This window comes from Ursus americanus, chromosome 8 (genome assembly GCF_024610735.1).
Source record: "Ursus americanus isolate L20-20 chromosome 8, mUrsAme1.1.p, whole genome shotgun sequence".
NCBI classification, from domain to species: Eukaryota; Metazoa; Chordata; class Mammalia; order Carnivora; family Ursidae; genus Ursus; species Ursus americanus.
In genome coordinates, this window is record NC_142134.1 from 64,200,185 (window position 1) to 64,272,273 (window position 72,089).

General features: G+C 41.4%; 1 protein-coding gene across 1 annotated transcript; it reads left to right on the forward strand.

Moving 5' to 3' along the window:
* Nucleotides 1-13,302: 13,302 nt before the first annotated feature.
* Nucleotides 13,303-50,782, forward strand: SEPSECS (Sep (O-phosphoserine) tRNA:Sec (selenocysteine) tRNA synthase). Its single transcript, XM_045771378.2, has 11 exons — nt 13,303-13,505; nt 14,367-14,521; nt 17,119-17,237; nt 17,565-17,723; nt 20,561-20,714; nt 23,629-23,731; nt 31,090-31,219; nt 31,352-31,443; nt 42,878-42,971; nt 44,755-44,845; nt 46,247-50,782. The coding sequence occupies exons 1-11, from the start codon at nt 13,392-13,394 to the stop codon at nt 46,548-46,550; spliced, it is 1,515 nt and encodes a 504-aa protein (XP_045627334.1). The 5' UTR covers nt 13,303-13,391; the 3' UTR covers nt 46,551-50,782.
* The last annotated feature ends 21,307 nt before the right edge of the window (nt 50,783-72,089 follow it).

Below are 72,089 nucleotides of genomic sequence, written 5' to 3' on the forward strand. Positions count from 1 at the left end.
AGTGCACTTCCATCTGGATAGCATATCTTATCTCTCACCTGCCCCTACCTTTTAATGGTTCCACATTATCAGCAAGATTTTGCCGCATTAACAAAGCACTCCAAAATGCAGTGGCTTAAAACCACCATTTATTTTGCACAGTCTTGTAGGTTATAATTTGGGTTGGGCCCAGCTGGGGATTCTTTTGCTGGTCTTCACTGGGTTGAGGCTTGCATCTAGGGCCAGCTGCAAGCACTAGGTCGCTGTCCCCCCAGCAGTGCTGACTGCTGCCCGGGGCAATGCAGAGGAACTGGACCACATGTTTGTCCTCATCATCCAACTGGATAGAGCAGGCTTGTTTGTGTGGTGGCAGAAAGATTCCACATGCAGCATCAGGAAAAGTCCAAATGTGCAAGCCCTTTTCATACCTCTTTCTGAATCACATTTGTTACCATCCCCCTACTGGTCAAAGCAAAGTGCATGACCAGTTTCAGCATCAGTATGACGGTTACCTAAGGGTGTGAAGGCTGGGAGGCAGAGGCATTTGTGGCTGCTTTTGCAATCCAACTATTCAGTTCAAACTGGCCTTCAAGGCCTTCTCCAGAAAGGCCTACCAGGCTTGTTTTTTTCTCTATGTTATTGCTCTTTCTTTTCCCTTCTCCTGGAGCACTCTTTCTGTTTTTGGACAGAGCCTTAATCCACTTTCAAATGCTACTTCCCACTTAAGCATGATGTCTACATTGAATGGAGGTCTTCAACCATATAGCACATTGCATTCAGACTATTGTAGTTACCTGTATACAGATGGCATCCTCCCCTACTAGATGAGATATTTCTAAAGGGTTTCTGATTTGGTTTGCTCATGTTTGTATTCCTGCAACATTCAGCAAATAATATCAATTGCTACAGTTTATTGAGTGCTACTATTTATTGAGTGTGGTTACTTTGTAGATCTGTCATCTCATACAAAGGAGGTATTCACATTGGCTCCTTTTTACAGATTAGGAAAGTGAAACAGAGAAGTAAAATAATTTGTTCAAGAGCACAGAGCCAGGAAGCTGTGGAGTCAGGATTTGAACCCATATCTCTTAAAGCCAAGAGCTTGGTCTTTTCAATTAGTCTCCTAATTGAATTAAAATACATGGTTTTGAATAAGCCACATGCAGATAATCAAGAACTGACCAAAGAGTGTATGTTTGTCTTCTTGGGAATGCAAGTCAGGCTTTGAGGACAGAAGATGGTCTCAGAGTTAATGGGCTTTCATAGAGTCAAGCTCAGATTCTGACTCAGGTCTATAGGTTCACAAATTGTCTTCAGTTCTCTGAGAAATGGTTCTCAGGCTTTGTAGAACTGAAGCATTGATAAGATGATTTCAGACTCACAAGGCTTGAAATAAGTCTAGAACGCTAACTTATTTGTGTTTGGGGGAGATAGAGAAGTGATAACCACACCAGCAAGGAGTCAGATGGTCAGCACGATATCAATAGGGAAACTAAGATGAGAAAGTTACAGAATGTGTTTATTTCCTGTCTCTTCCCAAAAACAATTTGAGCCCGTTGCAAAGGGAGTGGCTATTTTTAAGTAATACAGTCACCAGTGAGGCATGATGAGTCATTCTTGATGAAAGGGCTGAATCTGCCAAGCTAATGGAAAGACTCATATTGAGTCATCAATGTTCCATCTTTCTTGGGCAGTACTGGACAAATTCTTTTCTCTCAATGTCTCCATTTTCAACATTCCATAAGAAAGTCAGTATTGATTGGGGTTCACTTTCTTGGCTTGGGATTGTGAAGCCGGCTGTATTCTGATACACTCTGACTCCGATAGTCCTTTCCCAGCATTATAATTGCAGTTTGGGCAGCTGTCATAGGGGATGACAATGCCTTAAGCTTAGTTACTTAGGGATAGGGCATATTGTCATTCTTTCTGTAGGTGTGAATAACACAGGAAAAATAATTGTTAATTTTTGGTGAAGCGAATGATGCTTTAAACTTGTTATTCACTTGTAAAAAATGTGGTACATAAGTGAAATTTTGAAGTAAAAAATGCAAATGCCTAGAGTGGCAGTTTGGATGGAGTGCAGGAAGCAGGCATGACTCTATAGATATTTGAACTATGAAGGGACTTAGCGTAGGGAATAAGATGTTTGCAAAATCATTAGCTGGTCTAGAGATGTGGGCGCTAGACGGTTCTAGAACTGACTCCCAGAATATTGCACTGACCCACCATGACAGCTACCACCTCCAACACCATGATGCCAGGAAACCATTCCTGAGACTGTTCTTGCATCAGGAAGCCACACTGTCTCTGGACACCCAGAGAACAGACCCTAAAAGGCCAAAAACCCCTCACGTGTCCGCTGCCTTTCTTGCCAATGACAACACAGTTGAAAGAAGCAAGAAAATGCCCTCCACCTTCCAAGTCTGATGCAAGTACATCTAATGGTTACACTTAATTTGCTTCTAGAATGCTCTTCGGGAAGGAGTTTGGAGAATCACTTTGTACTTATCCAGACTTGGGTAAGGTCCTCGAGAAGGAAGCTGAGCGAGCCAGTCTATACTCGGGGGTTCAGTGGCTCCCTTGCTACCATGGCCATGACTAGCTGTGACAGCAGAGATCATGGCCTCATATTCACTGAGTGCACCTCCAGGCCACGTGCTGTGCTGAGCCCCTGCCATCCCTCATAGTCTTCCCCTCACTATTACAATGCCCCTTTTGCAGAGACGCAAGCTGGGGCCTAGAGAAATCAGGTAATTTGCACAAACTTGGAGGAAGAAAAAGAGCCAGTTGTGGACTCCATCTGCCCGATTCCAGAGCCACCGTCCCCAACACTGCTTGACCACTCGCCTTTATCCCGGCTCTACCTCCCGCCCTCTCTCTATGTCAAAGGCCTAGGAAACTCGTCTTCACTCTCTTTCAAGTGTCAGCAAGCCCCAGGCTCTGGGCCAGTTCACAGCCCCTGACAAGTTTCCTGCAGCTTTTCTCTTGCTCCTGCTTTTACAGGGGATTATATCCATCTCTGCAGTGTGAGTGCTGAGAGCCAGCTTTCTCTACCTACCTCTCCACCCTCTGGAGAGAGAACTGCTTTACTCATCCCAGGGAAGGTCTTAAATTACCTTCTGCTACATCCACATCAACTTTTATTTCATTTCTCTCCATCTGAAATAGAGAAGATGAAGGCGAGACCGAGCTTTCTGAATTCTGAGTCTCAGCAAAATGTAATTACTACTCCCCCCCAGCCCCAATCACAGGAGACTTCTCTGAGTAACTAGGTTGCTCAGTAACGGCTCTTCCCCCACGTCCTCCTTCCAAGTGCTCTTTGAAGCTTGGCGTTGGCGTGGAAGTTATTTTGCTTTGAATTGCTTATGAGGCCTCGTTAATGAGGTTGGTGACAGCCAGATCCTGCCATGCTTCTCAACATACTTGTCATTTCCCCCAAACATTCTGGAACACATGTGAATGGGATGACAAAATGGCATGGTCATTATTTGTGATTTGCATCTGCCAATGGAAAAGATCTCCTCCACAATTCAGAATGCCCTCATGATCTGAGATGTCACTGCTTTGTTCTCTGGTGTCTGCCTTCTGTCCTCTCTCCTCACCTGGGTTCATTCAGCAACCACCAAATGATAAGCAACCTTTGGAACCCATTCTCATCACTTCTCCATTCAAAAACGTTTGTGAATGCTTCCTATGTGCCCGGCACTGTGCTAAGTGCCAGGAAGAGCAGGTGAATAAATAGGGTTCTTGTCTTCCAGAAGCTTCCATTCCAGTCACTACATAAGCAATCAATTCATCAAAGAATTTTAAGGGAATATATATAGCGTTAACTTCAAATTCGGTTCCTGCTTAGATAAGACGTTCAGGGAAGGCTTCCCAGATGAGGCGACATTTATACTGACAGGGAGCCAGAAGCCAACCATGCAAAATGGAGAGGGCAAGATCATTGAAGGCAGCAGGCAGAGCATGTGGATAGGTGCTGAGGTGGGAAAAGAGACAGGTGTGTTTCAGGTCAGTGAGGTGGGAGCTCACCATTTGAGGGAGGATATTGCTCAGGGCTAGTGGGGGGCCAGACCTTGCAGGGCCTTCCAGGTCAAGATTGGGAGTCTGGATTGCGTGCTCAGTGTGATGGGGAAATTTTAAATGGGAAGCACGTACTTTGATATATAGTTAAAATATCCTTCTTGCTGCTGAGTGGGGACTGGAATGGGATAAGGTGTGATAAGCCAAAGTGGAGGCAGAGAAGCCGCAGCGTTTGTCCAAGGGGAGATGGCAGAGGCCTGGTCTAGGTGGTGGGGTGGGAGGTGGGGAGATGGGGGTGGGGTGAGGCGTGATGACATTGCTGACGGGTGAGGTGTGAGTGGTGCTGGAGCAGAGGAATCTATGATGCCTTCCGCACTTCCAGCATCAAGGAATCCCAGCACCACTACGGTGGGGTGCTCTTCTGTTCCTGGGGTTTAATGGGCTTTGTGACTCAGCACACGTCTTGGCAACTTGTCCTCTCTCCCCTTCTGGTTCTGATCTTGTTATCCCATCCACATCCCCCTGGACAGAACCCTGACACTACATACCAACAGCGTGGGGGAGTGGGAGAGAGCACAGTCTCTGGAGTCAGAAGCCTGGTCACAATGCTGGCTGTTTTGCTTGACCAGTGGGGCCATCCTGCCTGGCTTTTCTGACTCTCAGCTTCTTCAGTCGGAAAATGGAGTGAGGATACTCATACCCGCACTGTAGTGTTGCTGGGAGAATTGGATGAGCCATTGCAGGTAAAGTTGGAGCAGCATGTGGTACTTGGGCTGGGTATGAATGCTTATTAGTGTAAATCAGAGGACCAGGCACTTTTGAGCTGCCTTTATTTCACCCTGTGACCACCCCAACTGCAGGGATAGGTGCTGCAAGGCTTCCCCCAAATAGACCCAAATCTATAGTGGATTAACAAGAAAAGACTATTTTACTAAGTGCTTCAAAGGAAATAGAGGATGGGGATTTCCTCTAGAAAATGTCCCCTCTAGATTCTCCTCTAGAGAGGAATTCCTCTAGGCTTCCTCTAGAATGTGCAGCATTTCACCAAATCCCCCATTGAAAATCTGGCCCCGTCTTTCCCTCTCTGGCCCCTCACTGCCCTTCATCCTCCCCCCACACTGCCTTCTTGCAATTCCCCTGGCCTTTGGACCTGGACCCTCCTCACTGCACCTGTAGCTTTTTTTCCCAGAAACCACTATTGGTTTTGCTAATCTCTTCTTTGTTTTCTATTTCCCTAATTTCTGGTCTTTCTTATTTCTTTCCTTCCATATTCTTTGGGTTTATCTTCTGTTCTCCGACTAGATTTTGAGATAAAATCTTAGCTCAGAAAGTTTTAAGCCTTTTTTTTTCTTTTCTACTATATACTTTCCCCTCTATTTTCCCCACTCCCCTACTGTATACTCTTAAAGTTTTCTCCTAAGTATGGTTTTAGTTATTTCCTGTAAGTCTTGATATGTGGTGTTTTTATTACCATTCAGTTCAAAATTCTTTTTAGTTTCTACTATAATATTTTCTTCGATGGATGGATTATGCTTAATTTCTAAATAAGCCTTGTTTTTGTTATTGATTCTTAGCTTAGTTGCATTGTCAGAGTGTGCTTTGCATGATTTCACAGTTTTGAAATTTGTTGTGACTTGTATAACCCAGGATATAGTCAATTCTGGTAAATGTTTCATGTGAGCTTGAAAAGAATGTGTACTTTCCAGTTTGGTATAGTATTCTATGAATGTACATTAGGTCAAGTTACTAAAACATGGTGTTTCTGTATCTTTACTAATTTGGGGGTCAAATTGTACTATTAATTCAATATCCCAGTATGACTATAAATTTGTCTATTTTTCCTTTTGTCAGTTTTCACTTTATATATTTTGAAACTATGTTATTATGTATATACAGATATAGAAATATTCTATCTTCTGGGTGAATTGAATCTTTTATCTTTATGAAGTATTCCTCTCTATGCTTAATACTACCATTTGTCTTAAAGTTTACTTTTAAAGTCTAATATTAGTAATCTATGGTGGCTTTCTTTTTAGTATTTGCAAGTTACATCTTTTCCCTTTCTTTTTCTTACAACTTTTAATTTTTTCATAGTTTTTGGTTTTAGATGTGTTCTCGGTAAAGAGAATGTAATTGCTTTTGTTGTTAAAAATCAAGTCTAATAATCATCTTCTAAAAGGAATATTTAGCTCATTTATATTTAATACTGGTTTCTATTTGTCCTACTCATTTCTTTTTCTCTCTTACCTGCCTTATTTTGAACTGATCATTTTTTATTATTTTTCTTTTTCCTGTATTCATTTGGAAATTACATAATCTTTTACTATTTCTTTATTGGTTACCCTAGGTATTACAAAATAAATTCTATATTTGCAAACATCTATTGTCAATTAGTACTTTTACTCTCTTTTGAGACAATACATACCTTTGGAACAGAATTTCCCAAATTTTAATGTGAATATAAATCACAGAGGACCCTGTTAAAATAGGAATTTCCCAAATTTTAATGTGAATATAAATCACAGAGGACCCTGTTAAAATGGGAATTTTTGTTTAGCAAGTCTGGGGAAGGCCCAAGATTCTCTTTTCTAATAACTTCCATAGATCACTCTAGGAGTACAAAGCCGTAGAACACTTCAACTCGATTTACGAAGCCCCTCCCTAATTAAATGTTAATTAAGTGCTTTGATTCTGTACACATACAAACCCCTCAACACATTACTGTAGGGTTTTTTTTTTTTTAAGATTTTATTTATTTATTTATTTCACAGAGAGAGAGAGAGAGAGAGAAAGCATAAGCAGGGGGAGCAGCAGGCAGAGGGAGAGGGAGAAGCAGGCTCTCCACTAAGCAGGGAGCCTGATGCGGGGTTTGAGCCCAGGACCCTTGGATCATGGTCCAAGCCAAGCCGAAGGCAGACTCCTCAACAACTGAGCCACCCGCGTGCCCCACTGTAGGGTTGTTGTGTTTTTTTTTTTTATAGATAATATTAACCCACATCCACTCACAATTAACTTGCCATTTTTGTTGCTTTTTACCCCTTTTTGCATTTGATATTCCATCTGAAACCATTTTTCTGTTGCCTTAAGGACACCCTTTAGGTTTTCCTTTCATGGTGTTCTGTTGGTGAAAATTCTGTTTTTATCTGAACATGTCCCCTTAATTTTTAAAAAATAAGCTTTTTATTTTGGAATACTTTTAGAATTACAGAGATAAAACAGAAGGTTCTCAAATATTCTTCACCCAGTTTCCCCTAATGTTAATTTTATCTTACCATAACACATTTGCCAAAACTAAGAAGCCAACTTGACACATACTCTTGACCACACTTCATCCTTTATTTGGATTTCTCTAGTTTTCTCATTAGTGTCTTCTTTCTGCTTCAGAATCCAATCTAGGATACCATAAGTGATTAAGTCATTTGAATACCACATACACCTGATATGAGAAGGGCACTGCACTTCCTGGTGTTCTCTAAAACGAATAACCCTATTCTAACCATGAGAAAATATCCAACTCCAGTTGTGGAACATTCTAGAAAATACCTGACCAGTGTTCCTCAAAACTGTCCCAGTCACAGAAAACAAGAAGAATCTGAGAAATTATAATAGACTAAAGGAAACGAAGGAGACAGGATAACTGAATGCAATATGCTTTCCTGGATTGGCATATTGAAAAAGGCAAAGCCAAGATCAACAGGAAAGCAACTAACTTTAGGTAGAATTATGCCAAGAAGATATTTGGGTTAGGTACTAGTGGGAAGCAAGGGACAAAGATGTTATTGATCGCCCTAATGTCTTGAAAAAATTGATAATCCTTACCTGTTTGGTTTCTTTACTGGCTAGAGTGGAGTGTTACAAAGGGCTAGTGTAGGGTCTGAGAAGACCTTTGGATATAAGACCTTCAAAGATTTTATTTAGGGGAGGGGAAGAGGGAGAGGGAGAGAGAGAATCTCAAGCAGACTCCGCACTGAGTGCGGAGACTAGACACAGGCTCGATCTCATGACCCTGAGATCATGACCCTGAGATCATGACCCTGAGATCGTGACCTGTGCCAAAATCAAGTCAGACGCTTAACCAACTGAGCCAATCAGGTGCCCCTGGATATAAGACCTTCAACTACAACTTTGAACACTTCCTTTGCTTCTGGCTTCAAGGGATATTGGAGATTTGGGGTAGCAGTTTGGTAGGATCTATCTAATTTCTGGGTTCTGCTCCAATTATTTTTTCTGCATCTGGAGACTTTGAAGGTCATAGGATGTCAGGTATGATGACAAGACCTTTATCTGGGAAGGCAAAGATATATATATAACAGACACAACTTAATTATGAATAGGAGTCCTCTGGAACAATAGATCCTTCATTAAGCATTTGATATTATAATTCCATTTGCAGAGTAAGTCTCTCCTTATTAAATTTGCAGGGGTGCTATCACAGAGCAGAAAGTAATGTTTTTCAATCAAGGGTGCAAGTGCTACAGTTAAGGTCTGGCAGGTAGGAAAAAATCTGTGGGCTGTTTGAAAGATCTTTCACTTGTGTATATGTTTACTCTGAGGAAGAGGTTGAGCAAGATGAAGGGTTTAACGTATGTAGTAAGAGTAGCACCCCTATCTACCGGGAATTGATTAGGCTGACCATCTATATTTATTCATTTGAGTGTTTAAGGGTAAGTCAGGACATTGGGAACTGTTTCCTTCTTCAGAGTACCCTCTTTGATCAGAATTGAGGGTTTTTCTTTGTACCTGGTTTTTCTTTTATAAGGGGGACATTCTTTTTGGCAGTGTCCCTTCTGTTGACAATATCTACAATGTCCTTGTAAAAAATGTTTGCTTGGGAGTTGTGTTTCCTAGCTGTTTGATCTGCAAGACCATAGTTTATTTTAGATTCTGTCTCATTTTTATTCTAAACCCTTCTCTTTTTTCAAATTTTTATTTAAAGCCTACTTAGTTAACATAATATTGGTTTCAGGAGTAGAATTTAGTGATTCATCACTTACATAAAACACCCAGTGCTCATCACAATCAGTGCCCTCCTTAATACGCATCACCCATTTCTTCTAAACTCTTCTTAAAATGTTCCAGCAAGTGTTCAGGCAAAGGTGCTATTTCCTATTCTATTTTTGAATCAGGCTTCAACTTCAGGTTTAACTCCATTGACAGATTGCGATGAAAGGGCTGTTTTTACACTGACACCTTTGTGAACTCCTGAATGTTGTCAGAGGGATTTTCTAGTCTAGCACAAAAATCTCTTACATTTTTTACCATTTTTCTGTTTTCATGATTAAATTATGGTCCAATCAATTTTTATTGGAAATGTTTAGGGATACTACTGGTAAGAGGTTTTGCCCTACTTTTCAAGCCCTTTTTTTTTTTTTTTTTTTTGACCTTAGCTTCATTTTGGAAAAAGAGATCCTGTAGATCCCTTTCTGGGTCAATCCAATCAGCTTTTGCTATTCAAGATTTAGCATCTGCGCACTTGACCAATGTGTGTAGAAGCTGATATAGGTTAGGTAACCCTGAATCATATGCACCCGGAAGAACTGTAAATTCTCTAGGAATAGTTGCTGGTCTTGTTGGGGGTCTTGTAGGGAGGTCCTTAACTATAGCTCTTAATTCATTTTGGGTCCAAAATTTAAATCCTACAGTTGCCTGCATACCTGGCTCGTAAGAGAGATAGATCTTTAGAGGCTACTGACATTATATGGTGTTAGGAGGTTGTTGGGAAAACACAGAGGGTCTGTTCAAGAGGAAGAGACAGATGTAGTTGACACAAGTGAGGAAAGACAGAAATGAGAAAGATAAAAAGGAAGAGGGATATTGGATACAGGGAGGCAAGTGGAGGACAAGGAGAGGGAGGATTTACTAGGAAATGAGTTTAGTTTCTTGTTGCTTAGGTTTGTTAGATTCCTTGCCAAAGAATCTTTTAATGAAATAATTTTTGAACCAGAATTTCTTTTAGAGGCTTCTGTATACCAATTAAAAACTGCTGCCCATTGACCTAAGAAATCCTAATTCCCCTTCTTTTCTATTAAATACAACATTTATTCAAGTCAAATGTTCCGCAGAGTGGCCACTTGAAGGCATATGTCCTCACAGCTGAAGTTTTGCCATTTAGAGAGACAGCCACCAGAACTGGGAATGTAATGACAACAGATATAAGAAGCAGCAGTTTTTCCTGGAGGACGAGAGGATTTGGGTTTAGACAACCCCAGGAGAGCCGGTAAGGGTTGGTTGAAAGTGATGTTTATGTTTTTTTGTGTGTCAGGCCCCCCCACCTGAGGTTTGGCCCCCTCCAAACACTGACCCCCTGGCAGGTAGAAAATTAGAGTGAGCCCTCTCTCTAAATTAAAGGCAAATTCTCAGGACAAAAAAAAATCAGGGTGGAAGGAATGCCTTACCCAGTTTTATTGGTGACCCACGGTGAAGTTTGTCCAAATGGATGCCCATCTGGTGAGAACTGCAAACTCATTGGTCTGTGAGGCTGGCTTGAACAACAGGCTTATAGGGCGGATGGCTCTGCTCTACCCTTTGATTCTCCTTCTTATGACAAATAATACTTTCAAACAACACAATACAAAATAAAAGTACAAAGGAGAGCCAAAAAAAGGAATAAAAGGAATAGCCTGATTCCACCAAGGATAGCATATATAGAATAAATAACCAAGGAACTCAATGCAAAGATAGCAGAGTTCAGACCCAGCACTGATGATGTTGGCATGGACTTGACAAGCTACACGCAGCAAGGCACAGGGATCTTCTGTGGGACTCACATCTGGTCAAAGGCTGGGTGATGTCCATGGTGATGGACAGTGCAGACCATGTCTCAGTGGAGTCTCCAGGAAAACTGTGGCAAGAAACAAGGACCACCCAAATAATAAACAGAGCCTATTCATTCAGAGCTGGCTAGAGCAAGGGAATTAGTCACCATCACTTGCATTTGGCAGACTTAAGGGCAGTGGAAAAGCTTTAAGGTGAAAAAATGGAAAGGGTTCAGGTATGCTGTGATTGGAGGTTGTTGGCAAGGGGAAGATGGAGGTAGGCTAACTAGAAAAGAGTACCTTAGATCATTCGTTTAGGGAGAGCGTATTTGGCTTTCTCTGCTTGGTCCTGAGTTGGAAGCGAGTGAAAAAGATGGAAGCTGGGAGGCATTGACTGAGTCCTAACTGTTCTGGCAAGACTGCTGCAGGGGTTTTGGTTTGGGATTCTTATCCTATCAGACAGAGTCTAGTCCTTGTCCAGTCTATCAAGGTGAAGATGGCAGTGAGCAATTACATCTCATTTAATCATCATGACGGTCTCCTCCCTGTCTCTGTTTTACAAGTGAGGAAAGCAAAGCCCAGAGAATATGAGTCATGTATCCAAAGTCAGACAACTAGTGACACAAAAAAAATTCAGACCCATGAATGCTGAATCTATTTTTAACTATATTACGTCTTTTAAAGGCAATGAAATTATTTTGATGTTGCCCTATTAAAAATATTAGTTGCTCAGTAAGTACTCATTGGGTGAGAGAATGAAGGAAAATAATTTCAGAACACTTCTTTTGCGATTGTCTCCAGAGCCTGTTTTTTTTTTTTAAAATAACTTCTATGAAGGCAGAGCCTGATGATGGATTTAATTTCTAGAAACACATTTTTCCAAATTAAGACCAGTAAATAAGGTGAGAGAAACCACTGGCTCAGAAACCTAGTTTGTCCACTCAGTAATGAGATGGATCTTGTGATTTTTGCACATTTGCCTGTGATCAACAACTCAGCTTTGGAGGTTTTCCCAAAGTATAAGTTGCAAGAATAGTTGCATTTTGGGAGTAAGAACTCAACTCTTCAAAAGTTTAAAGGCTGCTGCTTACTTAAGAAAAGCTAAATTCTCATTATTTTTGTGGTTTATCTTTCTGGGTAATTTTATCAAGTTCTCAAATGGTCTATCATTCAATAAGTAGTTGTCGAATATCTATTATGTGTTTAGTTCTGTGCTTTGAACACAGATATCAAATATTGCTGTTGTCAAACAGGGACTCACAGTCTAGTTGAGGAAAACAGGAAATTAACAACTGGGATACAGTTTGACAAGTGCCAGGCTGACAAATGGTGGGTATCGATACCGTGGGAACATGTAGTAGGAACAACGGTGAATTGGTAGTTGCTAAACAACTAATTCCTGGGGAGTGGCAGGGAGGTCAGAGCCTGATTTGCAGCATTTGTTGATTTCCATGGTATATATACTCCCACCATGGCCAATTTCAAACTCCCAACATGATGCCACTAAAAAGGGAGTTGGAAAGACGTGTGCAGCAGTACACAATTATGCCGTATTTCCACTTCCAGATACAAGAGATGTAAATAATCCCCAAAGTGCAGATAACAGTAAAATGTAGAAAAAATAAGTAGGAAGTGATACGTTTGTGTATTTACCACGTTTGCTTTTCATATAACTTTATTGTAAACTTACATAATCCATTGTTAAAAAGCAGCTGTATTTAAAAACCAGCTCACAAAATTACTGAACATTTAATAATCAGCTCTTGCAAAGCAAGTATGAACCAGTTCGAGTGGACTCTAGCACACCAGTGAACAGGAGCAATGTCAGGAATTACGGTAGGCTCCCCTAAGGAGAAGAGTGCAAGGAAACTGAAGGCAGGGATCCTTTTTATTTCTGTATCTCCCATACCTAGCACTAGGTTGTTGAATGGTCAAAGCTATTCATTAACTCAATATGAAAATTTTTTTTAGCCCCTGCTATATTCTGGGCACCGTTCTAGGCGCTTTGGGGGTATAGCAGCGAAACCCAAGTCCGTACCTTTAGGAAGTTTACATCCATAGATGTGTGGGTGTGGGGTGTACAAAAAAAATGTAAAGTCAGGTGGTGGGTGATAAGTGTTGGGGCTAAAAATTCCGTAGTGCATAGGATGAAAGGAGTGAGGCACTGCTATTTCATAGCGGGCTGTCAGGCAATAGCACATGTTGAGACCTACGGAAGTAAGGATGAAAGGTTCTGGAATATGAGAAACACGGTATAAGTTAAGACTGAAGCACAGACTGCCAAATCTCACCATTCAACGGGACTGGAACACAGAGTAAGCTACGAAATTTTTGTGCAGAGAAGCCCACAAAGTTCCCCTTTACTATGCTCAGCCCCTCCGCACAAGTGCAAAATTCTTCCTCCAAGTCCGTCTCAGGAACACTCTCCGAAACACGCTGAACGCACTGACACCCCTGCGCATGCTCATGTCCACGGTTTCTCGTGCACAAACTAGGGTGGTTTGCGCATGTGCAAAAGCGAGACAAGCTTTTTGTCCCAAGGCCTTGCCGTACCGTCCGGGCGGCGTGTTGCATCCTGGTTCAGTGTGTACGGCGTGTGTCGAGTGTTTCCTCGCCACTGTCGCCACCACCAAAATGAACCGCGAGAGCTTCGCGGCGGGCGAGCGGCTGGTGTCGGCGGCTTACGTGCGGCAGGGCTGTGAGGCCCGCCGCTCGCATGAGCACCTCATACGGCTGCTTCTGGAGAAGGTACCGAGCTGTCGGGTCCTCCCCAGCTGCCGCGCCCCCCAAAGCCTCTGGCTCCGCCCAGCACCCCTTTAGTCCTGCGTCCTGCCCACCCGCTCCTGTTTGTCAGTTGGGACCTGTCCCGGGAGTCTGTCTCAGCTTGGCGTGCATTGTGCTGACTTGCTGTGCTCAGCTCCTTCTCAGCCTCACCGTAAACCAGCAAACCCCAGAGAGTGTTGTGAGGGAGCTTCTGGGAGTCGGGATTTTGAGTCCTGTTTTTTCTATAATTTCGGGATGTGGAAGTGAGGGGGAAGTCCAGTTGCTTCACTGTTTTGTTTGCGAAAAGGGCAAAGTTCACATCTTCCATCTTTCACCACTCCCCAGGACTCGGGGAACGCTTTGTGTTTGTAAACCAGGATATAGTAACTCGAACCAAAACTGCTGCAGAATTTCCCAGGTCTCGTTCCTGCCAGTATTCCGAATTTTTATTTCACTCAAGTTCGACAAGCCCTAGTCTTAGTCCGGTTTGAAGAAGCCTCATTGAAGATGCGGTTTATTGGTTTTCAGTTACCTAACTTACTGCAACTTTAAACCTGAGTAAATGTCATCGTATTCCTTTATTATCCCTTTTGGGAATCTGTAGATAATTGTAATGCAATGTAACAAATGTTTTGCTTCTTCGAGGTTTCTTCGTTGTGCTGAATTTATGTCTGAAGTTCAGAAAGCAAGAAGCATAGCAAAATACACATTGCAAAGTTTAAAAAATTCATTGAAGTACGGCTCTAGGGGATGTTTTTTTGAAATACAAGCTCTTTTTATTCTTTCTTTCTTTCTTTCTTTCTTTCTTTCTTTCTTTCTTTCTTTCTTTTTTTTTTTTTTCCCCAGGGCAAGTGTCCAGAGGATGGTTGGGATGAAAGTACACTTGAACTTTTTTTACATGAACTTGCAATCATGGATAGCAACAATTTCCTGGGCAATTGTGGTGTGGGAGAAAGGGAAGGGAGAGTGGCATCTGCCTTAGTTGCTCGGCGTCATTACAGGTATATTTTTGAAGTAGAAAACCTTTCTCTCTCTCTCTCTCTCTTTTTTTTTTTTTTTTGGTTAAAAACAACGGTGTTAATACCAATCATGTTAAATTATAAAACATCTCTTGGTGACCTACTTCTTCCCTATTCAAATGGGCATATAAACCAGATGCAACAGGGAGATGGAAACAGTTTGAGTAGTTGCTTTTCAAGACAGTCCGGTGAAGGTTCTAGTTATCCTGTCATGTTCTGGATGTGTAACAATACTGTCTATACATTTAACGTAATACACCTATTTGGTTGTAAGAATTTAAAATATGTTAAGGTTGTTTACAGTTTGCCATATTTCTTTTCTGATATTGCAAATTTGTTTAGAGAATGATATGTAGGTAGAACTTTAAAATGTTCATCAGTATCTAAACCGAATCCTCTTTTATAAATAGCTTGCTTTGTTGCAGTAGATGCAGGAAAGGCATGCTAAACTTGATTTAAGATTATTAAGTCACTTTTTTCTTTTGCAGTATTTCAGAAAGCTTTTCATCAATTCTGCTAATCATTTAATTGGTAGTGTTCCCAAATATGATAATTTCTCTGTTCTTCCACTTTTCTGAGAAATATATAGGTAAACTTTTAAAAACTCCTGTCTTGAAATTTTCAGTGAAGAAATATTCCTGGGGATAGTAGAATTTTATTTCAATCAAAATCATTGCAGTCAGAATTAATGGTAATGAATCTGTAATTTGGATGAAAAATTCATGGTTAAAATGGGGTAATAACACAGTTTATAATATTTGTAAAACAGTGCTTTGTACATTAGGTTTCAGTGGTGATGAAGTATGACCCCAGTGTTCTGTGATAATCCCAGTGTGACGGATTTCTGATTTAACTCTAAAGTACAGACTTGTGATTTTGAAAAATATTCAGAGGTATCTTTCATGAGTATAATGTCATCTAATTTAAAATGAGTGGTTTGCACACTGATTTTTAAGGAATATATACAGTTGACCCTTGAACAATATGGGTTTGAATTGTGCAGACCCATTTACATGTGGATTTTTTTCAGTGGAAGCAGGACAGTATTGTAAATGTATTTGCTCTTCCTTAAAAAGAGCATTTCCTTTAACTTGCTTTATTGTGAGAAAACAGTACGTAATACATATACAAAATATGTGTTAATTGACTATTTATGTTATTGGTAAGGCTTCCCAGCAACAATAGGCTATTAGTAGTTAAGTTTTGGGGGAATCAAAGTTATACATAGATTTTTGCCTGTGCAGGCCTCCCCTAACCCCCCCATACAAGGGTCAGCTGTAGTATTTTTTAAATTAAGGCTGTATTTGAACAAGACAGTGAGGATGATGTTCTACCTGAGAGTGAAGGTTAGGAGAAAGCCAACTAGGCATTTCTTTTCTTTTCTTTTCTTTTTTTGGCTGTAAAATTCTCTAATTCTTTTTATTATTATTATTATTATATTATGTTAGTCACCATACAGTACATCCCCAGTTTTTGATGCAATGTTCCATGATTCATTACTTGCGTATAACACCCAGTGCACCATGCAATACGTGCCCTCCTTACTACCCATCACCAGCCTATCCCATTCTCCCACCCCCCTCCCCTCTGAAGCCCTCAGTTTGTTTCCCAGAGTTCATAGTCTCTCATGGTTCATTCCCCCTTCTGTTTACCCCCCCTTTCTTTATCCCTTTCTTCTCCTACCGATCTTCCTACATCTTATGTTCCATAAATGAGTGAAACCGTATGATAATTGTCCTTCTCTGCTTGACTTATTTCGCTTAGCATTATCTCCTCCAGTATATTTGAAATAGCAGCTCATCCCACTGGAACTTAGTCCACTGCTCTGGTTAAGGAAATGGAAAGAAAGAAGAGAATCTAATGTTGCATATATTCTGGTTTTCCATTGCTGCTAACAAACCACTTCAAAACTTAGTGGCTTAAAACAGTAATTTATTATTATCTCTCACTTCTCTGGGTTAACTGGGCTCAGCAGGATGATTATTGCTTCCAGTCTCTCATGCAGTTATAGTCAGATATTGGCTGAGAGTTTAGCCATTTGGTTCAACTGGGCAGTTTATCCAGACTGACTCACTTAGACGGCTGGGAGCTCAGATGGTCTGTGCAGGTGGCTTGGGCCTCTCCCAGCATGGCATCCGGATTATAGGAGGGAGCTCCCACAAGAACAAGCCCTTCAAGAGGCCAGGTGAGGCTTTAAGGCTTCTTTGACCTAGATCAGAAATTCCAGAACATCATTTCCACTAGATTCTTCCTGGCCAAGCAAGACACTAAGGCCAGTGCAGATTCAAATGGAGAAGAATTTGATTCCATCTCTTGGTGTTGGCAATAGTGTGTGGGCATAGTAGAGAAAAGGAATTGATGGTGGCCATCTTTGGAAACTAGCTACCACAATGGTAATTGATGAATTTGTTTCAGTTTAACTAGGGTATTTTTACATTATTAATAGTTTATGAAATATATCTGCAATAGTCAAGTGTTCCCTCTGGTGTTTTTTTGATTATTGTATCTGTATATTTATACAGTGGATTACTTAGAACACCGAATATTTTTGTCCAGTTGTTGGCCCATTTTTTGCTTAGGTTCATTCATGGAATTGGACGATCGGGTGATATTTCTGCTGTGCAACCAAAAGCTGCAGGTTCTAGCCTTTTGAACAAAATTACCAATTCTTTGGTCCTGGACATCATAAAGTTGGCTGGTATGTACTATATTAATCATAATACTTTTGGCTGACCAGCAGCCACACACACCTTTACTTAATATCTTTTATTAATGCCTCGTTCCAAACAGGTTCTAAATGGCTTTTGAAAAGACATATATATATTTAAAAACCCGCTAGAAAAAGATAGAAAATCAGAGCCATAGGCCTGGAGGATGAATTTGGCAGTGAGTTTCCTGAGGTCAAGTACAGAGGAAGCACCGTCTATAACTGTTACTATTTGATTGAAGAATTATATCATTTCTTCAAGAAGGATGCTGGTTTTTCAGTGGAATAACTAATTTCTCCTTTACTTCTTAATTTTAGGTGTCCCTACAGTGACCAACTGCTTTGTAGTTCCCATGGCAACTGGTATGAGTCTAACCTTGTGTTTCTTAACATTACGACACAAAAGACCAAAGGCAAAGTATATTATATGGCCGAGAATAGACCAGAAGTCCTGCTTTAAATCCATGATCACTGCAGGTAAAAGAAGAGAAGTGACATATATAATGTAGAAAATTTACCCTTTTTATATAGAGATAGGTGAATGAAAAAGAAACTAAATGTGTTCCTGTTCCCCCTTTTTATTGTAATCAAATATACATAACAAGATTTACTATTTTAATCATTTTTATTTTATGTATTTATTTATTTTTTTAAAGATTTTATTTATTTGAGAGAGAGAGTGCAAGCACGAGCAGGGGCGGGGATGGGGGGAAGAGGCAGAGGGAGAAGGAGAAGCAGATTCCCTGCTTAGCAGGGAGCCCAGCGCCAGCTGGATCTCAGGACCCTGAGATCATGACCTGAGCCAAAGGCAGACATTTAACCAACTGAGCCACCCAGGCGCCCCAGTTTTAATCATTTTTAAATGTATGGTTCCATGACATTAAATACATTCACAATGTTGTGCAGTCATTATGTAACACCATCTCCAGAACTTTTTCATCCTCTTAAACTGGATCTCTACCCATTACACAATAATTCCTCCCTCCCCACTACCCCCAGTTCCTAGTAATCACCATTCTACTTTCTATCTCTCTGAATTTGACTACTCTGGGTCATTCATATAAATGGAATATAGAGTATTTGTTCTTTTGAGACTGGCTTATTTCATATAGCACAGTATCTTTAAAGTTCATCCATGTTAAAGCATGTATCAGAATTTCTTTCCTTTTTTAAGAGTAATACTCCACTGTATATATTTATATCTTACATTTTGTTCATTCATTCATTCATTCATTCATTCATTTGTTGATGGACACCTGGGTTGTTTTCACCTTTTGGTTCTTGTGAATAATGCTGATGTGAATATGGGTGCACAAATACCTGTTTGAGTCCCTGCTTTGAATTCTTTGGGGTATATACTCCGAAGTGGAATGGCTGTATGTCCCTATTCTTTGAAATAGGGATATAATTACCTGTCTCACAAGATGGTTTTGAGTATTAAGCAGGATGACATATGATATGCCCAACAGTGATCCCTGGAGCATAAAGGGTGCTAAGGGGCTTCAGGAATGGTGGTTGTATATACATAAGTGGAATACACATAAATTATTACCATAAATCAAAGTGTAAAGAGCCAGGCATCATTACATATAGGTGAGACAAAAACTTTACGTTGGTATTTTAGTAGTTAGCTTGCTTAAGTCAAGGTAAATTTGAGAATTTAAGGTTAATTTTGAATAGCTTCAGTCTTTTGTATGAAGTGAACTGTATTGGCCTGTAATTAAACTGCATAAATAATCCTAAAGAAATTCATGTAAAGGGATTTATAATTAGGACATATAGCAAAAACTGATAGACTATTAAAGATATACTGATTTATTTCAAGTGGTATAAAGTTGTCAAGTCTGTTTATTACATGGTATTAACCAAAGAACTAATAACCATACTTTTCCAGATTGCCATATTGAAAAATTGGAACCTTTTCCAAAAGATATTAGGATTTGTACTAAATTTATATTTTATTCTTTCTTAGGATAGCCTATATTCTTAGGAAGCAAGGTAGTTGTATTCTCAAAAAAACCTTGCATTTTAAATGTTTGAAAGCAAAAATAGGGTTGGGTCTAAAGAATTTGAAAAATAATAGAAAATTGGCTGTCATTAAGAAGCACTACTTATTTAAGTTTTGTTTGCTTTAAAAGCTGTGAAGGTATAGATATAAAACCTGGACATCTCTGAACCAACATAATTGAATTGATGATTTTATAGTTGCCAGGTTTTTATAGTTCTACAGATAGAATGCAGGCAACTTGATATGGATTATAAAACATAGAAAAAAACTACCTGCTCGTAACTGTGCTTTAATTTGCTGTGTGACCTTGGGGAAACCACTTAATTTTCCTGAACTTTGGCTCCCTTATCTTTGAAATGCGTTAGCTGAGCTAAATGGTTTCTAAATCTCTTATAGCCACTAAATGCATGAGTCCAGCCTACTATAGATTCGGTATTTGGGAAGACTGAAGATGTGACTACATAATAACTTTATGTGTAAAATTTCCGAAGTTTATTTTCTACCCAAGTTGTAAGACTTAAGTACTTAGATTTTACTTTTACCCTAAGTACTTACTAGCATTAGAAATATTTAGTTATCTAAGTGCTTTGTGCATTGTTTAGTTTATGTATTGCACACACAACTCTTGAAGTTTATGGATACCTAAGTATTCACCATACAAGATTACATAGTTATTATTTGGGCAGACCTTTGATCGTGTGCTAGTTAAGTGTACTAATTCAGTTGAAAATTGAGAAATAGTTTTTATATTTAAATTGTAGAAGGCCCTTGTAAACTATGGGATAGGTCAGTGATCGGTAGGCTACTAAAATTCATTACTTTTTCTTTAGGAGTAAAATATTAAGTTGATGATTGTGATTTGTTATAGTACTTGAATTATATCATTATTCTTGTCCATCTCTGAAATAAAGTGAACTTAAAAATGAAATGTTGCCGGAAAATGAGTAGATATACTTTTCTGTGGTCTGAAATTGAATTGTACCAAATGATCCTTTTTGTCATCGATGACTGTGTTATTACTTTTTTAGGTATCTATTTAACATTTGTTTTCCTTCCCAGAATTAGCCTTCCTAGTCATATCTAAGTGTTAAGTAGATTTGTGGTCCTAATTGTGGTCTACTAGTCCTTCACATTATTTTGGCCTGCTTTTGACTCCTACCAATATTGAGCCAGGTCTCTATTACTTGGGAAGGGTTCACTGACCAGATGTGGAGTTCTTGTGTGGAATAGCACTGCTTCCTAGAGTTCCAGGATCTTCCCTTATTTTAGTTTATCTAACATTTTGATTTTCGATTGGCTTGGTTAGGTTTTGAGCCTGTGGTGATAGAGAACGTTTTAGAAGGTGACGAGCTGCGCACAGACCTGAAAGCAGTGGAGGCTAAAGTCCGGGAACTTGGGCCTGATTCCATTCTGTGTGTTCATTCCACCACATCCTGTTTTGCTCCAAGGGTGCCTGATAGGTAAATCATTTGCAACTGTTGTCCTTTAGGTGTTCATCGGGTCTTTTAAACGAAATGCAGATATACTGATTCTCAAAGATGCTTAAGTAACATTGAGCAGTAAATAGGTGAATAGACTAGTGGAGAAACAGCACGGTGGTTTGGGAAAATAAAAAATTTGATATAGAAGAAAGAAAAACAACTTATAGTAAGTGGAGATCCCTTTATCACCTGCATGGACACAGAGCATCTCTGTTTTCTTGCTTTTTTTCTGTTTCTGATCTCTTTGCATCTTTTCTTCATTATTTGGTAGAAGTTTCTAAGCATAATGTTGGATTTACTTGTTTCCATTGCTATCTCCTTTTCTTTGATCTTACAGTTAGTTTTCCTATGTAAGAATTATCAGTATTAACAGATTTTCTGAGTAGAAAATTCCAGGATTATTTATTGCCTTTTAAATTTTTTGATTGGAAGATGAACTCACATGTACACTGAATGTACACAGTGGTTGTCTTTGGATTTTGAGAAAAACGCATGTATTTAAGAAAATAAAAGCAAAAAGAAAAAAAAGCAAATGTTTACTTTTCTAAAGGATGTCACATTTTATTCTGAAATTGTAATAAGCTTGGCTATAGTAATGCAGATTTCTAGTTTTGACAGCAGCTCTTTGTTTCAGTTTAACATTTTGAACAGAAGTGCTAATAATTTGTAAAAACTATATTGACTTTGGACTATTTTTTAAGACCAAGTTATACTTTAGTTTTAATTCATGGAATCACATAATTTGGCAGTAATGAATGTATGCTGCTTTTTATTATTTTATAGACATGTTTTAAGAGACAATTTTAAGACCATGCTCTTGAAAATTTACCTTGTTTCATTTGTGACTCTGAAGTCTATTTTAAGATTATATTGCATATGCTTTCCTTGTTTATTCGTTACTTACCAGTTTTTAAATTTGTATTGAAATACTAAATAAACATCTCTGTTCTTTCTTCATTGATGATTTTGCTATCTAGAAAAATTTTAATGTGATAGAAATAAGTCACATTTCCAAAAATAGCACATGGGTATTTGTGTTAGATTGTTTATGTTTGAGGATAGTTTTGTTTTATTTTGATTTTTTTTAGATGTTTACAGTATACTTGGTATAGGGTTAAGTATTTTACATGTATTATCTCCTTTGGAAAAAAAAATCACAAAAGTTTTTTATCAGCAAAATTCTTATATGCCACTTTTTAGTTGTGTTATATAATGAATGTTTCTGATAAAAGTGAACTTTGGGAAAATAGTGATGCACAGTTATTAGTAATATGTTTGAATTTCTGATTTTATTGAATTTAAAATAGATTTAGATTTCTTTTCATTAAGCTTATTCTTTGTATCCTTAACTTGAATAGGTGTGTTTGTGTGTGTGTGTGTGTGTGTGTGTGTATGTTGTCTTTATTAGTTAATTAATTGGACAGAGTATTGTGGGGCAAAATCAGTCAAAAGAAATGTAAAAAAAAAATGGGGATATCATTTCTATCTGACAAACATATTAAATTGGCTGCTAAGTTACAATACAGTTTGATCCAAATGGAAAGTATTTTTTGTCTCTCTTTGCCTTTCATTAAATACCTTTATACACCCTCTGAATATTAGCAGATTTGATTAATTCTGAATATTTAAAACAACTCATAAGTGATTTTTTTCCCTTTTTAAAATAGTACTTTATGTTATTATAGCATCGTACTTTCAAGGAGCTTTGTTATTAAGGGATGCTTTTATTAGAACCCAAACATGTAAAAGTGACTTCTATGAAGAAAATACTTGTTTGTATCCCAGAAGGTCTATTTTTTAAAAACAACATCTGATTAATTTGAGTAATAGAAAGGTTCCTCTGTCAATTTGTGAGGTTTATGAAAATGAATGATAAAATGACTTTTTAATTCATAATACTTTAAGGCAGTGGATTGAAAACTTCTGACAGATGAATAGAATAATGTCATTCGTATCTGTACTTCAAAAACATATTAATGCACATCTAAAAAAGAAAATTATTTTGCAGAAATAAATAAAACTATATAATATATATTTGAAATACATCCTTATGGGAAAGAACTTTTATTGCTTTGCTTCCAAATTCTTTATATTGTAGAAGGAACTTTTTAAAAAAATTTAACTTTATTAAATCATAGGTGTTAGTCTTAGCTTCATAGCATGTGAAGACATTTCTATTAGAGATGGCCTCAGTCACAAGTAGTATTTGGTTTTGCAAAGGAACATCATTTATTACACTCTAATTGAAATTTATTACCTTACTTTGCATAGAGTTAGACTCCCAAATTATTTTAATATAAGGAGTGTCAAATGAAAAAGTAAGAGTGAATTTAAAACCAGCATCTATTTAAAAAATTCTTTAGTTTGCAAGTTGTTGGAAAATGTTATTTTGGTACTGAAACATTTTAATGTTCTGTATTTTTTAATACATTAAAGTCTACTTGAAAATGTATTTTTTACTTTATGAGATGTTAAATGTGAGATTTCTTAAGATTTCAAGACATGCTAATTATTTTGCAGCTATTAGCTTTAGTATGATAACCAACCAAAAGCATTTAAAAATGAGCATACCACCTTGTTAAGGGGTCATTATAATCTGCTTCTTGCTTTTTATATAGGAAATTTAAAAGTGATTTAAAAGCTACCATCTATAGATTTTTATAAATACCCATTTTTCTCATTTATTGGTAACATTAATTTAAAAGCTTTTTTAGGTTTATCCTAAAGTGCCTGCTGCTGAATTTTATGCTAAAATACTGCTGTAGAAATTTCAGTTTTCCCTTTTTTTCCTAGTGTACATTAAGAATAACTATTGAATTAAAAAAGTTTTCACACTGTAATTTATAAAAGCACAGTAGGAATATGTCTTTCTGTTGAATATTTATGTTTGTAGATTAGAAGAACTGGCTGTGATTTGTGCTAATTATGGCATTCCACATATAGTCAACAATGCTTATGGAGTGCAGGCTTCAAAGTGTATGCATCTCATCCAGCAGGTAAGAGAGTTTAAAAAGATATGTCAAGAAAAAATGATTTTAACATATTACAAGATTATTCTTTTGTTTTTCTTAACTACTTATTAATATAGTAAAATCGACTATCTAGCATCTTCAGCTTTGTGGAGCATGAGAAATTGGCATCTAATATCCATACAGTGAAAGTCACTCTTCTTTGCTGGTAATTGGACTAATAACTTTGGTCAGGACCAACACAGAAATACTTAGTAGCTTATTTTTTTTAACTTTCTGAGATTGTTTCATTACCAGTATTCTCACTTTCTAATATACTGGGTTATTGTATTTTTAAAACTATATTGATGATTTATTCCATATTTAAGGAATCACTTTGCCTTATTATCCTAGGCTGGAAGTGGCTTCAATTATAAACATTTTAGTGTATAACTATAGAGTTGGCAGGTTTTTAAAAAAATGTTATGATTTTGTTCTTATAATCATCAACCAGATCCTGGTCATCTGTGTTAGATCCTTTTTTTTTTTCTTCTAATTTTTATTTATTTATTTTGAGGGAGAGAGAGAGAGAGAGAGAGAGCAGGAGTGCAGGAAGGGGCGGAGGAAGAGGGATACGGAGAAACAGACTCTCCACTGAGCAAGGAGCCTGATGTGGGGCTCCATCCTGGGATCCTGGGGTCATGACCTGAGCTGAAAGGCAGATGCTTAACCAACTGAGCCACCCAGGCGCCCCAAAGTTTCTTTCTTTCTTTCTTTTTTTTTTTTTTGAAGATTTATTTATTTCAGAGAAAAGAGAGAGTGTGTGTGTGTAGGGGATGGGGCAGAGGAAGAGGGAGAGAGAATCTCCAGCAGACTCCATGCTGAGCGCGGAGCCTGACACAGGGCTCGATCCCACAACCCTGAGCCGAAACCAAGAATCAGACACTTAACTGACTATGCCACCGAGGCACCCCTGTTTTAGATTCTTATTTTGAAAATATACCTGGGCATCCCATCCTGCTCAGAATAAGAGTCCTAGCCCTAGCACAAGGCTTTGTATTCAGGCCTCTGCAGCTTCTCCAGTTTCATTTACTGCTACACTCTCTCTGACATTTTTTCTGTTCCTCCATTGTGCCACGTGTGTGCACACTGCCCTGCTTTTGCTCTTGTTTCTTACTCTTGCTGGAACCCTCTTCCTGGGAGCTGCATGTCTTCTTACGTCTCTCAGACACCCTATCTCAAATTACAGGTTCCTTTTTCTTGCCTGCATTTTCTGTCTCCTTTTTCCTATTTTATATTGTACTCATTTGTTCTAAGGTACACATTTTTCCACATTATAACATCTGTACAATTGGGGTGTCTTAGAATCAGTGGTGTCTTACAATGTTAATTGACAATGTTTTTTCTTACCTAGTGGTGTGGAAAATTTGGGTGCTTCTTAAAATTGATGGCCTGTTGTTCTTTTTCTCCATAGCACATTTCACCATTTGATACGTTTATTTTTTTTTATTGTCTAGTTATTGGTAGTAACTAGAATTAAGATTCTGTCAGGGAAAGGACTTTGTTTTGTTCGCTGTTATGTCTTCATTACTTAAGACGGAATCTGGTACATAATAGATATTCAGTAACTGGTTACTGAAAAAATTGGATGAATAAATGAAATACTGTATCTACTTATAGTGATTATTTATACCATATTAAGATGTGGGTAGATATTATCCATATATGGTATGAGTTATATATTTTGTGTGCATAATGGTGTTAATCACACGCTCAATTTTGACACACATGTGGTTTGTGTTATGTGGGCAAGACTTATTCACAGATTATCTGTGGCCTTCTCCAGTGTGGTGGTGAATGCTCCTTAGCCCAGTAGATCCTAGCTGGTAAAAAAATTTTGGGGGGTATGTGTAATAGTATCATTTTTCATATAAATGTAGTTTATATGATAGTATTAGCTGATTTGCTTAACTTCTTTACTCAAAGTTGTACCTGTTAGGATGCAGTTGGCTGCAAATAACAGAAACCTAACTCAAATTAGCCTAACCAATGAGGAGATGATTAGTTTATGTAACATAAGAAGTCCAGAGGTGGAGTGGCTGGTAGGCATGTTATGTCAGAGGAAGCCTATTTATCATTTCTTTTGTATCCTTTTCCATAATTCCTTAACTTTTTAAGGAATTTTTTCATCATAATTCTAGACTAGGTTATCTCCAATGTGAATGATAGCTGAGAAGGGTTGTATAATTCTCTATACTAGAAATCTTTTTTTTTTTTAAGGTTTTATTTAATTGAGAGAGTGAGAGCAAGAGAGGGCACGAGACAGGGGAGGGTCAGAGGGAGAAGCAGACTCCGCATTGAGCTGAGCAGGGAGCATGATGCGGGGCTTGATCCCGGGACTCCCAGGATCATGACCTGAGTAGAAGGCAGACGCCTAACTGACTTGAGCCACCCAGGCGCCCTCTATACTTGGAAATCTTGAAAAACATTTTATTTCAGTAATTTGTTTTTATTTCTCCTTTCCCTTTCCGCGTTTGCCCTTTTCCTCATTAAATTCAGCAGCCTCAATTCTTTTGACAGTTAAGTATATCAGCATTACTAAAAGTTCAGGAAAGTGAGGAAGGAGTAGATCACTCATGATCCTGTACCCTAACAAATACCCTTAATAATTTATGTGTCCTTTTTTTCTCTTTTTTTATATGTGTATTGCTTTTTACACAGTGACAGTCGTTGCGTACAATTAGTGTTACCTTTTTTAAACTTTGTGCAAAAAATATACTTAATTTTTATAGATTATATTTCTGTATTCCCCACATCCCTATAAAATCTTCATAATGATCATAACATTTATTCAGATAGTACATATTTAACCCAGAAGTCCTTAGTGTTGTGGTGCTCACAGTATAATTTTGAGTACTAGAAACTTTGGCAGCATAACTGGAGAGAGAGTAAGACAAAGACGGTGAGCTCCAGGATCTGGTGTAAGAAGGTGCTGTTGGAGTTGAACATCACAAATGCCCTACTTTGTCGTCACTTCTCTCCATTCGTGAGGTGGTTTTACTAAAATTTTAACCAGAAAAACACTTACAGATGGGTGAGTGATATTTAAATAGTTACTGTGTTGTTGCAGGTACTGTATTCCCTTGCAAAATTAGCATTTCTTAAAAAGAAAAAAAAAAACAGTACTGAAATGTTTTAATTTTCCCAAATTGGCCTCACAAGAAGAGGTGGTGGCACTGTTGCTTTAAAACAAAGAAATACTTGGGTCTTATTGAGCACTACTTGCTGTTCATGACATTCTAAAAAGTTATCTCAATAGCTCTTCTTAGTAATAGATGCCATTTATTGAGTACCCACCATTTGTCAGGCATCCTGCTAGACTTTTAAAGTTTATTAGCATAATCTTAGCAATTTAAGGTGTACTTATTATTTCCTTTCTACAGATGAAGAAACAAACTCAGAAGGATTAAGTGACTAGCCCGAGGTCCCATAGCTACAGAATGGCCCATTTAGTTCAGTGTGACTTCAGAGCCTCATATTTTCTCTTAAAAAACAAAGTGCTGAAGTTACAAATACTTTCTTCAGAAGATAGTTTTGCAGTAATCAAACAATCAGTGGAGAAAGAGCTATAACTAAAATGTTTCAGCTTTATTCATTTTATTTTATTTTTTTTAAACGATTTTATTTATTAGAGAGAGAGAGTGAAGGAGAGCACGACAGCAGGGTGAGGGGCAGAGGAGGAAGCAGACTCCCCTCTGAGCAAGGAGCCTGATGTGGGGCTCGATCCTGGGACTCCGGGATTATGACCTGAGCCAAAGGGAGTTGCTTAACTGACTGAGCCACCCAGGTGCCCCAATTTTTTTTTTTTTTAAAGATGATGCCCCAGAATGGTTTACTGAAGAGCATTTACAACATTCTGGTATGCACGTGTCGTCCCCAGGAAGGTGGCTTTGAAGAACCAGTACTTCTGTGTATATACTAAGCTGACTAATTTAGGAGCCTGGTGGAATATGGCTGGTAGGACAGATTAATGGAGAGGAATGTTGTAGAGTCACAGAAACACATAGGATTGATTATTTTAGAGTCAAAATGGATTGGAAAGTTCCCAAAGTGTGGGAAGCAGCAGCTTCACTTACTAAGAATTTGGGAAAAGTAGGTGTTATACTACATATTCACAGACCTACTTGTCAGTTCATTCAACAGATATTTACAAGGTTCCCCCTGCTGTACTAGGCATCAGGTTAGGCAGTGGGGATACAGTAGTGACTACAACAAAATCCTTATCTTCATGGAGCAGAAGCAGACAGTAAGCAGTAAGTATGACAGGTCTTGATAAATGCTCCGGATTGGGGAGGGGGTGTCAGATTAGGTGGAGTGATCCAGGAAGTCCTCTCCCAGGAAGTAACATCTGAACAAAGCCTTGAGTGATAGGAAGGCATGAGCCCTGCAGCTCTCCAGAGTCCAGATGGAAGGTAACAGCAAGGGCCAAGACTCCGAGGCAGGAGTGTGCTTGGAGTATGTGAAGAACAGCAAGGAGGCCAGTATGGCTCGACCAGGGCAAATGAGGACAGCAATGGAGTAAGATTGGAGGTGTGCTAAGGATTGGGAAATTTGTCTTTGGTATGTTCGTCAACCGCGGGAGGATTTTGAGCAGGAGAGTGATGTGTAATTTACATTTTTCAGCCGTCATTCTGGCTGCTATGTGGGTAATAGACTGTAGGAAGGCAAGAGTGGAAGGCTGTGTCAGAGCCCACATGAAATAACGGTGGTGGCCTGGGCCAGAGTGGTGGCCGTTAAAGGGTTAAGACATGGTTGGATTCAGATGTATTTTGAGAGTGGATCTTACAGGGTGTGCTGATGAATCAGACGTGAGGTATGAGGAAATGAGAATTCAGGGACTCCAGGGCTTTGGCTTGGGTAGCTGGAAGAATGGAAATGTCACAGGAATAATATTTTATTTTATAAACATGGGCTCTTCCTCCAGATTACCTAGGTTTTAGTCCCTGCTGTGTCTTTGATTGCCTGGGTGACTTTCAATAAGGTACTTTAACTGCCTGGATTTGAATCCCAGCTGTGCTATTAAGTACATTTCTGACCTTGGGCAGACCACTTTAATTTTATTGTTCCTTAATTTTCTCATCTGTAAAATAGCTATTATAGTAGCATCTACCTCGTATGGTTATTATGAGGGCTAGACGGGTTAAGAATGTACAGTACTTAGAACAGTGCCTGCTGCTTAGTAAGTTCTCAGGAAATTCCGACAGAAATTATTATTATATGAACAGTTATCTGTTTTATTTGCTACCACTATTCCTAGAACCTTAAGCAATGTTTGGCAGCTGATAGATGCCCAGATATTTCTTTTGTGAATAAACAAGGAAACGAGTGAACTGATAAATGGCAGCCCTTTCCTTCATGGCACATGCTCATATGTTCCCTATTTTATTTAAGCCCTTTCAGCCTTCTGGTGTTTTTTTCCTCCTCATTGATATCCTCTGACTTCAGCAAGAGTGGGTCTGGCTTGGTGTTTTTTTTTTTTCGTTTTTGCTAAGCAGTAACTTATTAAGCCAAATTTGATGGATATTAACTAAACTTACTGTGGCAATCACTTTATAATATATGCATATATCAAATCATCATATCGTACACCTCAAACTTACACATAATGTGTCAATTATATCTCAATAAAACTGGCAAAAAATGTGTTTTCATTTTTAAAAATGAAAAAAACCCCATACTTCCACGTTTATTTGCAAAGTTTTATTTTTCTTTTAAAACATATGTAGGCATATATTGGGGCTTATTTACTCTGTTTCTTTGATAAAACCATTTGTTTTTTGTGAGGCTGTTTGTTTTTTTTTTATGTGTTTTTTTTTTATTATGTTAGTCACTATACAGTACATCCCTGGTTTCTGATGTAAAGTTCGATGATTCATTAGTTGCATTTGTTTTCTTACCACGGAGTGTGCTGCCCTTTATGCTTTCTGTGTTTTAGTGATGAAGGGTTCTAGCAAAGTCTGGCAGTGATTGTTCTCTTAATACTGCTCCTGATTGAGGCTCACATTTCTCTCAGGAAGCCTTGGACAGTACTTAAATGTTAATAAAAGACAACTCTAAGAATTCCTCTTTATTTTTACGTTCTACTACTTTGTGTGCTGTTCAGTTATTTATTCTGTTAGTCATTATACGCTTCTTTCTGTTTTCCTGTGATATGGTGAGATTTTCTTTGATTATAGTTTATGGGGAAATTAGAAGAGTACCAGGGAAAGGTTAAGATTTAAACAATCATGCGGTAGCTTCCAAAGGAGTCTGCTTCCCTTTCCTACTTTTGTGCTTCTCCCTATTGCCGGGATCTGGTCTCTCAGATTAGGCCAGCTATCTGCTTCTTCTATTCTCCCTGAGATATGGATGTGGAGGGAAAGTGTGAAGATGAAGGTCAAATGTGGTTATAATATTAATAGGAATGTAGATTGTGAATACAGATTGAAAATCTGTTGCTACAGATAAAGAAAAAAACGATCTTGCTCGAAATTTAGATAGTATCTCTATTTTTAAGAGGAGAAAATTGAAGCACATTAGCTAGAAGGTCACAGACTATGTTGGATACGGACTAGAACTTAGTTTTTACATTTCTGGTAAGTAAGTATTCAGTTTTTCACCGGAATATTAGATTTTCACTTGAAGTTCATTTGCAGTGGAATGAGATCATCTAAGATTATAACATTAGGAAACATGAGGTATATAGAAACATTGCCAAGAGTATACAAAAAAATTCCATTCTTCCATTGTTGGTGTTAAAAATAAATTTTTTTTCTCTTTTATTATCTGAGTGGTGGTGGGAACAGAGCTTATTGCTTAAAGTAGTCATGTGGGTAAGATTATCCAGTATCAAAGAGAACTATGTGAATGTATAACTGATTCATTGGCCACATGGGTGGATACCGTCCATTAGATTATGGCGGTCACTCTTGAACTCACAGAGGGTGTTTAAAATTACTTAATAGTTGCAGGACCCACTGTTGGCATTTATTGTCAAATAGAAGATCACAGATGAGAGGCATGGGGAGGAATCTATTCTCCTAGCCAACTTTAAGGTGAAAAGCTGAGTTCCCACTTGAACTAATACTGAAACTCTGCCTTCTTCCCAAGGTTGCTGTGAGGATTTAATGATTTTTTTTTTGGTATGAAAGCAGGTTGTCAATAAAGTGCTCTTTCACATAAAACGAGCAGCATTTAAAAACTCATTTTCATACTTAAAAATCCTTTATTGGCACTGTTACAAAGAAAAGATATTTAATCTATTTCTCATTTTTCATGCATTGTTTAATGGTATTTATTTCTTAATAGCAGTTGTCGTTTCTTTTCCTAGAAGCCAATATGTAATATTACATGTTATTTCATTCTAGGGGGCTCGGGTTGGCAGAATAGATGCTTTCGTTCAGAGCTTGGACAAAAATTTTATGGTTCCAGTAGGTGGCGCTATAATTGCTGGCTTTAATGATTCCTTCATTCAGGAAATCAGCAAGATGTATCCAGGTAAATAAATCAGTCGCTCTTCAGAAAAAAATAACAAACAAAAATCCCTTTGTACCTAGGCTACTATAATCAATCTTAATTTCTAGATGTTTCTTCCCCCTTCCTGAGTGTAACTTGTTTATCTTGTTTCAGGAAGAGCTTCAGCTTCACCTTCTTTAGATGTCCTTATTACTTTATTATCACTTGGATCAAATGGCTATAAGAAGCTATTAAAAGAAAGAAAGGTAAGCTTTCCCTTTAGCTGTAAAATAATACCCTTGACTAAAATTATTCCAAATTATTGGTGTTTTTGCCTTTTGGTTTGCCACTTTGAGACTATAGATAGCTCGTGTGTGGTCCTAGGGGATTTACTTTAATCTGGAATCACTCCAGGTGGTTTTCAGTTAATTATTGTGTTCCGTGTGTTCAGATATTGTGAGGGATCGTGGACAGGGGAGTTTGCTTTTGGTTTTTTTGTGTTTTGTTTTTTTTTTTTTTTAGGAACTCTTACATCAGAGATTCATATTTAATTTAGTAAAATTCAGTTCATTTATCACTTAGAGGATCTTGAGAGACAAATGGAGACTTTTTTTCTTTTTAGTGTTTGGAAGTCTGAAGACTTGTATAGGTGTGAGATGTCAGTCACAGGAGGAAGAACCAGGTCAGAAGTTGGCCAGCTTCTCATTCTAAAATAATAAATTCATCCCTTGTCATTACTGGAATGGTGAACTCATTAGTTATGTTGGCTGTGAAAAGAAAAGTGACATTTATGCTTGAAAACCGGACTTTGTCTCCAACACTAAAAACTGGCTTAATTAATTGAGGACAACTCCAGAATTGTAGACAGAGACAGTGTTGGCAGGGTAGGTCAGACTAAAATGTTTTATTCATCTCCCATCTGGGAGAGCTAGAGGCTCCTGGTACAGTTTTTGTATCTGTAAGTTTCTAACATTTGTAGCAATTACAGTCCCTTAGATTTATAATAGTACTTTATGTATTTTAAGATATGTTATAGGTATTATCTGATAGATCCTCTCAACAGCCTTATGAATATGTAACAGAAGTTGAAAAATTTTGTTCCCTAGTTTCCTGTAGTCACCCCTCTGCCCCCACCAATTCAGTCCATGGAAAGTAATTGCTTACTTTGTATTACGAGGACATCTCTTAAGATTTACATGGTATAGGAAATGAGGCTCAACATCAGTCTTTAGGAAATGCACCTGAAAAACAGGCAGATATCACTACACCCTTAATAGAAGGGCTAATATAAAGAAAACTGACAGTACTAAATGCTGGCAAGGATCTCAAGCAAGTAGAGGACGCTCAGACATTGCTGGTAAGAACACAAATGGTACAGTAACTTTGGAAAACACTTTTGAAGTTTTTATAAAGTTAAACGTATGCTCACCATATAAACTAGGCCATCCCACTCCTAGCTATTTACTCAAGGGAAATGAAAATTTATGCCTGTACAAAAACCTATACGTGAATGTTTATAGTGATTTTATTCATAATTGCCAAACCCTGGAAACAACTCAAATGCCCATCATCTGGTATATGAACACACTGTGGTACATATATATACTCAGCAATAAAAAGGAACAGATCACTGATAGAAGCAACAGAATAATCGCTCTCACATGCATTATACTAAATGAAATAAGCCGGACTCAGAGGGCTACATATTGTATGGTTTCATTTCTGTGCCATCCTGGAAAAGGCAAAAAATATCAGGACAGAGAAGAGATCAGTGGTGGACAGTTGTGGGTTGAGGGAGGGGACTCATGGGATGGGAAAATGATCTGTATCTTGATAGTGGGGGTGTTTCATAACTGTGTGTGTTTGTCCAAATTCATGGAAGTGGGCCCCTAAAAACTGGGCGTCTGAAATTTTTCTGTATGTAAATTATGTCTCAATAAACCTAACAAAGATTTTCAAATGATTAGAATAAAACTCCAGTTTGATAAACTCCCAAAGGTAATCATCATGGTCATAGATTGTTGTAGCTAAGAGAAGACCTCAATAAATCTTCCAAGGAACCTTTTTTCCATATGATGGATGAAGCCTGATTATAGATGAGCGAAACTATCATGGGTTTATATTGTTTATATGAAAGTTCAGTTGTTTTAGATGCCAGTGGGCCTTAGCTCTCCTATAACTGGTTGTTTCCCTGTGGAAAAGATATTTGAGCTCACAGATTTTTTTTGTGAGGTATTCCCATTATTCTCATTTTTATAGGAAATGGAAGGATAGAGAAGTAACATATATGAGGTAAATTATGGGACATGGGTTTAAAGCTAGGCAACTGGGCCTCTGATCCTCTGTCTTAACCTCTAAATTCTACTGCTTTTTTCTTACATGGATAAAATAGTCTAGCCTGGTAGCTATGTAGTTCTCTTATATAGCTATAAATCTGAAGACTTAGGTCTACTAATATCCAAAGGAGGCAAAAACAATGAATAAATTTAGTGATCCTGGCCAAAAAAGCTCAGTTATATTTTAGAAAGGATATAAGGTAGTTGCTTGTGCAGAATCACTATTGTTGGGAACGGCCCCTCCCTGACTTTAGGTGAGCCTAGTGAGACTGTCAATCACAGCATCCCCTCCTGCTTTGTTCAGAGCGGTGGGCATGTGATCTGGCTAGCCTGGTTCACAGGTGGGCATGTGGAGGTGGATTCCTCCCAGCAGGTTTGATAGATCCTTTAGAGAGCGAGAGGGTTTGCTGCTTTGCAGGTAGTAAACTGTAAGGAGATAATACTCAGCTGCCATATTTCTGGCCATGCCAAGAAAACCCTCTTGGGACTCGAGAATATGAGAGGGAAAATGGAACTAAGAGTCATTTGCGTCTCTGGATCCAGCCATGCCTGCTTGTAGACTTGGCTCTGAGATGAACCAACAAATTCCCTTTTCCATTTTAAACTAGAGTTCTGGGGCGCCTGGGTGGCTCAGTTGGTTAAGTGTCTGCCTTCGGCTCAGGTCATGATCCCAGGGTCCTGGGATCGAGCCCCACATCAGGCTCCCTACTCAGCGGGGACCCTGCTTCTCCCTCACCCACTGCCCCTCCCCCTGCTCCTGCACGAGCGCTCGCAAGTAAATAAATCTTAAAAAAAAAAAAAACTAGATTTCTAACACTGATACTTTTGATTCCTCTTATACCCTTGAGTCCTTTGTAACGTTTCCCAACATTCATTTCCTCCTTTCCACTTCCACCGCCACCACTCCTAGCTCAGGCCCTTAGTGTATCACACCTGATGCTTACAGTAATTGACCAATTCCTCTCCCAACCCCCAATCTGAGTCTACTCTAATTTGCTATGTTATAGCAGAGTGCCAGATTAATATTTTAAAGTTCTTCAAGTTATTCTACTTTGGATTCTGGTTGCCTGCAAGACACAGTCCATGTTCCTTAGCCTGCCATCATGATCCTTTGTAGTCTGGTCTCACATTACTTTGGCAGTATCGGACACTGCTCATTCATTTATTCAGGCAAGGAAATGTTTATGCAGAGGCGCTAAGGTAAATTCACAAATGAGACTCACATAGTCTCTACCATCATGGCAATTATAGTCGGGGAAATCCAGATACTAAATAAACAATTATAAATCTGTTTGGCATTATGAAAGGACAAGCAGAAGGTATGGGAGCACGTGGCACCTGAGGCAGACAGGGCACCTCACCCAGTTCTGGCAGGGCTGGGCAAGGCCTCCCTGAGGAAGAGACATCTGTTCTACAGAAGTACAACTCGTCCATTTATTAGACTCCTATGGTGTCATCATAAACTAGAATGGATGGCTAAAATAACTGTCAAACTCTTAAAGGGTATTTTAGATGGAGTCTGGAAAGCAAAGTACTGGGCCAGTTATTAGAGAGTTTGTTCTAGATCACTTCATAAAATTGGCTTTCCTTTAGACTAAATTCAGAGTCAGTAAGTCTGGAGTGGGGCTCAAACAACCCATTTGTAACAGACTTCCCTGATGAATCTCATGCACATCCTAGTTTGAAACCCATTGTTTTGGGGGCAACAGGTCACTTGTATCTATAACAGAAACTTGGAGAAGAAACATAACAGTGTCCTAGCATTTTAATACATAGGTAGATAGTATTTTATGGAGTTTGAGACAGACTGCATAACTATCCTAAATACCAAAGCTTAATAATACAACTTGTTAGTTATCTCTTTATTTCTGATCTTTTCAGTTATCCTGTTTATAGTCTTGTATTGTTGCTGCTCTTTACCTTACAATGATCCCTCTGCAGATTTGGCTAAAAACTCATTTTTGGAATGTATAATAGCTCTGATAAGACTATTACATAAAATCTTAAGTTAGATATTTATTTTTTAAATTTTTAAAAAATATTTATTTGACACAGAGAGAGATCACAAGTAGGTAAAGTGGCAGCAGAGGGAGAGGGAGGGGCAGGCTCCCGCTGAGCAGAGAGCTTAATGCAGGACTCGATCCCAGGACCCTGGGATCATGACCTGAGCCGAAGGCAGACACTTAACCGATTGAGCCACTCAGCGCCCTAAGTTAGACATTTAAAGATTATTCTTTAAAATGTAGATAGAAACTTTAAAACTTTTTATATACTGTTATTATTGTATCAAGCAAGTGTACTATTTAGTATTTCCTATTTCTGTTCTTCTTGAATTGAAACTATATGATAACTAGTAATCTTATATATTTGGTCTAAGCTACTCTAGGTCTTGAGTGATTTTGTAGTTAAATTTACTTAACTAGCAAATTAAGCCGATTATCTGAGTGCATGCCCCCGGAAATCACCATCAGGTGTCTGAAAGGAAACTTAGTCCTTGCTTACGGGTAGTCGGGAGACTAGCACCCACCTTGGAGTTTGCATCCATCCCTCTGTTCTTCGCTCCTTTGCTTGATACAGTAGATGTCCATCAGATGTTTGTTGAGTGAACTCATGCACGGTATTTGGGAACACCTGGGTTTCATTTTGTATAGTCATCTCTTATTTTACACAGAATAAGTATCTTTCTGGGAAATTAGAAAGGAAATTAACTTTTTGATACTGACTTACATTATGAATTAGATTTCTCATAGAAATATTTCTCTATATGGTTATAGTTGGAAATTTGTGAAAAGAAGTGAGTGAAAATGGTGATGGCCTATTGTGTGTAACAGGTACTAGACTTCTGGGAGTTGGTCTTTCTCTCTAGTGGATACTCCTCTTCCTTTTTAATTTTTTATTATGTTATGTTAGTCACCATACAGTACATCATTAATTTTTGATGTAGGGGAGGTACTCCTCTTCCAAAATAATTTCCTTACCTTAGGATTTTGGAATTGTGGATTGTAGGGGCACTCTGTCATCTTTCTGGAATCTAAGAATTTCTGTGATGCCATGGTTCTTCTGACTTTTGATATTAAAGTTTTGACTTTAAATTTTTCAGCTACTTTTAGAGGATTCCATACACCCATGCATGTGTACATTTTGCTTAGCATGAAAAAGAATCCACCTGCTTTGGGCATGACCTGTAGGAATATGTGCCTTAACTGGTAAATAGCCCAGTTTTGCTTCTCACTGGGGCTCTCTTAATCACTGTATAAATACTTCATGGGCCAGATTTTATGTTCTAGTGACATCTATGAATTGGATGGCTCCATCTCAGATATCAAGAGGAAACCTCTCTTTGTAACATCCAGAACTTTGTTCTTTTCCTTTTATCTACATGAGGTAGAGTAGAATTCACAGAGATGGGACAAGAACAGGATTATAGCTACAGGGTATTAGCATGTGTCTGTAAGAGTCCTGCCAGCTAATGTTATTATTTTTTAGTTATTTTTTAAAGATTTATTAATTTACTTGAGAGAGAGAGCATGTGAGTGTGAGGTGGGAGGGCAGAGGAAGGAGAGAGAATCCAAGCAGATTCTGCACTGAGTGCAGAGCCCTCCGTAGGGCTCGATCTAATGACCCTAAGATGACCTGAGCCAAAACCGAGAGTCGGATGCTCCGCCGACTGCGCCACCCAGACGCCCCACTAATGTTAGTTATTTTAACCTGAAAACTCTTTTAGGAGGTAAAAGTACGTGGGTGGAAAGTCAGCATTTTTATTAATGTTCGCTGTGTGCCAGGAGCTCTGCGAGGTTTATTATATTCATTATTTCATGTACTACTTAAAGCAAGTTTATGAGGTAGTTATTATCCCCATTTTACAGATGAAATTGGGGCTCAAAGATGTTAAGTACTTACTTAAAGTACAAAAAGTGCCAGAACTGCCACCGAAATCCAGGTCTGTGTGATTCTAAAGCCGCTGCGCTTCGTGTCTCACCACTCTCTTCTCCCGCATTGAGGGGGTGCTTTCCCGCTCTGGGCTAGGCATCGGAGCCATAAAAATGATGATCTCGTGGCCCTCTATTCTTAGCGACTGGAGGTACGTAAAACCCCAGAGGCTCTAATACAGTAATTGGTTTTATTTAAAATTCTTTGTATAGAATTTACTTAGAGACTACCTGAAGTAATCTTCAAGGTAGTAAAGTGCTCCTTTGAGAACTCTGTCATTGTAAGTGACTAAAAGTTTACTCTTTAACAACTTAATTCAACAGGCAGATCTTTTCACTGAAAAATGTGGATGTCCTCGATAAACCATAATTGCATATATGTAGCATAAATATTGTTTTTTTATTGGATTTGTTGCAGAAGTAAGGGCCTCTTTTGTTTAAATGGACTTGCTTTTGAACTGTGAAAATTTAATCGTGATAGTTTATCGGTTCAGCTCTGGAGAAGCTGAGGTAAAGCTATTTTGCTTCAGCCAGAGCTATTTATATACCATCACTGAGAGCTCTTCTTTATATTATCGGTGTTATTGCGTACTAAAAAAGGAGCGTTGAAAGAAAACTTAGGATTTTTTTTTTATTCCATGCCCTTATTCACCACAATGATATTTTTAGAGGTTATTTCATCTAGTATATCTCTTCAGAAAGGGCTTTATCTTTTCACAGTAGAGGCAGACAAGAACTCAGCTTGAAGCCATTCCTTCTCAAGCCTTCTTTTTTGAAGGGTGAAAGGATCAGAGAGAGTGGAACTGTGTGTGTGAATTGAACCTCTGCCCTTAGCCCCTTCCCGATCCACACATCTTCAATGAGGGGAGAAAGGGCCATGAATTTAACTGAAGAGACCTTTAAGAAAAGGGGTTAAAATTTAAGACACCATTTCTATGAGTTTCTCTCCGCAAAAAGAAAGATCAGTCTTAGAAGTTTCTCCTCACTTCTGTTTGCTTCCGGAGAAGGCCATCGTTCTGCTTAGCTTTCCTTTTAGAAAAGTGCTTTGCTGAACAGGGCAAGCAGACATTCATCGTTGCAAATATTTGCTGAACTGGACAAGTGCAGAAGAGGATTGACAGCAGACGGCTGCTCCAGTGGCTAGCATGTGTTAGCTGAGGCTCTGGAAGACAAGCTAAGTTCTAGAAGAATATCAGACTTACATCTTCAAACACTGTCCTATAACAAAACTAAGTTCGGAAACATGAGTAGATTTGCCTCCCTAAAAGTGGAGTTGTTGAATCTCAACAAAAGTGTCGCATTTCAGGCCTGGCTATAGGGCCTCGACAGAAGAGTTTCTGGAAGTCATGCTTTAGCCTGAGATGCACGGCCTGCTGAGTGTGCCCGGGTCCTTTCAGCTGGCCACAGACAGAGCAGCGTCCGGCCTTTAGTATGGATATCTGCACATGGGGACCTCTGTGTGTGTGGATCGGTACCCACAGTCTCCTGTCTGTGTGCCCTTTCATGGTATTGTGCACGTGCTAGACCGCTTGTTAGGTGTCCCTTTTGATTTCTTACCGACCCTATAAGACATATTACAATAATTTGCGAAGTTCTGTTTTCATCTTCTCTGGTAACATGAAACAATGTGCTTCAGAAAGCATGATTACATAAGACATTTTCCCTTAAAATTCAGTGAATTATGCACATTTGGGGGTTATGGGGAAGGATAGGCTAAATGTTGGGCTTTACGACTGCAAATCAGTTTGCAAAAGGCCATGTGAAAGATAATGCTTAATGTAATTCAACTTCCCTTCCATTAACATCTTGAACTATGGTGTAAAGTTTTGTATTTTTATTCTAGAAATATAGCTGACATTAGCATTCAGGTATGCAGGTCAGTTTATCTCTAGTGAAGAGTCTTTTAAAATTCAGTTAAATACAGCACAAAAGACATAGAAAATCAATAATATTTCATTTCTTTTAAGTAAGATCTTTCTATATACATTTACTTTGGGTACTTATAAATTTCTCCCTTTACAGAAGTATTTTATAAAAAATGTCAGTTATAGATTTAACTGTGGCAAAAAACATAGTGCCGGTTTTGTAGTACCTTTAATATATCAGGAAAAAACTGCTTAGCTAAGTAGTAGTGTAGGAAATAGTGGTACAATCTCCTAAACGATATTTTTTAAATGTAGTGATATTAATGGGAGAGCATTTAGGGCCTAAAGCTGTCAAATATCGTAGGATTCAGTATAGTGTGCATTAAGATACTTAAGCTTCTTTGCTTATTGGATTACCTGTCATAACCCCTTACACAGAGTATTTGCAGAGGGATGTGAACTTGACTCACAGATATTTTCTGTTTTGTCTAATTACACCCGTACTAGTGATATGTGCGATTTAGTTACCTTAGCATCATGTTTGTGGCCTCGATGTGTTCGCTGCAGTTAAAACTGAATTCTAGTGGCACTAGGAAGTGATTACTAGAACCGGTTAAAACTGATTTGTTCAAGTATTAGAAATGGAATATTAGGGAAACCTCAGTTTTTTAATAGCCATGTGTGCATCAGTAAGTTTAAAAGCACCCTCTAGGGGTGTTAATAAGGAAACATTTCCTCTTTTTTTGGAAGTAGCTAACTACAAATTAAGTACATATTAATTACTCATCAGGCTTCTCGTAGTTTACAAGTGTGACCACACTGGTGATTACTGCGGCAGCCGTACTGGGTAGCGTAGTATTTTACATTTGTCCCCACCACTGAATTAAGTATTTTGCTGTTACTGTTAGGGTAGAAAACATAGGAGTATTGTCTCTCAGATTTGTTTCTGCTTATGAGAAGTTGAATTTGAGACTAAGAATTAAATGCAGATTAAGACTTTGGTGTGTAACATAGATGATGAAAAATCAGCAGTTAATATCTAAATTAAAATATGTCACTGCTTTTTTCTTTTTTAAACAATACCGAGCATTTAAATTAGTGATCTAGTTACTTTATAGTGGTTGAAAATATATAAATGAAACCCAGAAATTCTGTTCATTAACACTGGTATAGTACTAAAAGATGACAGATTGTTCCAGTTGCCAGAAAAACTCTTGATTTCCGCATTCCATTTGATTATCTTGTTTCACCTTCTGAAGTGAATATCAGAATATTAGCTTAAGAGGGAGGGGCCAGGAAGTCTACATGTCTAAGAAAAGATGCCTAAACAGCTTTTTACAATTTGCAAATGGTGATAACATTTGCTCCTTAAATTTTTCTCTACACTTTTTTTTTAAATAAAAGAGAAAGGCTTACTACGTCTAATAGCAACATTTCCTCGTAGCTTCATTAGGTATGATAAATGTGGATGTTAACTTTCCTAATATAAAAAAAATCAGTTTATTTTAGTGATCTAAGATTTCATAACTCTGACTTGCTGAGAGAATTGATGTTATAAAATAGCCTAAAAATTTAAGAATGACTATTAGTTTAAAATTTTTTCAAGTGAGAGAATAAAATATACCATGTTGGCAAGGGTAAAAATGTTTGTGGTCTTGGGGCGCCTGGGTGGCACAGTCGTTAAGCGTCTGCCTTCGGCTCAGGGCATGATCCCGGCGTTCTGGGATCGAGCCTCACATCAGGCTCTTCTGCTGGGAGCCTGCTTCTTCCTCTCCCACTCCCCCTGCTTGTGTTCCCTCTCTCGCTGGCTGTCTCTCTGTGTCAAATAAATAAATAAAATCTTAAAAAAAAAAAGTTTGTGGTCTTAAGTGGACTCAGTAATAATTAACAAACATGGTAGGGCTTTTCCTCTTCTTAATCTTTACTTAACAAAAGACAGATTTAGTAGAATCAGACTATCCAACCTTTACCTTAGAGAAAACTGAAGCAATTTTTGTGGCCTTTGAAGTAGAAATATCATTTCCTGCTGTCTCTACTTGGGTCCAACTCTGTTGGCCATTGGCTCTTTGGTGTATCTTTAGAGTTTTATGTGTTTTGACTATGATTGGAGGTCAGGGCAAATGGGCTTCAGGAAAGACTGACTTGGGCAGATTTTTATTTTAACACTTTAAAGGGCTTACTAGAAGAAAGTATAATTTTAGGTCAAACAGCTGCCAATTTAACATTTATTTACAATATTTTGTTAAACTACCTACATACATGTGCACATGAAATTTTATACTTCTAAAATACTTTTATTTTATTTTCTATTAGATATACATTATTTTCCACAGTAGGACCAAGAATACAATTTTTCATTTTTAGTTGCTATATTCATCTGAGTTGATTGTTAATTTTGAGTTTGTGCAATTTTTTAAAAAGGTTTTATTTTTTTAAAGAATTTATTTATTTGACACAGAGAGAGAGAAAGAGCACAGCAGGGGGAGCAGCAGGCAGAGGGAGAAGGAGAAGTAGGCTCTCTGAGCAGGGAGCCCGATGCAGGGCTCAATCCCAGGACCCTGGGATCATGACCTGAGCCGTAGGCAGACGCTTAACGACTGAGCCACCCAGATGCCCCTTAGGTTTGTGCAATGTAAAGGAAATGTATTTTAAACTACTTTTTCCTAAGTTACTTATATACTAGAAGTCTGGCACATTTTTCTTGGTGTTGGAAAACAGTAGTGAAGAACACTAAGTCCCTGCTGTTAAGGTTTTTCCCATTTGAGTAGGTAGTCACAGGGAGTATTCATTTAAGCAAGTAAATGAGGTAATTTCAGATTGTGGTAAGTGTAGTGGAGAACCCAGAATATGTAGTTGTTGTTGGAGGGAGATTGGGAGTACATTAATAGGGAAGTCATAAAGGGAAGTCCCATGGAATGTTCTGGGAGAAGAACCGTCTGAGTTCAAGGGAAGCAGGCGTGAAGGTTCTGAGACTAGAAGGAGCTTGGCTTGTTCAGCGGTTGGAAAGGAGGCTGATGTAACCAGTGCTATACTGAGTGGGGGAATGACGGTTGTCCAGTTGGCTATGTTGGCTGGGCTTGTTCATTTGGGGCCTTATAGGTAATACAGAAGGGAGTCAGTCATTGGGAGGGACATGATCTGATTTATGCTTTTCAAAGACTACACAGGGCATCTGCATGTAGAACAGTTGTAGAGGGGCAGGGAAGTTGGCAGAGAAATCATTTAGAATCTTTGCTCTGGTCCAGGGAACAAGATGATGGCTGCTTGGACTGGAGTGGTCACCCTGGAGGTTCTGAAAAGAGGATGGATTTGTGATGGATACATAATAGCCCCAAAGCAGGAAATATGCTGGTCCTTTGCCTTCTTTACCTAAACCCTGTGGTTTCTGATAGTTGTGGTAGTTTCGAATCTCACTATATTGTGTCAAAGGAAAGAATTGCTCCTAGGGCACATAGATGAGTTAATTTACAGCACAGACATCACACCAAACAGATTTTGTCTTATTTAATCTGGCAGGTTGCAGTAAGCATTTATTTGATTTTCTTTAAATGTAACATTTTGTTGTTGCAGGAAATGTTTTTATGTTTGTCCAGCCAACTAAAGAAGCTGTCAGAAAGCTACAATGAAAGACTGTTGCATACACCTCACAATCCCATATCTTTAGGTAATATATTTTTCTTAAGAAAAAAAAATCACTGCTTCCTAACCCTCCCCAGCAGGGAGCTGGTATTTCTAGAAAGAGTATGAATTCTTTCTGGTTACAATGATATTTCTAAATTCATTACAGTATTAATTTGAAAATTGAAAAAGTTTAGCCTTTAGAAATGCTTTAATATATTTCTGAGATAAAAAAGTATACACTGAAAAGAATCCAAATCAATATTAAGTATTATAATGCATATACAGAAAATGATACTTTAACTCTTGCTTCTAACCAAAATAATTTAGTCACTAGTAAAAACTGTATAAAAATTTTTTAAAAGTTTCTACCAGTTAACAAAACACCATAATATTAGAAATTAAATCTATATTGTTTTTAATGCTATGATTGTTTTCCTGAGTGTCTTTATGTTAGAGAACTCTGCATTTATGATAATTTCCTTTATATAAGGACCATATATTTTTGTCACGTAGTACAAGGGCTATACTAAATAGGTTAATGTGAATGTTGACTTTTATGCATTTAACTTCTAAGTTTCATAATTCTCTCTTTTGTGAATATATATAGTATAACATGTTTCATATTTTATGTATATCTAAGGAAAGCAAGGAATTAATCACTTGTAACTGAAGCCTTTTTCAGGAATAGACTTCCATGGAAAACCGTTTGCCACTGATGCATAATGAAGCCCACCCTAGTCAGTGCTTTGGTGGTTTATAATCTATGTAGATGTTGTAGAGGATGATATGGTACGGTTTGAGTCCCAGTTCTGCCATGTACTAACCTCTGGCCTCCTTTCCCCCATTTATGAAGTTGAGAGAATGATCCCTCACACTGTTAAAGAATGGTCGAGGGGCTCCTGGGGGCTCAGTCAGTTAAGTGTCTGACTCTTGATTTTGGCTCAGGTCAGAATCTCAGGGTCAGGAGATCAAGCCCCGGGTCGGGCTCCACACTCAGCACAAAATCTTGAAAAGAAAAAAAAAAAAAGAACGGTTGAGATTATAAAGTATCTAGTATGGTAAGTCAGTCCTCAGGAAATGATAGCTAGTGGTTTTGGTGAGACTATAGTTTACCCACATAACCTCAGAGAGATAATTGTCATTTTCACATGCAGAAGTTGATCTTACTTAGTCTTACATATGTAGTGAAAATATCCCACATTCTCATTTTATAAGTTCTTAAAACATGGTTGAGTTTGAATAAACTGCCATATTGATCATGTCAGTGTTCCATCTTTAATTGGAAAGTTCACTCTTTAGAAGGGTGATATGGAAATTCTGTTCTGATTCTGAGTGTGTTAATTTGTATTAACATCTTTTTGTCTGATATGCAAACAGATCCTCACTATAATTTATTAAGTGCATTAAAATTAAATCATGCCACTTGACAATGAATAAAAAGTAATGTCTCCATGCCAGTTACAAAAAGTATATGATTCCTTTTGTCTGAGGTACTTAGAGTAGTCAGAATCCAAGAGACAGAAAAGAGAAGGGTGGTTGTGGGGGGTTGGGGTGGGGGAGAGGAGACTGGAGAGTTACTGCTGAGTAGGTACAGGGTTTCAGTCTTGCAAGATGAAAAGAGTTACAGGGATGAATGGTGGTGATGTTTGCACAACAGCGTGAATGTGCTTAACATCACCGAGCTGTACTCCTAAACATGGTTAAGATGGTAAATTTTGTGTGTATTTTAACACACATACAAGTAGGGTCTCTGTCATTAAGTGGTTATTTTTTGTGATTTTGTGCTGGTGAACCAAGGTACATTGGGATCCTTTTTTCTTTTTCAGCCATGACACTTAAGACACTAGGTGAACACCAAGATAGAGCTGTCACTCAGCTTGGCTCAATGCTTTTTACCAGACAGGTTTCTGGAGCCAGGTAAGTATGTGTGAAAGAGGCCTGAATTTATTTGGCTTTTCCAAAAAGTTGACTGTAGTAAAGTATTTCTCCTAAACAGTCGTCCCCCAAGTATATGCTGAGCTCCATGCGAGCGTTCATCCTGGGTGAAGGAACGATGAAGGGGAGAGTGTGTAAGGCTGTGCTCGCCCACCTGTGGAAGGCCTGCACTTGAAACAGTCTCAGAAGGATAGGGACCTTGTCTGTTCTCATGGACATCCAGAAACAAAGTTTCATCACCTCTCTGTACAAATTTTTATTGTTCTTTTCCTTTTTTCGATCATCTCCAGTGGTGTCACGTTGTGGTGATAGAAATAAGTCATCTTCATTACTAAATCCAGATGAAAACATTTTTAAGGAAAAGCCCATTTCCTGAACCAAAAAGTTATGCAATTCTTATCTAAGTACTGCCTTTGAAAAATGTACTTTTTGCTCTTATATGTACATGGCTTAATAATGAATTTCATTTTATATTTGATGAGGTCAGAGAAAAATGAAGAGAAATATCTTGCTCTAAGTACTCTTCTTTACGTGCCTCTATTAAAGAATTTCTCTCTGACTACCAGAGATTAGAGATGTCACATCAAAGGACAACGTTTTAGAAGAAAAAAATCTTAGATTAATTCAGCTTTTACCTTGATGAACTATATCCATATACAGCATAGCTTTGACGCTTCTAAAATGGTTTTCTTGGCCTTGCTTTTAGTGCTGCCGCTGTTGTCTTTTTGTTCAGGTTGATTTAATTGACTTATTTTTTTTAAGTACTGTATAGAAATCTGCTTATATCAAATATGCCAATGAAATCAAGCTTAAAAAATGTACGTGCCAATCCCGAATATCACTGCTTGCTGACCACCACCCCACCGTAAGCAGTCGCGGAATTTTTGCTGGATCCTTGCTTTAAAACCCTCCATTGCACAGAACAGATCAGACAGGTGTAATTTCAGCTTGTTGATTATTGGAGGTGATACACGAGAATTGGTCAACGTGGTTTGACTTAGAAATTTCAGTATTCCATTGAAAGACATATGGGTGAAGTCAGATTCCATATTTAGTACAAAAAGAGAAATAATTTTCTTTTTTTCTCTCTGAAGAAGGTGCAAAGGTATTTGTGATTCCTGGAAGTTATAGCTCTTTAACAGAAGATAGTAAATGGTCATCTCCAGAGAAGATGACTTCCATCTTCTACAGAGAATAGCCATGTATTGTATAATTTTATTTTAAGGCTGCCACAGTCTGTTTTCATAGGCCATGATTTATGGCTGTTTTTAAACTTCTTTATCAGTAGAGCTAAGGCTTAGTAACACAGATATCTGTTGTTTATGGGTGATATTCAGTTAGTATCACCAGACATATTAAATTGCTAAATCTTTTCCCTTTCAGGGTTGTGCCTCTTGGGTCAGTGCAAACCGTGAGTGGCCACACTTTCCGAGGCTTTATGTCACATACAAATAATTACCCTTGCGCTTACCTCAACGCTGCAGCGACCATTGGACTGAAGACACAGGATGTGGACTTGTTCATAAAGAGACTTGACAAGTGTTTAAAGACAGTAAGAAAAGAACAAAATAAAGAGAGTAATGCATCTGGAGTTGACAATTACGACAAAACTGAAGATGTGGGTATTGAAGACATGGCTTTAAAGCTAGATAATGTGCTTCTCGACACGTACCAGAATTCTTCGTGACAGGTGAAAGGTTTCTTTTTGATCATTTGAAAGAAGTGATGAGGCTGCAGTACAAGTAAGCAGTTTAAAGATAAGGCTTGAGGTTTTGGAATTGAGACTGTCACGGAGAATATTTGGTCAAGGTGTAGAATGTGGTCTGAGCCAGCCATTGATGACTGTTATGTTTTTATACTCTTAGATTGCCTCAAACGTTGTGATCCTTAACCGATAAAATACAATTAGGATTCTTCTAATTGTTGGAATATTTGTCAATTAAGCATTATGATTCAGATAATTCTTACTAATGTGACAGTAAAATTACTTCTAATTCTTTTTGAAATGTGTAAACTGCTTCCTCCTAACCATTTCCTACCATTCACAAATTACTTATGTTTCTAGTCACAGAGAATTTAGAATGATCTAATGCTACTACGTACAAGATGTTGACATGTGTAAGGACGCTCTGCCTGTGAAATGGACATTCCCCAGGGAAGCCGAGTCCAGGCATAAGCTTTAGTTTTCACTCAGTAGCTGTGGTTCTCAACTGGGGATGATTTACTTATATCTAAGCAACATCTGGGGACATTTTTGGTGGTCACAGCTTGTGGCAGGCTGTTGACATCTAGGGGTGGAGGCAGGGGTACTACTGGCAGCATCCTACAATGGACGAGACGGCGTCCCAGAACAAAGCCCCGAATCGCGGTAATACTGACGTCGAGCAATACTGCTGTAAACCAACTCCTCAAGTAAAGTTTTCCACGGCAACTTTCATTGTTCAGTAGTGCTTCAAAGAAGAAAGCTCTGTGAATGTTCTCAAATTATGCAGCGTTAGATTCTTGAATGATAACCAGGCTTACCGCTTCTAAACATGAGTTTATGTGGCACTTGTGCATTTTTCCGCGTGGGCAAGTGAAAGCTTTATTCCACGGTTTTTGCTTTAAGCAGGCTTTCATATTGGTTAGTTTGTTCAGGTGTGCAGAGTCGTTATCAAGAGTGGTTAACCTGGGTATTTTTTAACGTATTTTGGCTAGGGAGGTGAAGATGATGTAGTAGGATAAACAGGTGTATTCCCCTCCTCCCCCCTCCCACATGCTCACTTTCATAGTCTGATATTCCAGACTTATTGGCTATAACAATTTTTGTGGTTTATTTTTAAGAAATAGACTAACGTCTCAGAGCCTGAGGAATTAGTGAAGCTTTTGCGTACACAAGAATGCCAAAACCGTATTTCTCAAGACCTGCCCGGTGGAGCGGTATTCCTACGAGATGCTCACGGGGATAAAGCATTCCATGGGCAGATTATTTGGGGCCTTCGTAAACCTGCCTATCAGTACATTAAAGACTCTGAGAATTCCTTGGAAACCAACTTAAATGTGTCCTTATCCAAAGGTGGAACCCTTTTTTTCAATTAAATACTTACTGTCATCCCACTGAACTGCTTTTGAAAACACTGCAGTTGAGAATGTGGCCTTGGTTTCTGGGTTGTGTTTTTCTCTGTCGATTTGGTAGTGTAAACCGTCTCAAACATGAGCTCAGACAGATACCACTCCCGTCAGTGTGTAAGTTAAAATATTCTGACACTAGCTTGACCACCTTGGACATCAAGACTGTTGAGATAAGTACTTAATTATCAATATTGTAAAGGTTACTTTTAAATTGTTGTATCTTTGGGGTTTCTGGTATTTTAGATATCTTTTTTTTAATAGCTATAGCAACACATTCTAGAGGAGTAAATCCTGGATCAAAAGGTGGCGTGAGGTTTTTTAGGTGAATTTAGGACTGAGTTGTACAACCAATAATGCGGAAGAGTCCCAGCCGCACCTCTGGAGTCCGCAAGAGGGAACAGAGCGATGTCGCAGATGCGAAGTGCTGGTGGCTCAGCTTCGTGCGCGCGTGAGCCAGGACGGTGTTCTAGAACACGTGATCTGTACCGTGTGACCATCATCTAGCTTGAGAAGGCCGGGCCGTTTTCTAGAACACGTGATCTGTACCGTGTGACCATCATCTAGCTTGATAAGGCCGGACGGTTTTCCAGAACAGGTGATCTGTACCGTGTGAGCATCACCTAGCTTGAGAAGGCTGGATGGTTTTCTAGAACAGCTGATCTGTATCATGTGACAATCATTTAGTTTGAGAAGGCCGGACGGTTTTCCAGAACAGGTGATCTGTAGCGTGTGACCATCATCTAACTTGAGAAGGCCGGCCGTTTTCTAGAACACGTGATCTGTACTGTGTGACCATCATCTAGCTTGAGAAGGCCGGACGGTTTTCTAGAACAGGTGATCTGTACCGTGTGACCATCATCTAGCTTGAGACGGCCGGAGCTGAAGGACCAGCAAACATGTTCTCATCTGTGGTATGTCAGCAGTTCTTGGGCTTCAGCTGCTGAATAGATAATAATTCTAACTGAAGATAAATTACATGAATCCACATGTGAACGATAGATGTGTTGCTAACATTTCATTCCTGGTGCATAAAATCAGCTGCAGTTTTTATGATTAGCTCTTTCTTTTCAGAGGTTTGGAATAACAGCTCTGTTCCTGCTGGTTTAAATTTGACCTTGAGGTCCTGGAATTCACGAGAGTTTCTGAAGGGGTGCTGTAGGTTCTGCTAATTCAGGCTTGCCTTCGCTTCCGCCCCAGTGTCGTTTTCGCTCACTCTCGCCCAGTTCCACGTATAAGTGTAAAAAAGTATGTACATACAATTATTTTAAATTGCTGGTACCTATCGGTAAACCTCATAATTGGCCTTCATCACCCTTGAACTATGGCGGAGGGGCAACGGCGGATCCATTTCCTAATCAGGACCAACATAGGGTTTATGATCCAACTGCCTTTATTAAGGCTCTCAGGTAGAGTTCTGGAGTTTGGTTTTTAAAGTCCTTGGACTGTGGTAGTCTTCCCAGAAAAGAAAATTGAGTAACACAAAATATTCTTTAGGTCACTACACAATGTGTTACTTACACGCACAGCAGGGAAAGGTATTTTAAAATCCAGCTCTCAATTTGGCTCTTAAGTCCTCTGTTGATGAATTCTCACTCTATCAGGGAATGATATGTGATACCAGCCTCAGGAGCTCAGTGTTCAACCATAAATCTTTCTATTTAGCTTTTTGTATTAGTTGAATGAAGTTATAGAATGTGAATTATTGAATACAGTTCTGTTCAGCCAATAGGCACTTGATATACAGAGTGGTAAATTTAAATATAAATTAAGTTTTTTCTGATATTTCGCCCCAGCACAGAACTTTCCTGTGGTTCTGTTTCTGTAAGCACCCCATTGTGACTGTCATCGAGCCTAAGCTATAGGCTGTGTTTTCATTTGTGGACTATTAGCCTATGATAGGCTTTAGTAAAATTTAAATGAAATAAAGACTTTTTTAACCAGTGATATTACATTAATCTTGAATTAGTAACTCATCATGAGAGTAAAATTCTTGTGTCCTTTCAAAGAGAATAGCCAACAATTGACAATAACAGCAAACTGGTGAGTCTCATTCGTGTAACACTCAGAGAAAGGTTTTGGCATACATACACATTTGGTGCACACAAAACTTGGGTTTTCTCCTCCCACTTCCTAAGATGTCCTAATTTCTCCCAAGCCCTTAAATGATGTTGTTACGTTTTTGCATTCATGAGGTCGACTTTATTTGGAAATGAAAAAATAATCCAGTTTGTATACACAGAAGCCTGGTCCTCTCAGAAGTTAGGTACCCTCTGAATAAATTTGATAAAAACTGTGAATATGCTGTTAGCAGTTAAAAAAAATTCCTGTAAGCAGCTTTTCCTTGTCACATTGTGTGGCTTCCGTGTCTCTTATGGTCGCGCTTAGTGTTCAGGTCTGAGACCTCCCCACCTTGTCGCTCTGTGCCTTTCTCCTTGCTTTCCTGCGCCTTCAGTATGCCGTGTACACGTCAGGTGAGGAGTTCGGGGCTAATGAATATATCTCCATAATATCCCACCTACTTTTCAGGTCAATCTAAGGCCTTACGCAAAATCTGGAAGTGTTTATACTGTCTTGTGTTTATCAAGCGGTGTCAACTTGAACTTGTAGAGAAATGTGAAGAAAAGCTAAGTTTCACTGTGTCATTGTGAGGGGACGCTACCTACTAGAATTGAAGCTGATGTCAGCCTGCTGCCCTGTACGTTTTACCGAAAGAAAAAGATGTTTCAAGAAAATATTTTTGGTGTAGACTGTTTAAAAATAAAAATGAATTATATAATTGATTACATGAAATAAATTTTTAATAAATCATTGACAGTGCATTTCCTTATTTTACCTAATCATTGCTGCGGATAAAATCCGAAAGTACAGATAATGAACACCAAATTACTTGCTCATTTTTTGATTCAGTCATCAGGACCAGTCAGCAAGGAAAGTCCTGTTTACAATGTGAATCATGAATCTCTCGGGGTTCGGGGCTAGTTTGTTGTTGTTTAAAGAGGAAGGAAATGACATTCCAGCAACTTTTGCAAAGGATCTATTGACTATGGAAAGTTGGATGCATGGAAGTATTTCATCTTTTCTAAAAGAAACAAACTTTTATTTGAAAATAAAATAGTATTGGGGCGCCTGGGTGGCACAGCAGTTAAGCGTCTGCCTTCGGCTCAGGGCGTGATCCCAGCGTTATGGGATCGAGCCCCACATCAGGCTCCTCCGCTATGAGCCTGCTTCTTCCTCTCCCACTCCCCCTGCTTGTGTTCCCTCTCTCGCTGGCTGTCTCTATCTGTGTTAAATAAATAAATAAAATCTTTAAAAAAAAAGAAAATAAAATAGTATTCCTTCCTTCTTCAGATTTCATTTTTAAATTGTGCTGTTCAAATTTTGCAGGTAGTTCTTATTTGATTTGGAGCTGGATCTCTGCGCAGGTACTTACTAACCATGTGAGCTCACATATTTAACCTCTGATTATCGGTCCTGTTATATGTGAAATGGGTACAATCTTACAGGATTGAGGATTAAGTAAGATGATAATACGTGTAAAGATTTAACTCAGTGCCTGATACAGCACTTTCTGTTAATAACTGCTGTGATGTGCTGCATAAAGTTAATTTGTACTAGATTTAAATTAAAATATATACATTTTCTAGTTAATTCAGTAGAACTTTTTTTGAGGGGGAGTCATCAATGGATTTTGTCCCTTCTCCTGTGGAAATTAAAACGTATGTGGTTGATTGAGGATGACCATCTTTTTTTTTTTACTTTCAGAGTTTCTATTCTGGTTTCTGATTTCTATGAGTTTCTTTTTGTTTTGCATTTACACTTGAGAATTATTTTTAAGAAACATATTTAAAATGCATTCACTCCTTTATGCACCCAAACTCGGATCACAGCTCAGGAGAGGTGGACAGAAATAGTTCGTGCCACAGTGACTTCCATGTTGGTTGTATTATCCGACTACAGTTTTGGGGATAGCCAGCAGACCCACAAGCATAGCAGTTCATTATCTTTAGCCCTGTTCTTAGATGACTTTCCACATTCAGTAGAATGACTAACGGCTCCCAAATTTACATCTCTAGTAGATGTCTTTCCTCAACTCCACACTCAACAGGAGACTGCCCGATCATCTCTCAGATGTGCTAGACCTTCATCTTCCTCACCCCAAGGGCGAATCCTTGATCTTTTCCCCAGGAAAACCTGTTCCACCCACAGCCTTCCCCTTCTCCGTTGACTCTACTTCTGTTCTTTCAGTTACTTAGTTCAAAAACCTTGGAGTTCTCTGCTCCTCTCTTTCTCACATTCTATGTCTTACCCATCAAGAAATCATATTGGATCTACCTTAAAAAATTATCCAGAATCAAAGCCCTCCTCACCTCCTCCTCTGCCCCCAGCCACGTGTGAACTGTCAGTGTTTCTGGTCTGGGTTATGGCAGTACTCCTCCTCCCCGCGTCCCCTCGAAGAGCCTCCTTGTCTTCCATCCGTGCCCCTTTGCCGTCGGTTGGGAATGCAGTGTCCAGGGTAATCCTCTTAAGACCTGGATCCTCGCAGCTGTCTGCTCAGACTCTCGCAGTGGCTCCGCGTGCTACTGAGCAGAAGCCAGAGGCCTTGCTGTCCCCAGAGGGCATGTGGCCATCCTACCCCTGCCTCCTTTATCTTCCTGACTCTTAATCCCTACGCTTTACCTTTGCCGCCTCCGCTCCAGCCCAACTGGCCGTCTTGCTGTTCCTCAAACGCTACAGGCACACGTTGCCTTAGAGCATTGGCTGCAGATATCTGTGCACCCCCCCCCACCTGGGACCACCTCAGCCCAGATCCTTGGCTAAAAGCCTCCCCTGCTTTGTGTTTTTAATCAGAATTTTCTTTCTCAGTGATATCTACCTAGACTATCCTTTTTATTTTTTTAATTTTAATTTATTTTTTAAAAAGATTTTATTTGAGAGAGAGAGCACAGGGGCAGCAGGGGAGGGGCAGAGGGAGAGGGAGAAGCAGACTCCCCAATGAGCAGGGAGCCTGACCCAGGGCTCCATCCCAGGACCCCAAGTTCATGACCTGAGCCAAAGGCAGATGCCCCAGACTATTCCTTTTTAATACTACAATTTTCTCCCTCCACTTTTAACAGTGTCTAAAAATGGTCTTAAAATGGAGAGTGAAGCCTCAGTTTTACTGTGCATAGAATTTCCTGGGGTTCTCGTTAAAGTGCAGATTTGAAATCAGTAGGTCGGGGTGAAGCCAGCGTTTCTAGTAAACCCCTAGGTGATACTGATCCCGCGGGCCACGCTCAGGAGCAGAGGTCCAGCATATTATGTGGTTTACGTATTTATTGTGCCCTACTGTTTGTCCGTCTGGTTAGAACATAAGCTCCGCTAGAGCGGGATCTTTGTTTTGTCTGCTCATGTATCCTGAGCACCCAAAGAGCCCCTGGCATGTGACAGACACTCAAATATTTGTGGTAGGAAGGATTCGTTAGGCACTACTAAATATTTACATAACTATATGTGGAATCCTGTCATGTCGGATCAAAACTCCTGTAGCTTTCCACTCCTTGTTAGAGCAGAGCCCCAAAACTCCTGTTTGTTGTGGCCGATGCAGGGGCCCTGCTCGGACCTCCCTTCCAGAAAGGACTAGCTACCAGGGAGTGCGCTTAGCTGACAGCCTCCCTGCCGCGAGCTCCTCCAAGGTTAGCTCAAAGCTCAGTTTTTGAGCCAAAGTCACACCTTTGGCCCATTTCCGAGCAAGGCAGTGGTACCAAGGCCTGGCTCTTTCCTCCTCATGGAGGACTCCTCGAAGGGGCCGTCTTTGCTTCAGAGCCCCGCACAGGGCGGGCTGAACTTGGTGGGGTCTGCACCGCAGTCTGCTGGCTCCCCCTGCCGCGGCCTGCCTGCCCGCTTGTCTTTGACAGGCGTTCCTCCCCACAAACCCCTGTACTCTTAAGTACAAAAGGTAGGTACTTGTCTGAGCCTCTGCTTCCCTGAGAATCGAACCCACGACGCCTGTGGCCTCCCTCCGGGGCGCCCTCTCCTCCCCTGCCTACCTTTCCCCTGGGCTCCCTGGCTCTAAACAGACTGGCCAGACCCGAGGGCATCCCCTTACTACTATTTAAATAATACCAGCGCGGTCGACAGTTCCCCATGAGGCCCCTCAAGCTTTCATTGGTTGGCCATCACAGGTTCTTACGTGGTCTCCATCTGGCATCATTTGTTAGCTGTTTCGTAACTTAAAATACTAATTCATGTTTTTGAGGATGGGGCAAGACTGTGTCATGTAGCACAACTTTGGTAAGTGGTCCATATTCTGTGAGAGGAGTAAATCATCCACCGACCAGCCTTTGGGAAGAGTTCCTTCAAGGTGCCGTCGTGGCTGGGAACTAATGAAAAGGCCGACTTCCCTGGGCCGAGGGGCCCAGCATAAGTCCCTTTTGACACATCTGTGAAATAGGGACAAAAATATCTGAAAGGGTTAGTAAAGATCCTGTGAATTCCCGTGTGTCCAGTATGGCGCGGAGAGTGTGATAGACAGCAGGTGGTCTTGTAGTAGCCGTTTTTACTCGGTGGCTAGCAGAAATGGAAAGTAGCTTCCGTAAAGCAGCACCAAAACCAGTTGTTTTACAGTACAGCTGTGCGTATCGGCCTGGTCCTTATTAAATCCTCCTGGGTCAGGGGCGCCTCGGTGGCTCAGTCATTAAGCGTCTGCCTTCAGGTCAGGTCATGATCCCAGGGTCCTGGGATCGAGCCCCACATCGGGCTCCTCCGCTGGGAGCCTGCTTCTTCCTCTCCCACTCCCCCTGCGGTGTTCCATCTCTCGCTGGCTGTCTCTCTCTCTGTCAAATAAATAAATAAAATCTTTAAAATAAATAAGTAAGTAAATAAATAAATAAAGCCTCCTTGGTCGGATAAAAAAAACATTGAGATGAACTATACTCCGAGTTCTTGGTTCACGTGGCCTTCCCCCGTCCCCGTGGCCTGCTCCCTCCCTGCCATGCCCTTAGCTTCTGCCCGACCGGCCACTGTGGCATTCACTGCTCTGTCTTAAGTCTCTTTTCTCCTGTTAAAATGCAAATGCATCGGAAGCTTGGGAGGCTCAGCCGGTTAGGCGTCTGACTCTTGATTTTGACTCAGGTCAGGATCTCAAGGTCGTGAGATCGAGCCTCACATCAGGCTCTGCACTCAGCATGGAGTCTGCTTGAGATTCTCCCTCCCTCTCCCTCTGCTCCTCACCCTGCGTGTATACTGTCTCTCTCTCTCTCAAAATAAATAAAATCTTAAATAAAATGCAGATACATCAAGAAATAGCTGCTTTTTATCCTTATCAGTAGCAACATCTTAGTGTAGATATGTTTATCACGTGTTTCCCTAGGAGTGGGTTATTTTATTATTTTATTTATTTTTAAAGATTTTATTTACTTGAGAGAGAGAGAAAACGCACAAGTGGGGTGTGGGGTGTGGGGGAGAGGCAGAGGCAGAGGGAGAAGCAGACTTCCCGCTGAGCAGGGAGCCTGATGCAGGGCTCGATCCCAGGACCCTGAGATCATGACCTGAGCCGAAGGCAGATGCTTAACTGACTGAGCTACCCAGGTGGCCCAGGAGAGGGTTATTTAAAACAAAAAAACTTTTTATTATAGAAAATTTCAAGCATATATAGAAGCAGAGAGAACCATATAATGAAGCCTCCTATCCATCACTCGGCTTTGACACTTACCAACTCACGTCTAATTTTGTGTCCCTGACACCGCCTTATTTTAATTAAATCTCAGGCATCATTTCACAGATAGCTCATTTCAATATGTAGCTCCGTTTTTGAAAAAAGTCACAATACCATTATCACACTTTAAAAAAACTAACATATCATAATAATATAAATAAATAATAACAATATCTTGATATCATCAAATATGCTGTCAGTGTCCCATTTTTCTAATTACCTTTCTTTTTATGTTTGAGTCAGGATCCAAATAAGGTTTCCTGGGGGTAGATTTTAGTGGAAAAGGGCAAAGAGGTGAGAAGCAGCTCAAGGAACCAGTGAAAATGTGACCAGCGCAGAGACAGGAGATGCAAAGCACTCGAGAAGGTGTTTTTCTAACAACTTTTCCACGGATGCACGACCCTGGATGCATGGAGGACATTCGTGCTCCGCGTGGGCTCCTAAAGACGTCCCCGGACGCTGGAGAACTTAACAATTACACCTGCTCCCAGTTTGGCTGGTTCACCTAAGAAATGGACTTCAGTCCATACTCCTGTACAAGTGCAACGGCAGCTTCCTTAACATAAGGCTGTGAATTAGAACCCCGACGGCACTGGGCCTCCAGGGCAGTGCGGGTAATCGTTCTAGTTACATAGAGGGAAGCTTTGTTCTAAATAAATGTATCGAAGGCTAAGTGAGCCATTATGTTGGTTCCCGCCAGCCAGGCTTAATGAGTAGTGGAAACCAGAGTGCCATCCAAAATGTTCCAATCCAAAAGAGAAAAGGGAGCCAGATAAGCCCCCTGGGATTGATCAGGGGAGTGAGGGTGATGCTCTGGTGGCGAGAGTTGGCCTGGGTTTCGTGGCCTCCCTGCATCACATCAGAAAGACAAAGGAACTCTTAGGAAGTACTTAGAGTTTCTGACCAGACAAGAAGCTGAGAGAGTGCTGCTATTCTGCACGCCCCCCTCCAGAAACTTGGGTCGTAGGCAATAAATGGGTCCTTTACACCACAGATGCAGAAAGTACTTTCATCTAGAAAGCTGTCAGGGGGGGAAAGGCCGAAAAAACAGAACAAAGCAAAACAGAGCAAAAACAAAACAAAACCAAAAAAACCCTCTCCTTGAAGTTAACCAGGAAAGGTGAGATCCAAAGGTCCCCAGGAACGCACTGGTCCAATGAAACACCCCCACCACAGCCCCTTCAGGTTACCCCAGTAAGAAGACAGGGGTCCAGAATGCGACCCAAAGTCACACAGCTAATTAAGGTCAGAACTGTGGCTGAAGCCACCGATGGACCCATGACAGGGCAGGGGCAGGTCTGAAGGAGGTGGAGAAACCCTTGCAAGACACAAAGATCCAGAGAACATTTGCACATTTTTGGGGAAAACTTTCGTTCCCCTGTAAAATGCATCAAGTTCTCTTTGTTCCTTCAAATCCCCATGCCTGCTCTCGCTATATCCAATTTATGCTCTATTTGCCATTGCCTGGTGACTCAAACCTTCTGGGGTGGGTGTGGGTGAGGTGGGAGGGCTGGTGGGAGGGCGGGAGACAGGAGCCATTTGCAAGGCGACCCCTGGGACTTCCCTTGAAGGCCACTAAAAGTACTCTCTAGTTTTAATCTACTAATTATAAGCAAATGGACCTTATAACATTAGGAAATTCAGTGGGATTTTTTTTGGTTTGCGTTTATGATCGTTGTCTATTTTCCATTTATTCCCATCTATTTGCAATAAGAGTAATTTGGGGCCAACTTGGTTTATGCTGTTGCCCGGGAAAAAAAGAAAAAAGAAAAACTCACCACCAACCAGGCTGCTTATATGGCCATCCCCACGGAGCCCGGCACTTCCTAGGCATGAAATTGACTGACGCACGCAAAGGCAGCAGGTGCGGGGGCCACATGCCACTTGCCGCCTTTTTTTTAGTGTGTGTTTATATCAGTCAATGGCTGTGGATGTTTAAACGGTCCCCTAATACTGATGGAGAGCGGATGCCATTATAACTTGAACTTGTACTGCCGCGCAGATGGTGGAGATAAACATCCAATTCTGCACAGTTTTGTTTGACTCTCACTTTTAAAAAGATCGGCTGAGTGTCAGGCACGCACAGTGCCAGTGGGGGGATTCGGGCGGGGGCACAGATCGGAGAGCAGGGCGGCGGTTGGCCTCCAGCCTGGCCTTGGGGTGGAGAGCCTCCAAGACCGCAGGTTTCCTGTCAGCGGGAGGGGGCTCGGCGCAGCCGCGGACCCCACCCCGGAGTTACCAGGCAGCCGCTCCAGATAGCTCTCCACACTGAAGATGTGGCTTATGCCCTTGCCCTTCTGTGTTACAAAATTATTCGAACCCAACCAGCCTCCTGAGACTCCTGCTGCCCTTTCTTCTCCACCTTTCACCTGCTTAGACACCCTGAGAAATGGGGTCGATTCAGCACCGTGGTGAGGGCACCAGATTCTATTTCACCCTCCCAGCCTCCCCCGCCTGTATCCCGGATTGCCTCCTTTGGGGGGGTGTGGTCACTGATCTACTTCGTACATTTTCCTCCTTTTCCTCCATGGGAGGGCCTTGGTAACTATTTGTTGAACAAATGATCAACTGACTTGCTCACACTAGAGCAATAACCAATGGGGCTGACTGTTAGCCTGTTCTAGAAATACTCATTTTAACACATTTGGAATAAAGATAGGAGTGAATTTCTGTGAAATCTGGCAAACCAGCGAGCAGAAAGAACAGGGCATCTTTGAACGCAGGGATGTCTTCCTAGCACCTGAAGATCCCCTGGGGAGGAAGAAGCCTACTCCTTGGGGAGAAGGCCAGACCTGGGAAGGTGCCCCCCGAAGCCACTTCAGGGCAGAGGCACTGGCCTCACTCAGATATGAATGCTGGAGGGCGGATTCCACAGGGCAAGGCCAGACAGACCACCCTGTGAGCCAGGGGGGCGGGGTTTATGACAAAACCCATTTCCAGCAGGTTTGGTCTGTTTCGTTAAAGAATCTTACAAAAGCAAAGTAGATTTCCCTCCAGTCCCTACCCCTCTGCCCCACCCGCTTATTTCCCTCATACCAACCGCCTTTCTCTGAATCCAATAACGCAGTCATCCCTCCCATTTCTAGAGAGTGCTTCCCGAATTACAAAATGCTTCCACACACATTATCGAATTTTCATCTTCTGACAGTCTTCGGAGCCAGGCAGGGCATGGCGATGATCCTTATTTATTTATTTTATTTTATTTTTTAGAGAGAGAGAGTGTGTGTGTGTGTGTGAGCGAGGAAAAGGGCAGAGGGAGAGGGAGGGAGAATCTTAGGCAGGCTCCAAGCCCAGCTCAGAGTGCGATCAGGATTCGATCTCACAACCCTGAGATCACAACCTGAGCCAAAATCAAGAGTCAAACGCTTAACCTACCAAGCCACCCTGGTGCCCCGTGATGAGCCCTATTTCGCTGTGAAGCCCAAGAGAAGTTTGACGACTTAGACGTCTTGCGTGGCCTCATTCTGAGACGTAGGGTCTTAGAAACCCTAGTGCTCAGGGCTGTGGCCCCGGCCCAGAGTTTTCTTGGATACTGTGGAACAAGGGTTTCAAACAGGATCGTGCAACAGGGCCAGGCAAACTTTTCCTGTCAAGCACCGGGTAGTAAATATTTTAGGCTTTGCAGGCCATACGGCCTCTGCCGTAATTACTCGAAAGCAGCCACAGACACTATGTAAATGGTGCGCGTGGCTGTGTTCCAATAACACTTTATTTATGGACACCGAAATTTGAATTTCAGATAATTTTCATGAGTTGTGAAATATTCGTCTTCTTTGGATTTTTTTTTCAATCATTTAGAAGTGTAAAAACTATTCTTAGCCCAGGAGCCGTACAAAAATAAGGAGGCTGCTTGGATCTCGCTCTGGGCCGCCGCGTGCCGATGCCCGTTTAGAGCTGGTTCTGCCGTTTGTGAAGAGCGTCATTTGGGCCAGATTATCCACATAAGCCTCCGTGTCCTCAACGACAAGGTGGGAAAGGTGATGATTTCTCCCTGCAGGGACTGGATGGTGAAACGTAAGGACTGCGAAGCTCTCAGCAGAATGTCTGTGAGAAGTCTGCCCTTGGTGGATGGAAGGTGCGAGAACTCGATGATGCTACATCCTGGGGAATTGTTCGTCCTTCCCAAATCTACTTGTCTCTTTCAAACAACCTCAGCCTTTTCCGCACCTGGTGCTAATGAAAAATTGTGTACTGAAGACAAAGCCAGATATGCCCGCAGGGCAGAAATGCTTTCTTTTTCTTTCTTTTTTTATTATTATTATTTTTTTTTTTGCCAAAGATATGCCCTTAAAAATAATATCTCATCAGGAACAAGAAAGGCCCAAAGTCAGTGAGTACAGGCTGCCTGTGGGGCCTCCTGACCCGAAATCAGGATAAGGAGTTTCTGTGTTCTGGCCTTCATTTCCTCATCTGTAAAATGGGGGTAATAACAATAGTCTCTACCTCTAGGCTCCAGGAGAAGATCAGATAGGCTAATAGGTGTCGAGTGCATACGCTGGTGTTTGCATGGGGTCAGTCTTCTCCCAGAGCAGGTGAACTCCCTGTTCTGTGCCGCACTGGTGCCCACCTCCAAGCTCAGGCTCCGAAGAGACCAGTGTTGGTGTTGGTGGTGGTGGGCGGGTGGCGGGGGGTAGATTGTCTATTAGCCAAATACGCACCTCTGATTCCTGAGGACGGGGAGTGTAGGAACTTTGGGAAGAGTGTTGCGATCCTATCACCCAGAGACTTCAGACCCAGGCTGGGAGTCATCGTCCACGGGGCTGTGGCGTCACCAGACGAGACCGGGATGGAGGCCCGCGGAAGACGCTTGTGAGTGCAGAAAGCTGCTGAGGAGCTGAATCCAGGAAAAAGTCCCGAGTCTGTCTGCTCAGCATGTGGGCGGCTGGCCTAGATCCGCCCAAATCTGCCTCCCCGCTCTCCCCCTTCAGAAGCAGATGCTTGTGGCTTGGCACCTGTTTCTGGAATCCTCTAGAGACCAACCTGCTCAGATGATTCTACACCATTGAGCCCGGGATGATGCAAGTCCAGAGGTGAGAGCAGGGCTCTCGGGACCCAAGGGACTAAGTGGACTGTCTGCCCTCCTGGGCCTGAAGCTCCCCATTCGTCAGCTGGAATGTCTGCACGTGCCCATGGGACCCCGGCATCCCCTCTCAGCATGCTGCAGGGTGACAGCTTGCCTTCCCGGGGTGGGGATGGTGAGAACCATCGGTCACCAAGCAGATGAAGTCCCAGGGTGAAGCACAAGCGAGGAACATGAACTCGTGGCCACGCTCACTCCACCAGACAGCCTCGTGGCTGGTCCGTCACCCCTTCTGTGCCCACGGATAGCTCCTGCAGTGATTTTGGGGGACCTTACTTAAGGGAAGGAGGGGATATTTCACAGTACGAATAGTGGCTGCTTCTGACTTGCCCATCCCTCTCTCCTGAGCCTGCCTCCTACCTTCTGACTCTGATGCAGACCATAGCCATAGCCTGTGCACATTACAGGTCAACTGGCCTTCAAGTCGACGGGATTCCCCAGGGCGTGGCTGGAAAGGGCTACACCATTTATCCATCTGTCTAAGATTTACCGAGCATTGGCTAGAGATGGCAAGTTTCTTTTCACTATTCCCACCTCTCCCTTAGAATCCCAACTTTAACTGGAAATCATGGCACTCTTCCAATGAATTAAACTTCCCAGCCTGCTTTGGAGTTCAGTGTGGCCACCAGAAAGATCAAGTCAATGAGAAGTAAACAGAGTTATTGTGCGGGACCGCTGGAAAGTTTCCTTGCAGGGGAAGCGATGCACATTTTTGTGCTTCCTTATTCCTAACACAGAATTCAGATGTGATGGCTGGAGCTCAAGCAACCATCTTGAGTTGTGAAGTGGACACACTAAGCCTGGTGGAGTAGCTAGGTTGGAGTTTGGGCCTCTGATGATGACAGCTTCACAAAACTTCCCTAGGCTATACACTTCCAGGCATTTTTCTCAACAGGCAGGTAAACTGCTACCTTTTAAAACTACTATTGTCATGGATTCATTTGTTACATATAGCCAAGCCTGATCTAAACTGGTACAGGAGCTAAGAGCACAGCACAGACAAGAGGGACATGTGTGGTCAGTGTTTCCAGAACCTAACCTACCATGGATTGGAAGCTGAGGAGGCCTTTGTGCTATCCTGGGCATCCATCCCAGTGCTCAGTGTTGGCTGAGTCCCCTCCCTGACGCTGGTGGACCTGTGAGCTGCCAACCGTCGCACCAGCTGACTTGGTAGGAACAGAGGGGCTGTGCCCTGCCCAGACATGCCCAGGCTTGGGGGGTGTCTGCATTGAGGCAGGGCCAGCTGTAGAGGTCTACCAGCCCCAGGGAGGCAAGATCACCCACAGATGAGCTGGTGGGAGCATCAGTGACTGCTTCCAAACCCTGACCTAGGAACCAGCCCTAAACCCAGGACAAACTTCTAAGGAGGGTCCCTGGAGGGCGCCCATAGCTGTGGGATTGCCTGACGTTTGGGGAGTATGGACTGGTACAGGAGAAGCTTGGGGCCTTGCTCCAAATGTCTTCCAAGCCCGCCACCCCCATCACCCCACCTCCCACGTACCACCTAGGCAACGGTGGGCCACTGGCTCCAAGAATATCACTGGGTGGTTCACGGAACAGCTAATGTAGGAATAGTTGCTATAAACTAAGGGCCGAGGCTTTTCCTGTATTATCACATGCCATCTGGTTTCATCTTCACAGCAATCCTGCAAGAGAAATCATTATTCCCCTTCTACAGAGGGGGATGGATACTGAAATTCAGATTAAGTCACGTGCGGGAGGTCACAAAGCAAGTGGCAAGGACAAGCCCGAGGGCCAAACCTGCCTGGCCTTGAATCCTATTTTCCTCCCTCTGCCCCATCCTAACCCTCAGCCCTTGATGGGGTGGAGGAAGCTGAGCTTGGACCGGCTTCGTGATCCCCGAGAGGCCTCAGATCTATGTGGGCAGCTGCCTCGGTCACGCAGGAATAAGCTCAGCCACGTTCAAGGGCAAATCCTCCAGGAAGGGAGCATTCTCAATGCTGAGCGGGTCCCGGGACTTGCCCTGCGGGCTCCCCGGTGCTCCAGGCAGATACTGCCCAGACCACCTGCAGCTTGGGACAGCTGGGCTCTGCATAGCTGGGAAGATGTCTGTAGAACTTTTTTCCCAGGGAAATGGGGTTTATTAGGGAGGGAAAGATGGGAGTCTGGAACTAAAGGAAAGATTTGAGTTTCATTGAGAAGATTTCTGTCCCTGCCTCTCATCTTTCGATTGAGAACAAAGCACTGGCTTTTTATATAGTGAACCAATGGTTTGTCTTCAACGGGTTCTTCCGGGAACCCCACCCCAAGCACACCTTGACTGTGACCTTAGAACACAGAGACAAGGGAAAGCTCTCTGCCCGAGCATTTTCCCTTCTTGGGAATGAGAAGTGTGAGCAGGGATCTGTGGCTCAGCTTGGCTTTTGCTCCACGACAGAGCCACACTCCATTAACAGCACCCCAGACCCATAACGTGTGAACGTCTAAAGTTTAAAAAACTCTGACTTGGGCACCTAGATGACTCAGCCAGTTAAGCATCTGCCTTTAGCTCAGGTCATGATCCTGGGGTCCTGGGATCGAGTCCCACATTGGGCTCCCTGCTCAGCGGGGAGCCTGCTTCTCCCTCTCCCTCTGCCCCTCCCCCTGCTTGTGCGTGCTCTCTAAATAAATAAATAAATAAATAAATAAATAAATAAATAAAATCTTTTTTAAAAAATCTGACTTGACTTGAATGTAGGGCTCTTTCTAGTCTTCATTTATTCCACTTTGTATGAATACTCATCCGTTTTTGCTCCAGAGATACCCGTATGTTTGCATACAGGATGCTACCCCAGGTGAACTATGCCCCTTAGTATCTTTTTTTTACATTTTTTTCTTCAGCTAAGACATCTGAATCCATGATTTATTATGCACGTGTTAAGTGTAGCCACAGATGAAAGCAGAATGAATCCCGAAAGTCACAGGTCCAGGGCAAAGGACCAAAAGGGACTGCTTTCGTATGAGCAAGGTGGGTTTCTCCAAGGTGGTCATTGGGATCAGATGGTGATGGGTGTTTTAAATCCATGGAATCAAGTTCTAGAAAGTAGGCGTGCCATCTCTGGCCTCTGGTGTTCCTTATTTCTGCTCTTGTGGCTTCCATGGCTGCACAAGCCAGCAGCTCACTTGGACCTCGGCGTCCTCCTTCCTCTTTTCCTCTTCAGCCTGGGCATTCGCTTCCTCCTCTGCTTGGCTCTCACGGTTTCCAAGAAGATGGCACTAAGGCGAAGAGAGCCGTTGTAGCTTTCTTAAAACCCCAACATTCTGAATATGGAAAACATCTGGTCCCAAGAGAATCAGATAAAGAATTGTGGATTCCCCATCAGGAAAATGTCTGAACGTTATTCCTCTGACCCTTCTCTCCTTCCCTCTTTGTCCTGCTCCTTCTTTTCTCCCTCTTTTTACACCCCCACCTTTAAAAATATCCTGCTTCTTTCCCTCCACTTTCTACTTCTCCATCTTCTTAGGTCTGTGGCTCTTTTTTCCCTCTCACACACCAGCACCCACCCACCCACCTAACCGGTCCGCACTGTGGGCCAGGCATGTGTTTGCCCATGCAGGTCATGGCGACTGAGGGGGGGCATGGGCCTGACTTCACCCAGGAGGCAAATATGGGGGTGATATGGGAGCATGTGGGAGGAGTACCTCCCCCAGTCTGGGAGGTGGGGAATGGAGCCCACGGGGGAGGCTCATAGGTGCTTTACTCCCCACCCCTATCTTCACAATCCTTCCACCACGGGTCACCACAAATAAACATGCTACCACGTTACCCTTTGCAAGCCCACCTCCACACCATCCCCTGGTCTTCTCTTCTGCCAGGGAGCTACCCCCAGCCCGCCTCTTGTGTAGACCATTGTCGGGGCCTTAGGGAAGCCCTCCTGAGAGAAGAGGCATCTAAGAGGGGAGTCAGAGCATTTCATTGACTGGGATGTCCTTTGTCCCCCTGTATTGTTTGATATTCGGTGTACTAGTTTGCTAGGGCTCCTGGTAACAAAGTGCCACAGGTGGGGGGCTTATACCACAGAACTGTATTGTCTCCCAGTTCTGGAGGCTGGAAGTCCAAGATCAAGGTGTCGGCTGGGTGGATTCCTTGTGAGGCTGCGAGGGAGAATCTGTTCTGTGCCTCTCTCCCAGCTTCTTGTGTTTTGCTGGCCACCCTTTGTATTCCTTGGCTCCTGACACATCACCCTGATCCCTGCCTTCCTCTTCATGCCCCCTCATACTGTTTTCCCTGTGGGTGTCTGTGTCTGAATTTCCTCTTTTTATAAGCACACCAGTCATTTTGGCTTAGGGCCCTCACTACTCCAGTATGACCCCATTTTAACTGATTACACCCAAACAAGGTCAGTCACCTTGTGAAATACTGGGGGCTAGGACTTCAACATAAGAATTTTAGAGGGACACAGTGTAACCCATAACATCAAGTCTTTACTTGTGGCTGATGCTTCTGGAGAAGAGACTTCTGTCCCTGCCACCATCTGAGCCTGGGGCTGTGGCTCCTGAAAAGACCAATGGGGAATGAGGCAGGAGGCAGAAGAGGAGCCTGACGGGCCAGGCTTCCATAAAGGTGGGGCCCATTCGGTGATTCTAGAGTCACCTAAACAGGCTTTATAAATGATTCATCAGATTAAAAAAATTTTAACAGACCACTGAAAATCATCTCCCATAATCCCATCATATCATAAAGGCTTTTAAAGCTCAGTTCGGAAAAAGTGACACAGCATGAACAGATCTGCGTAGCATAGTGGGTAAGGACATGGGTTTGAATAGCAGCTCTGCCACTGAGCTGTGTGACCTTGGAGAAATCACTCACCTTCTCTGTGCTTCAGGCTCTTCACCGCATGACAAGTTTAATAGCTGTACCTTCTTCACTAGCTGTTGAAAGAATCACCCGTGAGCCTGTAAGTAACTCCTGTGGGACGATGTCCAACACGTCGTATGTTCTTCAGCAGATGTGGCTGTTCTTATACAGGACGTGAGCAGATGCGGAAGCCCAGGACAGACCACGTCCACACTTCGTTTGCTTCTAGCTTCTTCAGAGAGGCTCACCTTCTAACAATCGTTCAGGGAACGAGGGCACTGATTCTAAAGATCAGGAAGAGAGTGACGCATATGGAGTTGTTTCAGTGTCAGGCGCCAGGCTCAGCTAAACTGTACCCAGGACACTGAAAAACTTGTTGACGTAGCCACAGAGCTGCTGTCAGTATCCTGTGAGGAATCAAGAGAGAGGGGAGCAGTGAGAGAGAGCCAGGAATGGAAAAGGTTTTTCTAGTTCTTTTTTTTTTTTTTTAAGGAGAAAACGGTAAGTTATAGAAACACCAGACTGGTGTGATTACAATCCCTTGTAAAAATATTAGATACTTTGGGCATCTCTGGATAAGAAGAAAGAAGCGATCACCTGGCACTCTCATGGGTTCACTACAAACAAGTCATGCCAAACCCACTCCAAGTCTTTTGGGGACGGGGGTTAATAGGGATCTGCGAAATGCTAAAGACCTGGTAGACCTTGATCCTGTGAGATATTTATCAGAGACCCTAGCAACAGCCTTTTGGACAAGAAGGAGAAATGTGGTCTGGCTATATAGCACAGATAGGTCGATTCATCATTGGTTGTAGGCAAAGAATGTTGAATAATGACCAGTTTGAGAGGAAGGTCTTAAGAGCTGAGTCCTGGGTCCACACATCTCTCTATTGCATTTTAGAAATAGATACCATACTCTCCAGCACTACTCCTGTTATTCTGGGTTTTTTCCCCTCCTGAACATTGTTTTAAAGTTTTGTTTGTAGAATCATGTTAAAATTGTAACAACAAACATGGATAATTCTACACTTAGCATTTGCATATTTTTCTAAAAATCTCCCCCAATGGTGAAATGTTTCATTAAAATTCAGTTTGATAATAATTTCACATTTCATGTGATACTGAAGTCCCCGAGACAACTTGCTGATGAAGACAAAAGCCAGTTGGTAAATAAGATTCTTTTCTGCTCTTGTTCTTTGAAGAAAAAAAAAAAAAAAGCTTAAAACCAACCATGTCCCAGACACTGTGATGGGCACAAGAGACTCACAGGATCATAAAATCAGAAGGAACCTGGAGTTTCTAGAGTAAGTGCAAAAGGTCTCTCCCTGATAACACAGGAATTACAGAAGCATTTTAACGAAAGCTCATGCTATACAGCCATCCTCAAAAGGTTTGCAAGCTTCCTTACCCTTTGTGCTGGGGTTTTACTTTTGAAATAAAAGCTGATCTCATGGGAGAGGCCATAAAAGCAAAATTGCAGCCCAGGCTTTTTTTTTTTTTTTTTTTTTTAAGCAAGAAGAATGTTCGGAAACTAAGTCCTGAATGATTACATTTGGCCAACTCCAGAAAATAAGCAAACAACCCCGACCTCTCTCCCATCTCACCCCCACCCCATCCCTACCGCCTGACAATTAAAAATCCCAATCGCCCCCAGACCTGGAGTGAGGCTCATGCCCTGCCTTAGTCCCTTTCCCGGCCCTCGAGGTGGTATGTGTGTGCTGGGACCCCCTGTGCACACTGCTCCGGGAGCATCACAGAGACATTTGTGCTCCTACGTGGAGTGGAACAGAACGTGGATCATAGCTGTGACAAGCCAGGAGACGACGTCCCACGTTTCCCACTGCAGCTGCTTTTCCTAACTTCATGGACTACAGAGCCTATTTTCTAAAAACGACAGGCCAAATTTAAAAAGAGAAGGAGCAGTCTCCTGTTTCAGCCTAGACCCCCCCAACACCCCACCCCTCAGCTGCACCCTCTAGACAACACGGCAGTTCTCTGAATTGGGGGTGATGGGAATCGTGTAATCCAAAGGGGGGTGTTTAGTCAAAGTTAGGGTCTCCCTGGGCTGCTGGGAGTTTGGGAGGTTGGGGTCACATGCTTCTGTGCAAATGGCCAGCAATAGGAACTGCATCCCCCACGATCTCGAGCGGTGGCTGCCCCTTAGGGGTGCCAGGCCCCCCCCCCCAGGTCAAGTGAACCCGACATATCTAAGGGGGTGTCCTGGATTTCCGTACTGTCTCAGATTCTACCCAAGTGTTTCTGAACCACTGAGGTGGCAAGAGCTTGGGGTTCCAGGCTGGGAGACCTGGGTTTGAAACTTGATTTTCCTGCTACCTTTTGATGGGGGTCCTTGCAGAAGTCCCTGAGATTCTGGAGGCTGTTTTCTCAGTGATAAAATAGGGGGTGATAGCAACTACCTTACAAGGGTGGGACGACTAAATGACAGGCTGTGTTAGTGTTTGACTCACACTAAGTGTTCGATAAACCATTGGTGCTCATATTCTTATCAGGGTTTTAATCACTGCCAGATGCTTGTGGGCCTCGAGCTCATGCTCTGCCCACAGAAGCCTCCTCCGTGTTCTGAGGACTGTGTCTGGAGGCAACGGGGCCTGTCTTCCCTCCCTCCTCTGCGTTGCCCATCAGTAAGGGGCTTCAGGCTCAGCCTCCACCGGAACGTTGGCTCACTCCCACCACCTCTCATGTTCCCAGAGAGACTAAGAGCGAAAACCCGCCCACAAGGCATAATTGGTCCGGTGGTGTCACATGTCCATTCTTGACCAATCACTCTAGCAGCGCGAGTGTGGGGCTCTGATTGGTTCAGGACTGGGTCAGATGGTACGTCTCAGAGCCAATGGCAGAGTGCGAGCTGAAGGGTAGGGCGGGAGATTGGAGAAGAGGGATCCCCTGAAAGGAGTGGCAGGTGGGGTTTCGAGGGTGCTGGGGCAAACAGTGGATGCCTGCCTTACTCATAGTTAACTAAAACTCTGCAATGAAAGAAGTCAGATCACAGGGAACAGGAAGGCAGAAAGGGACAAGAAAGAACACTCAAACAGGGTGCAATGCCTTTGTCTGCTCTCTTGATTGCGGTATTGCTTGTTAGTTCTTAACACACCTGTAAGCCGTTCCTGGCTGCTCCATGAACAGGTCCGAATCTCTTTCTTTACTCATGCCCTTCCATCTACCTAGTGCCATGTTCCTCCCTCTATGTGCACCCGTCTAAAGTCTACCCATCCTTCAAGAGCCCACTCAAATTCTCCTACTCCAGAAAGCCATCTGTGAACCCCTTGTTCCCTTACCTCTTACGCATAGCCAAATGAAATGCAGTTCAGATTTCCAGCACTGTCTGTGTCTGTTTTATAGCATATATCACTTCCCATCCTGGACTTCCATTCTAGCATGTACTATTGCTTCTACTACTAGTCTATGAGCTTCTTGAGGGCTGAGTTTACTCAGCTTAGTGCCTTCATTAGTATGATACTTAATTTTATGTGATGACAACTTGGGCCATGGTGCTTGGATATTTGGTCAAACATTGTTTTGGATGTTTCTGTGAGGGATTTTTGGATTAGATTAACGTTTAAATCAGTTGACAGTGAGTCAAGCGGATTGGCATCCATAATGTGGGTGAGCCTCGCCCAATCAGGTGAAGGCCTCATCGAATCATTTGAATAGAACGAACGAGTCACTTCTGCTGAGCAAGAGGGGGTTCTGCCAGAAGATGGTCTTCGGACTTGAACCACAACATGAGCTCTTCCTGGTTGTCCACCCTGCAGATTTTGGACTTATCAGCCTCCATAATCATAGGTAGATTCCTTAAAATAAACCTCTCCCTTTATATGTAAATATCATATTAGTTCTGTTTCTCTGGCATACCCTGGATAATACAATTACCTAGCAGAGTGCCTGGGGAAAAGTAAGCGCTCAGTGTTTGCCAAGAAGGGAATGAATGAATGAATAAATGGAACCTGCATGGCCACTGGGTGCTATGTATCTAAGGGAAGACCTGGCTTTGCAGTGGAAGCTAATGGGATTATATATGGGCACACACTTTATGAAAGGTCAAGCTCTACATAAATATTTGTTGTTCTAATTGTTACTTCTCCCACCATTGCTGCTATCACCACAGTGCTACAGGTCCTAGGGCTTGTGCTACTGCTGGCCTTAGCGTGGGCTGCAGCTCTTGTCCTCATGGACCTCCAGACACCTTATTCCAAAGAGCCACTCCTGTCCTCTTTCCCCAATGGCCTAGTACTGAGCAGATCAATGGTGTTTGATTTCCAGCCTCCCTCTCACATGTGGGCCATGTTGCTTGCAGTTCTGCCTCCATTTGCTGGAAGGAAGCTGTGGGAAGGGGGCATTCACTTGCCCTTTCCTTTCCCATGAGGAAATCATGCAGCCATGGAAGAACCGAGCTATGTTACCAGATAGAGGGGGTCTTTTTTTGCCAGTATATCTGGTAGTAGGAGAAAGCCAGTTTTCCAAACCCATGAGATTGCCAAGATGTGTTACTGTCTCCACTGAAAGCCTTTGCTGAAACTATGGAGACGATGAAAAGATCAGCGGTTGTCAGGGGTGGAGGTGGGGGGTGATGCACGGGCAGAGCACGGAGGATTCTTAGGGCAGGGAAAATACCCTATATGAGATCATAATGACGGAGACATGTCATCATACATTTGTCCGAGCCCACTGAAGGTACAACACCAAGAGTGAACCTTTAGGTAAACTATGGACTCTGGAGGATAATGATGTGTCGACGTAGGTTCATCCTTAATAAAAAAGAAAGTACCCTTCTCATAAGTGTTGTTGATAATGGGGGAGGCTTTGCATGTGGAACGATAAGGGGGATATATGGGAAGTCTCTACGCCTTCCTCTCAATTTTATTGTAAACTTAAAAGTGCTCTAAAAAATGAAATCTTAAAAACAAAAAAACACAAAACACAAAGCCTTTGCTGAATGAGAACAGTTTCTGAAACCAATGAAAAGCCCCGGATGAAAAATCGCCCCGATTTATGGCAAGCCCAAACAGCTTGGCTCAGAGAAGGGGGCTGGCAGCACGTCTGAAGAACAGCTGGGAGATCAATTTGGGTCTGGGTTTATTAGCCATGCGTCGGGCTTGGAAGGGTATCTTTGGGGAAAAGGGGTCTCGGGCAGGGGACCGAAGCCACTGTGAATAATCCTGACAGCACATGTGTGGCTGGGGAAGATTTAACTGCCTCAGCTGTGCCTCGTCACTCAGCCAGTTCCACGGAGCCTCGACAGATAAGAAACAACAACCCGGGGCCAGCCAGCCCAGCCCAGCCCGGCGGGGCCTGGATTGATTTCGCTTGTTGTCTGAGCCACAGCCTCTCCGAGCCTCCCAGGGGGAAGAGGCCCAGGAAAATCACGGGGTCGGTCCCACGGTTGTCAGAGGAGAGAAGACCCGTGAGGCTTTCTGGGATGAGAGTGTGTCGCCTTAGGACACAGCAGAAGCGTGGCAGCCACACAAAGACACACCTACCACTTGGCACCCTAGTCCGTGCCCTCCAGGAGCTCGGGTCCTCCCGGGGCAGCGTGGGAGGGTTTTGCCGTCCCCCACAGTGAGTTCTTTGGTTGAGCTTTGATGCTATTTTGCTTTTTTCCTTGTTCATTCATTCATTCACTCATTCATTCACTCATTCATTCTGTTTACAAAGATACGATTTGCAGGTACGCGGTTGTACCTGATCATGTAGAAAAATTAAATACAGAAAGGTAGAAAGAAGCACACAAAACACCCCAGAGCCAGAAACAATTCCTTTGAACATTCTGACACCTGACAGTGACGTTTTCGACACCTTTCTCTCTGTATGCACGCATGTAGACATTTATGTGTCGTTTGACATAATGAGACATTTTCTGTTTCCCAATTTGCATTCTTTTTATTCAACAGTGTCACAGAGCGCTTCCTCCAACAGTGACGATGGAGCCACAGCAACATTTGAAACGGCTGGTTAGTATTCTGTTCTATCAAAACGTGGCGTGGGCCGTCCATGGCTGGACTTTGAGGTTGCTGCCGGGCTCCTGCCCTGATACCGCCCCCCCCCCACATGCAAACACACACACACACACACACACACACACACACACGCACGCGTACACCATCTACAGTCTCGCATCCTCCCGCAGGCTTGCTCACACCCTGCCCAGTACCCAGCTCCCGCCAGTGTATAGTCGGTCCTCAGCAGACGTTTGGCGAACAACTCGAGTGAACAGCTTCGTGTCCCTGTTCTGTTACCTCCTTAGCAAAAGTTCCTAGAACTAGAATTTTAGGATCAAAGGGAATAGACATTTTTATTTCAGTCCCATGTCGCTTTCCAGAACGGTCCTACCCCTTTACAGTCCTGCACACGCTGTCAGAGCTTCTCCTCATCTCTGCCGAAGCTGGGTGCTTTCCTTTCTTCAGCCCTTGCCAGTCCAATAGGTTTGAGGCTTTATACTTTACCCTCCGCACTCTTTATCAATTTGGGTTAGAATTATTTGTCTACTTTCTTTCTTCCTGCTAGCAGCTTGCTTAGGGCCTGAAGC

Excerpts from the sequence above, each read along its gene's own strand:
- SEPSECS (XM_045771378.2), top strand. The coding sequence starts at position 13,392 with ATGAACCGCGAGAGCTTCGCGGCGGGCGAGCGGCTGGTGTCGGCGGCT. Across the intron at positions 23,732-31,089 it reads GTATGCATCTCATCCAGCAG|GGGGCTCGGGTTGGCAGAAT; the intron begins GTAAGAGAGTTT and ends ATTTCATTCTAG. Across the intron at positions 44,846-46,246 it reads AGACAGGTTTCTGGAGCCAG|GGTTGTGCCTCTTGGGTCAG; the intron begins GTAAGTATGTGT and ends TTTCCCTTTCAG.